Raw genomic sequence first — 65,055 nt, 5'->3', positions numbered from 1 at the left:
GAGTGAGGGGCCGTGTGTGTGAGTGAGTGAGGGGCCATGTGAGTGAGTGAGTGAGGGGCCGTGTGAGTGAGTGAGTGAGGGGCCGTGTGTGTGAGTGAGAGAGTGAGGGGCCGTGTGTGTGTGTGAGTGAGGGGCCGTGTGTGTGAGTGAGTGAGTGAGGGGCCGTGTGTGTGAGTGAGAGAGTGAGGGGCCGTGTGTGTGTGTGAGTGAGGGGCCGTGTGTGTGAGTGAGTGAGTGAGGGGCCGTGTGTGTGAGTGAGTGAGGGGCCGTGTGAGTGAGTGAGTGAGTGAGGGGCCGTGTGTGTGAGAGAGTGAGGGGCCGTGTGTGTGAGAGAGTGAGGGGCCGTGTGAGTGAGTGAGTGAGTGAGGGTCCGTGTGTGTGAGTGAGTGAGGGGCCGTTTGAGTGAGTGAGTGAGTGAGGGGCCGTGTGAGTGAGTGAGTGAGGGGCCGTGTGTGTGAGTGAGTGAGTGAGGGGCCGTGTGTGTGAGTGAGTGAGGGGCCGTGTGAGTGAGTGAGTGAGTGAGGGGCCGTGTGTGTGAGTGAGTGAGGGGCCGTGTGTGTGAGTGAGTGAGGGGCCGTGTGTGTGAGTGAGTGAGGGGCCATGTGAGTGAGTGAGTGAGGGGCCGTGTGAGTGAGTGAGTGAGGGGCCGTGTGTGTGAGTGAGTGAGGGGCCGTGTGTGTGAGAGAGTGAGGGGCCGTGTGTGTGAGAGAGTGAGGGGCCGTGTGTGTGTGTGAGTGAGGGGCCGTGTGTGTGAGTGAGTGAGTGAGGGGCCGTGTGTGTGAGTGAGTGAGGGGCCGTGTGAGTGAGTGAGTGAGTGAGGGGCCGTGTGTGTGAGAGAGTGAGGGGCCGTGTGTGTGAGAGAGTGAGGGGCCGTGTGAGTGAGTGAGTGAGTGAGGGGCCGTGTGTGTGAGAGAGTGAGGGGCCGTGTGTGTGAGTGAGTGAGGGGCCGTGTGAGTGAGAGAGTGAGGGGCCGTGTGTGTGAGAGAGTGAGGGGCCGTGTGAGTGAGTGAGTGAGTGAGGGGCCGTGTGTGTGAGTGAGTGAGGGGCCGTGTGAGTGAGTGAGTGAGTGAGGGGCCGTGTGTGTGAGAGAGTGAGGGGCCGTGTGTGTGAGTGAGTGAGGGGCCGTGTGTGTGAGAGAGTGAGGGGCTGTGTGTGTGAGAGAGTGAGGGGCCGTGTGAGTGAGTGAGGGGCCGTGTGTGTGAGTGTGAGTGAGTGAGGGGCCGTGTGTGTGAGTGAGTGAGTGAGGGGCCGTGTGTTTGAGTGAGTGAGGGGCCGTGTGTGTGAGTGAGTGAGTGAGGGGCCGTGTGTGTGAGTGAGTGAGTGAGGGGCCGTGTGTGTGAGTGAGTGAGGGGCCGTGTGTGGAGAGAGTGAGGGGCCGTGTGAGTGAGTGAGTGAGTGAGGGGCCGTGTGTGTGAGAGAGTGAGGGGCCGTGTGAGTGAGTGAGGGGCCGTGTGTGTGAGTGAGTGAGGGGCCGTGTGAGTGAGTGAGTGAGGGGCCGTGTGAGTGAGTGAGGGGCCGTGTGTGTGAGTGAGTGAGGGGCCGTGTGAGTGAGTGAGTGAGGGGCCGTGTGAGTGAGTGAGTGAGGGGCTGTGTGAGTGAGTGAGGGGCCGTGTGAGTGAGTGAGTGAGGGGCCGTGTGTGTGAGAGAGTGAGGGGCCGTGTGAGTGAGTGAGGGGCCGTGTGTGTGAGTGAGTGAGGGGCCGTGTGAGTGAGTGAGTGAGGGCCGTGTGAGTGAGTGAGTGAGGGGCCGTGTGAGTTGAGTGAGTGAGGGGCCGTGTGAGTGAGTGAGTGAGGGGCCGTGTGAGTGAGAGAGTGAGGGGCCGTGTGAGTGAGTGAGGGGCCGTGTGTGTGAGTGAGTGAGTGAGGGGCCGTGTGTGTGAGTGAGTGAGTGAGGGGCCGTGTGAGTGAGTGAGTGAGGGGCCGTGTGTGTGAGTGAGTGAGGGGCCGTGTGTGTGAGAGAGTGAGGGGCCGTTTGAGTGAGTGAGTGAGGGGCCGTGTGTGTGAGTGAGTGAGGGGCCGTGTGTGTGAGTGAGTGAGTGAGGGGCCGTGTGTGTGAGTGAGTGAGGGGGCCGTGTGAGTGAGTGAGTGAGGGGCCGTGTGTGTGAGTGAGTGAGGGGCCGTGTGAGTGAGTGAGTGAGGGGCTGTGTGAGTGAGTGAGGGGCCGTGTGAGTGAGTGAGTGAGGGGCCGTGTGAGTGAGTGAGTGAGCGGCTGTGTGAGTGAGTGAGGGGCCGTGTGTGTGAGTGAGTGAGGGGCCGTGTGAGTGAGTGAGTGAGTGAGGGGCCGTGTGTGTGAGAGAGTGAGGGGCCGTGTGTGTGAGTGAGTGAGGGGCCGTGTGTGTGAGTGAGTGAGGGGCCGTGTGAGTGAGTGAGTGAGGGGCCGTGTGTGTGAGAGAGTGAGGGGCCGTGTGTGTGAGTGAGTGAGGGGCCGTGTGTGTGAGAGAGTGAGTGAGGGGCCGTGTGTGTGAGTGAGTGAGGGGCCGTGTGTGTGAGAGAGTGAGGGGCCGTGTGTGTGAGTGAGGGGCCGTGTGAGTGAGTGAGTGAGTGAGGGGCCGTGTGTGTGAGTGAGTGAGGGGCCGTGTGAGTGAGAGAGTGAGTGAGGGGCCGTGTGAGTGAGTGAGTGAGGGGCCGTGTGTGTGAGAGAGTGAGTGAGGGGCCGTGTGTGTGAGTGAGTGAGGGGCCGTGTGAGTGAGTGAGTGAGGGGCCGTGTGTGTGAGTGAGAGAGGGGCCGTGTGAGTGAGTGAGTGAGGGGCCGTGTGTGTGAGTGAGTGAGGGCCGTGTGTGTGAGTGAGTGAGTGAGGGGCCGTGTGTGGTGAGTGAGTGAGGGGCCGTGTGAGTGAGTGAGTGAGTGAGGGACCGTGTGAGTGAGTTGAGTGAGGGGCCGTGTGAGTGAGTGAGTGAGTGAGGGGCCGTGTGAGTGAGTGAGTGAGCGGCCGTGTGTGTGTGTGAGTGAGGGGCCGTGTGAGTGAGTGAGGGGCCGTGTGTGGTGAGTGAGGGGCCGTGTGAGTGAGTGAGTGAGGGGCCGTGTGGTGTGAGTGAGGGGCCGTGTGAGTGAGTGAGTGAGGGGCCGTGTGTGTGTGTGAGTGAGGGGCCGTGTGAGTGAGTGAGTGAGGGGCCGTGTGTGTGAGTGAGTGAGGGACCGTGTGAGTGAGTGAGTGAGGGGCCGTGTGAGTGAGTGAGTGAGTGAGGGGCCGTGTGAGTGAGTGAGTGAGGGGCCGTGTGTGTGAGTGAGTGAGGGGCCGTGTGAGTGAGTGAGTGAGGGGACCGTGTGAGTGAGTGAGTGAGGGGACCGTGTGTGTGAGTGAGTGAGGGGCCGTGTGAGTGAGTGAGTGAGGGTCCATGTGTGTGAGTGAGTGAGGGGCCGTGTGAGTGAGTGAGTGAGGGCTGTGTGTGTGAGTGTGTGAGGGGGCCGTGTGAGTGAGTGAGTGAGGGGCCGTGTGTGTGAGTGAGTGAGGGGCCGTGTGAGTGAGTGAGTGAGGGGCCGTGTGTGTGAGTGAGTGAGGGCCGTGTGAGTGAGTGAGTGAGTGAGGGGCCGTGTGAGGTGAGTGAGTGAGGGGCCGTGTGTGAGTGAGTGAGTGTGTGTGTGAGTGAGTGAGTGAAGGGCCGTGTGTGTGAGTGAGTGAGGGGCCGTATGAGTGAGTGAGTGAGGGGCCGTGTGAGTGAGTGAGTGAGGGGCCGTGTGAGTGAGTGAGGGGCCGTGTGAGTGAGAGAGTGAGGGGCCGTGTGAGTGAGTGAGTGAGGGGCCGTATGTGTGAGTGAGTGAGTGAGGGGCCGTGTGAGTGAGAGAGTGAGGGGCCGTGTGAGTGAGTGAGTGAGGGGCCGTGTGTGTGAGTGAGTGAGCGGCCGTGTGAGTGAGAGAGTGAGGGGCCGTGTGAGTGAGTGAGTGAGTGAGGGGCCGTGTGAGTGAGAGAGTGAGTGAGGGGCCGTGTGAGTGAGTGAGGGGCCGTGTGAGTGAGAGAGTGAGGGGCCGTGTGAGTGAGTGAGTGAGGGGCCGTGTGTGTGAGTGAGTGAGTGAGGGGCCGTGTGAGTGAGTGAGTGAGTGAGGGGCCGTGTGAGTGAGAGAGTGAGTGAGGGGCCGTGTGAGTGAGTGAGTGAGGGGCCGTGTGAGTGAGTGAGTGAGGGGCCGTGTGAGTGAGAGAGTGAGTGAGGGGCCGTGTGAGTGAGACAGTGAGTGAGGGGCCGTGTGAGTGAGTGAGTGAGTGAGGGCCCGTGTGTGTGAGTGAGTGAGTGAGGGGCCGTGTGTGTGAGTGAGTGAGGGGCCGTGTGAGTGAGTGAGTGAGGGGCCGTGTGAGTGAGTGAGTGAGTGAGGGGCCGTGTGAGTGAGAGAGTGAGGGGCCGTGTGAGTGAGAGAGTGAGGGGCCGTGTGTGTGAGAGAGTGAGGGGCCGTGTGAGTGAGTGAGTGAGTGAGGGGCCGTGTGTGTGAGTGAGTGAGGGGCCGTGTGTGTGAGTGAGTGAGGGGCCGTGTGAGTGAGTGAGTGAGGGGCCGTGTGAGTGAGTGAGTGAGGGGCCGTGTGTGTGAGAGAGTGAGGGGCTGTGTGAGTGAGTGAGTGAGGGGCCGTGTGTGTGAGTGAGTGAGTGAGGGGCCGTGTGAGTGAGTGAGTGAGGGGCCGTGTGAGTGAGTGAGTGAGGGGCCGTGTGTGTGTGAGTGAGTGCGGGGCCGTGTGAGTGAGTGAGGGAGGGGCCGTGTGTGTGAGTGAGTGAGGGGCCGTGTGAGTGAGTGAGTGAGGGGCCGTGTGAGTGAGTGAGTGAGTGAGGGGCCGTGTGTGTGAGTGAGTGAGGGGCTGTGTGTGTGAGTGAGTGAGGGGCTGTGTGTGTGAGTGAGTGAGGGGCCGTGTGAGTGAGTGAGTGAGTGAGGGGCCGTGTGAGTGAGTGAGTGAGGGGCCGTGTGAGTGAGTGAGTGAGTGAGGGGCCGTGTGAGTGAGTGAGTGAGTGAGGGGCCGTGTGAGTGAGAGAGTGAGGTGCCGTGTGTGTGAGTGAGTGAGGGGCCGTGTGTGTGAGTGAGTGAGGGGCCGTGTGTGTGAGTGAGTGAGGGGCCGTGTGAGTGAGTGAGTGAGGGGCCGTGTGTGTGTGTGAGTGAGTGAGGGGCCGTGTGTGTGAGTGAGTGAGTGAGGGGCCGTGTGTGTGAGTGAGTGAGGGGCCGTGTGTGTGAGTGAGTGAGGGGCCGTGTGTGTGAGTGGGTGAGGGGCCGTGTGTGTGAGTGAGTGAGGGGCCGTGTGTGTGAGTGAGTGAGGGGCCGTGTGTGTGAGTGAGTGAGGGGCCGTGTGAGTGAGTGAGTGAGGGGCCGTGTGAGTGAGTGAGTGAGTGAGGGGCCGTGTGTGTGAGTGAGTGAGGGGCCGTGTGTGTGTGTGAGTGAGTGAGGGGCCGTGTGAGTGAGTGAGTGAGGGGCCGTGTGTGTGAGTGAGTGAGGGGCCGTGTGTGTGAGTGAGTGAGGGGCTGTGTGTGTGAGTGAGTGAGGGGCCGTTTGAGTGAGTGAGGGGCCGTGTGAGTGAGTGAGTGAGGGGCCGTGTGTGTGAGTGAGTGAGGGGCTGTGTGTGTGAGTGAGTGAGGGGCCGTGTGTGTGAGTGAGTGAGGGGCCGTGTGAGTGAGTGAGGGGCCGTGTGTGTGAGAGAGTGAGTGAGGGGCCGTGTGAGTGAGTGAGTGAGGGGCTGTGTGTGTGAGTGAGTGAGGGGCCGTGTGAGTGAGTGAGTGAGGGGCTGTGTGTGTGAGTGAGTGAGGGGCCGTTTGAGTGAGTGAGTGAGGGGCCGTGTGTGTGAGTGAGTGAGGGGCCGTGTGAGTGAGTGAGTGAGGGGCCGTGTGAGTGAGTGAGTGAGGGGCCGTGTGAGTGAGTGAGTGAGGGGCTGTGTGTGTGAGTGAGTGAGTGAGGGGCCGTGTGAGTGAGTGAGTGAGTGAGGGGCCGTGTGTGTGAGTGAGTGAGGGGCCGTGTGAGTGAGTGAGTGAGGGGCCGTGTGAGTGAGTGAGTGAGGGGTATTGTGTGTGAGTGAGTGAGGGGCTGTGTGTGTGAGTGAGTGAGGGGCCGTGTGTGTGAGTGAGTGAGGGGCCGTGTGAGTGAGTGAGGGGCCGTGTGAGTGAGTGAGTGAGGGGCCGTGTGTGTGAGTGAGTGAGTGAGGGGCCGTGTGAGTGAGTGAGTGAGGGGCCGTGTGTGTGAGTGAGTGAGTGAGGGGCCGTGTGAGTGAGTGAGGGGCCGTGTGAGTGAGAGAGTGAGGGGCCGTGAGAGTGAGTGAGTGAGTGAGGGGCCGTGTGAGTGAGAGAGTGAGTGAGGGGCCGTGTGAGTGAGTGAGGGGCCGTGTGAGTGAGAGAGTGAGGGGCCATGTGAGTGAGTGAGTGAGGGGCCGTGTGTGTGAGTGAGTGAGTGAGGGGCCGTGTGAGTGAGTGAGTGAGTGAGGGGCCGTGTGAGTGAGAGAGTGAGTGAGGGGCCGTGTGAGTGAGTGAGTGAGGGGCCGTGTGAGTGAGTGAGTGAGGGGCCATGTGAGTGAGAGAGTGAGTGAGGGGCCGTGTGAGTGAGACAGTGAGTGAGGGGCCGTGTGAGTGAGTGAGTGAGTGAGGGGCCGTGTGTGTGAGTGAGTGAGTGAGGGGCCGTGTGTGTGAGTGAGTGAGGGGCCGTGTGAGTGAGTGAGTGAGGGGCCGTGTGTGTGAGTGAGTGAGTGAGGGGCCGTGTGAGTGAGAGAGTGAGCCGTGTGTGTGAGTGAGTGAGGGGCCGTGTGAGTGAGTGAGTGAGGGGCCGTGTGTGTGAGTGAGTGAGGGGCCGTGTGAGTGAGTGAGTGAGTGAGGGGCCGTGTGAGTGAGAGAGTGAGGGGCCGTGTGTGTGAGTGAGTGAGTGAGGGGCCGTGTGAGTGAGTGAATGAGGGGCCGTGTGAGTGAGTGAGTGAGGGGCCGTGTGAGTGAGTGAGTGAGGGGCCGTGTGAGTGAGTGAGTGAGGGGCCGTGTGAGTGAGTGAGAGAGTGAGGGGCCGTGTGAGTGAGTGAGTGAGGGGCCGTGTGTGTGAGTGAGGAGCCGTGTGTGTGAGTGAGTGAGTGAGGGGCCGTGTGTGTGAGTGAGTGAGTGAGGGGCCGTGTGTGTGTGAGTGAGTGAGGGGCCGTGTGAGTGAGTGAGGGAGGGGCCGTGTGTGTGAGTGAGTGAGTGAGGGGCCGTGTGTGTGAGTGAGTGAGGGGCCGTGTGAGTGAGTGAGTGAGGGGCCGTGTGTGTGAGTGAGTGAGTGAGGGGCCGTGTGAGTGAGTGAGTGAGGAGCCGTGTGTGTGAGTGAGGAGCCGTGTGTGTGAGTGAGTGAGGGGCCGTGTGTGTGAGTGAGTGAGTGAGGGGCCGTGTGAGTGAGTGAGTGAGGGGCCGTGTGAGTGAGTGAGTGAGGGGCCGTGTGAGTGAGTGAGAGAGTGAGGGGCCGTGTGAGTGAGTGAGTGAGGAGCCGTGTGTGTGAGTGAGGAGCCGTGTGTGTGAGTGAGTGAGTGAGGGGCCGTGTGTGTGTGAGTGAGTGAGGGGCCGTGTGAGTGAGTGAGGGAGGGGCCGTGTGTGTGAGTGAGTGAGTGAGGGGCCGTGTGAGTGAGTGAGGGGCCGTGTGAGTGAGTGAGTGAGGGGCCGTGTGAGTGAGTGAGTGAGGGGCCGTGTGAGTGAGTGAGTGAGGGGCCGTGTGAGTGAGTGAGTGAGTGAGGGGCCGTGTGAGTGAGTGAGTGAGGGGCCGTGTGAGTGAGTGAGTGAGTGAGGGGCCGTGTGAGTGAGTGAGTGAGGGGCCGTGTGTGTGTGTGAGTGAGTGAGAGGCCGTGTGAGTGAGTGAGGGGCCGTGTGTGTGAGAGAGTGAGGGGCCGTGTGAGTGAGTGAGTGAGGGGCCGTGTGAGTGAGTGAGTGAGGGGCCGTGTGAGTGAGTGAGTGAGGGGCCGTGTGAGTGAGTGAGAGAGTGAGGGGCCGTGTGAGTGAGTGAGTGAGGGGCCGTGTGTGTGAGTGAGGAGCCGTGTGTGTGAGTGAGTGAGTGAGGGGCCGTGTGTGTGTGAGTGAGTGAGGGGCCGTGTGAGTGAGTGAGGGAGGGGCCGTGTGTGTGAGTGAGTGAGTGAGGGGCCGTGTGTGTGTGTGAGTGAGTGAGGGGCCGTGTGTGTGAGTGAGTGAGTGAGGGGCCGTGTGAGTGAGTGAGTGAGGGGCCGTGTGAGTGAGTGAGTGAGGGGCCGTGTGAGTGAGTGAGAGAGTGAGGGGCCGTGTGAGTGAGTGAGTGAGGAGCCGTGTGTGTGAGTGAGGAGCCGTGTGTGTGAGTGAGTGAGTGAGGGGCCGTGTGTGTGTGAGTGAGTGAGGGGCCGTGTGAGTGAGTGAGGGAGGGGCCGTGTGTGTGAGTGAGTGAGTGAGGGGCCGTGTGAGTGAGTGAGTGAGTGAGGGGCCGTGTGAGTGAGTGAGTGAGGGGCCGTGTGTGTGTGTGAGTGAGTGAGGGGCCGTGTGAGTGAGTGAGTGAGGGGCCGTGTGTGTGAGAGAGTGAGTGAGGGGCCGTGTGAGTGAGTGAGTGAGGGGCTGTGTGTGTGAGTGAGTGAGGGGCCGTGTGTGTGAGTGAGTGAGGGGCCGTGTGTGTGAGTGAGTGAGGGGCCGTGTGAGTGAGTGAGTGAGGGGCTGTGTGTGTGAGTGAGTGAGGGGCCGTGTGTGTGAGAGAGTGAGGGGCTGTGTGTGTGAGTGAGTGAGGGGCCGTGTGTGTGAGTGAGGGGCCGTGTGAATGAATGAGTGAGTGAGGGGCCGTGTGAGTGAGTGAGTGAGGGACCGTGTGAGTGAGTGAGTGAGTGAGGGGCCGTGTGTGTGAGTGAGTGAGGGGCCGTGTGAGTGAGTGAGTGAGGGGCCGTGTGTGTGAGAGAGTGAGGGGCTGTGTGTGTGAGTGAGTGAGGGGCCGTGTGTGTGAGTGAGGGGCCGTGTGAATGAATGAGTGAGTGAGGGGCCGTGTGAGTGAGTGAGTGAGGGGCCGTGTGAGTGAGTGAGTGAGTGAGGGGCCGTGTGTGTGAGTGAGTGAGGGGCCGTGTGAGTGAGTGAGTGAGGGGCCGTGTGAGTGAGTGAGTGAGGGGCCGTGTGAGTGAATGAGTGAGTGAGGGGCCGTGTGAGTGAGTGAGTGAGGGGCCGTGTGTGTGAGTGAGTGAGTGAGGGGCCGTGTGTGTGAGTGAGTGAGGGGCCGTGTGAGTGAGTGAGTGAGGGGCCGTGTGAGTGAGTGAGTGAGGGGCCGTGTGAGTGAGTGAGTGAGGGGCTGTGTGTGTGAGTGAGTGAGGGGCCGTGTGTGTGAGAGAGTGAGGGGCCGTGTGTGTGAGAGAGTGAGGTGCCGTGTGAGTGAGTGAGTGAGTGAGGGGCCGTGTGTGTGTGTGAGTGAGGGGCCGTGTGTGTGAGTGAGTGAGGGGCCGTGTGTGTGAGAGAGTGAGGGGCCGTATGAGTGAGTGAGGGGCCGTGTGAGTGAGTGAGGGGCCGTGTGTGTGAGTGAGTGAGGGGCCGTGTGTGTGAGTGAGTGAGGGGCCGTGTGTGAGAGTAAGTGAGGGGCTGTGTGAGTGAGTGAGTGAGGGGCCGTGTGTGTGAGTGAGTGAGTGAGGGGCCGTGTGAGTGAGTGAGTGAGGGGCCGTGTGTGTGAGTGAGTGAGGGGCCGTGTGTGTGAGTGAATGAGGGGCCGTGTGAGTGAGAGAGTGAGTGAGGGGCCGTGTGTGTGAGTGAGTGAGGGGCCGTGTGTGTGAGTGAGTGAGGGGCCGTGTGTGTGAGAGAGTGAGGGGCTGTGTGAGTGAGTGAGTGAGGGGCCGTGTGTGTGAGTGAGTGAGTGAGGGGCCGTGTGAGTGAGTGAGTGAGGGGCCGTGTGAGTGAGTGAGGGAGGGGCCGTGTGAGTGAGTGAGTGAGTGAGGGGCCGTGTGTGTGAGTGAGTGAGGGGCCGTGTGAGTGAGTGAGTGAGCGGCTGTGTGTGTGAGTGAGTGAGGGGCCGTGTGTGTGAGAGAGTGAGTGAGGGGCCGTGTGAGTGAGTGAGTGAGGGGCCGTGTGTGTGAGTGAGTGAGGGGCCGTGTGAGTGAGTGAGTGAGTGAGGGGCCGTGTGAGTGAGTGAGTGAGGGGCCGTGTGTGTGAGTGAGTGAGGGGCCGTGTGAGTGAGTGAGGGGCCGTGTGTGTGAGTGAGTGAGTGAGGGGCCGTGTGAGTGAGTGAGTGAGGGGCCGTGTGAGTGAGTGAGTGAGTGAGGGGCCGTGTGAGTGAGTGAGGGGCCGTGTGTGTGAGAGAGTGAGGGGCCGTGTGAGTGAGTGAGTGAGGGGCCGTGTGAGTGAGTGAGTGAGGGGCCGTGTGTGAGAGTAAGTGAGGGGCTGTGTGTGTGAGTGAGTGAGGGGCCGTGTGTGTGAGTGAGTGAGGGGCTGTGTGTGTGAGTGAGTGAGTGAGGGGCCGTGTGAGTGAATGAGTGAGTGAGGGGCCGTGTGAGTGAGTGAGGGTCCGTGTGAGTGAGTGAGTGAGTGAGGGGCCGTGTGTGTGAGTGAGTGAGGGGCCGTGTGAGTGAGTGAGTGAGGGGCCGTGTGTGTGAGTGAGTGAGGGGCCGTGTGAGTGAGTGAGTGAGTGAGGGGCCGTGTGTGTGAGTGAGTGAGGGGCCGTGTGAGTGAGTGAGTGAGGGGCCGTGTGTGTGTGTGAGTGAGGGGCCGTGTGAGTGAGTGAGTGAGGGGCCGTGTGAGTGAATGAGTGAGGGGCCGTGTGTGTGAGTGAGTGAGGGGCCGTGTGTGTGTGTGAGTGAGGGGCCGTGTGAGTGAGTGAGTGAGGGGCCGTGTGTGTGTGTGAGTGAGGGGCCGTGTGTGTGTGTGAGTGAGGGGCCGTGTGAGTGAGTGAGTGAGGGGCCGTGTGTGTGAGTGAGGGAGGGGCCGTGTGTGTGAGTGAGTGAGGGGCCGTGTGAGTGAGTGAGTGAGGGGCCGTGTGAGTGAATGAGTGAGTGAGGGGCCGTGTGAGTGAGTGAGTGAGGGGCCGTGTGTGTGAGTGAGTGAGTGAGGGGCCGTGTGTGTGAGTGAGTGAGGGGCCGTGTGAGTGAGTGAGTGAGGGGCCGTGTGAGTGAGTGAGTGAGGGGCCGTGTGAGTGAGTGAGTGAGTGAGGGGCCGTGTGTGTGAGTGAGTGAGGGGCCGTGTGAGTGAGTGAGTGAGGGGCCGTGTGAGTGAGTGAGTGAGTGAGGGGCCGTGTGTGTGAGTGAGTGAGGGGCCGTGTGAGTGAGTGAGTGAGGGGCCGTGTGTGTGAGTGAGTGAGTGAGGGGCCGTGTGAGTGAGTGAGTGAGGGGCCGTGTGTGTGAGTGAGTGAGTGAGGGGCCGTGTGAGTGAGTGAGTGAGGGGCCGTGTGTGTGAGTGAGAGAGGGGCCGTGTGAGTGAGTGAGTGAGGGGCCGTGTGTGTGAGTGAGTGAGGGGCCGTGTGTGTGAGTGAGTGAGTGAGGGGCCGTGTGTGTGAGTGAGTGAGGGGCCGTGTGAGTGAGTGAGTGAGTGAGGGACCGTGTGAGTGAGTGAGTGAGGGGCCGTGTGAGTGAGTGAGTGAGTGAGGGGCCGTGTGAGTGAGTGAGTGAGCGGCCGTGTGTGTGTGTGAGTGAGGGGCCGTGTGAGTGAGTGAGGGGCCGTGTGTGTGAGTGAGGGGCCGTGTGAGTGAGTGAGTGAGGGGCCGTGTGTGTGAGTGAGGGGCCGTGTGAGTGAGTGAGTGAGGGGCCGTGTGTGTGTGTGAGTGAGGGGCCGTGTGAGTGAGTGAGTGAGGGGCCGTGTGTGTGAGTGAGTGAGGACCGTGTGAGTGAGTGAGTGAGGGGCCGTGTGAGTGAGTGAGTGAGTGAGGGGCCGTGTGAGTGAGTGAGTGAGGGGCCGTGTGTGTGAGTGAGTGAGGGGCCGTGTGAGTGAGTGAGTGAGGGACCGTGTGAGTGAGTGAGTGAGGGACCGTGTGTGTGAGTGAGTGAGGGGCCGTGTGAGTGAGTGAGTGAGGGTCCATGTGTGTGAGTGAGTGAGGGGCCGTGTGAGTGAGTGAGTGAGGGGCCGTGTGTGTGAGTGTGTGAGGGGCCGTGTGAGTGAGTGAGTGAGGGGCCGTGTGTGTGAGTGAGTGAGGGGCCGTGTGAGTGAGTGAGTGAGGGGCCGTGTGTGTGAGAGAGTGAGTGAGGGGCCGTGTGAGTGAGTGAGTGAGGGGCCGTGTGTGTGAGTGAGTGAGGGGCCGTGTGAGTGAGTGAGTGAGGGGCCGTGTGAGTGAGTGAGTGAGGGGCCGTGTGAGTGAGTGAGTGAGTGAGGGGCCGTGTGTGTGAGTGAGTGAGGGGCCGTGTGAGTGAGTGAGTGAGGGGCCGTGTGAGTGAGTGAGTGAGTGAGGGGCCGTGTGTGTGAGTGAGTGAGGGGCCGTGTGAGTGAGTGAGTGAGGGGCCGTGTGAGTGAGTGAGTGAGTGAGGGGCCGTGTGAGTGAGTGAGTGAGGGGCCGTGTGAGTGAGTGAGGGGCCGTGTGAGTGAGTGAGTGAGGGGCCGTGTGAGTGAGTGAGTGAGGGGCCGTGTGTGTGAGTGAGTGAGGGGCCGTGTGAGTGAGTGAGTGAGGGGCCGTGTGTGTGAGTGAGTGAGGGGCCGTGTGAGTGAGTGAGTGAGGGGCCGTGTGAGTGAGTGAGTGAGTGAGGGGCCGTGTGAGTGAGTGAGTGAGGGGCCGTGTGAGTGAGTGAGTGAGGGGCTGTGTGTGTGAGTGAGTGAGGGGCCGTGTGAGTGAGTGAGTGAGGGGCCGTGTGTGTGAGTGAGGGGCCGTGTGAGTGAGTGAGTGAGGGGCCGTGTGTGTGAGTGAGTGAGGGGCTGTGTGAGTGAGTGAGTGAGGGGCCGTGTGTGTGAGTGAGTGAGGGGCCGTGTGAGTGAGTGAGTGAGGGGCCGTGTGTGTGAGTGAGTGAGGGGCCGTGTGAGTGAGAGAGTGAGGGGCCGTGTGAGTGAGTGAGTGAGGGGCCGTGTGAGTGAGTGAGTGAGTGAGGGGCCGTGTGTGTGAGTGAGTGAGGGGCCGTGTGAGTGAGTGAGTGAGTGAGGGGCCGTGTGTGTGTGTGAGTGAGTGAGGGGCCGTGTGAGTGAGTGAGGGGCCGTGTGAGTGAGAGAGTGAGGGGCCGTGTGAGTGAGTGAGTGAGTGAGGGGCCGTGTGAGTGAGAGAGTGAGTGAGGGGCCGTGTGAGTGAGTGAGGGGCCGTGTGAGTGAGAGAGTGAGGGGCCGTGTGAGTGAGTGAGTGAGGGGCCGTGTGTGTGAGTGAGTGAGTGAGGGGCCATGTGAGTGAGTGAGTGAGTGAGGGGCCGTGTGAGTGAGAGAGTGAGTGAGGGGCCGTGTGAGTGAGTGAGTGAGGGGCCGTGTGAGTGAGTGAGTGAGGGTCCATTTGAGTGAGTGAGGGGCCGTGTGAGTGCGACAGTGAGTGAGGGGCCGTGTGAGTGAGTGAGGGGCCGTGTGATTGAGACAGTGAGTGAGGGGCCGTGTGTGTGAGTGAGTGAGTGAGGGGCCGTGTGTGTGAGTGAGTGAGTGAGGGGCCGTGTGTGTGAGTGAGTGAGGGGCCGTGTGAGTGAGAGAGTGAGGGGCCGTGTGAGTGAGTGAGTGAGGGGCCGTGTGAGTGAGTGAGTGAGGGGCCGTGTGAGTGAGTGAGTGAGTGAGGAGCCGTGTGTGTGAGTGAGTGAGTGAGGGGCCGTGTGAGTGAGTGAGTGAGTGATGGGCCGTGTGTGTGAGTGAGTGAGGGGCCGTGTGAGTGAGTGAGTGAGGGGCCGTGTGTGTGAGTGAGTGAGGGGCCGTGTGAGTGAGTGAGTGAGGGGCCGTGTGAGTGAGAGAGTGAGGGGCCGTGTGCGTGAGTGAGTGAGGGGCCGTGTGTGTGAGTGAGTGAGGGGCCATGTGTGTGAGTGAGTGAGTGAGGGGCCGTGTGTGTGAGTGAGTGAGTGAGGGGCCGTGTGAGTGAGTGAGTGAGGGGCCGTGTGAGTGAGTGAGTGAGGGGCTGTGTGAGTGAGTGAGGGGCCGTGTGAGTGAGTGAGTGAGGGGCCGTGTGAGTGAGTGAGTGAGGGGCCGTGTGTGTGAGTGAGTGAGGGGCCGTGTGAGTGAGTGAGTGAGTGAGGGGCCGTGTGTGTGAGTGAGTGAGGGGCCGTGTGAGTGAGAGAGTGAGGGGCCGTGTGAGTGAGTGAGTGAGTGAGGGGCCGTGTGTGTGAGTGAGTGAGGGGCCGTGTGAATGAGTGAGTGAGTGAGGGGCCGTGTGTGTGTGTGAGTGAGTGAGGGGCCGTGTGTGTGAGTGAGTGAGGGGCCGTGTGTGTGAGTGAGTGAGGGCCCGTGTGAGTGAGTGAGGGAGGGGCCGTGTGTGTGAGTGAGTGAGGGGCCGTGTGTGTGAGAGAGTGAGGGGCCGTGTGTGTGAGTGAGTGAGGGCCCGTGTGAGTGAGTGAGTGAGGGGCCGTGTGTGTGAGTGAGTGAGGGCCCGTGTGTGTGAGTGAGTGAGGGGCCGTGTGAGTGAGTGAGTGAGGGGCCGTGTGAGTGAGTGAGTGAGGGGCCGTGTGTGTGAGTGAGTGAGGGGCCGTGTGTGTGAGAGAGTGAGGGGCCGTGTGTGTGAGTGAGTGAGGGCCCGTGTGAGTGAGTGAGTGAGGGGCTGTGTGTGTGAGTGAGTGAGGGCCCGTGTGAGTGAGTGAGTGAGGGGCCGTGTGTGTGAGTGAGTGAGGGGCCGTGTGTGTGAGAGAGTGAGGGGCCGTGTGTGTGAGAGAGTGAGGGGCCGTGTGAGTGAGTGAGTGAGTGAGGGGCCGTGTGAGTGAGTGAGTGAGTGAGGGGCCGTGTGAGTGAGTGAGTGAGGGGCCGTGTGTGTGAGAGAGTGAGGGGCCGTGTGTGTGAGTGAGTGAGGGGCCGTGTGAGTGAGTGAGTGAGGGGCCGTGTGTGTGTGTGAGTGAGTGAGGGCCCGTGTGAGTGAGTGAGTGAGGGGCCGTGTGTGTGAGTGAGTGAGGGGCCGTGTGTGTGTGTGAGTGAGTGAGGGCCCGTGTGAGTGAGTGAGTGAGGGGCCGTGTGTGTGAGTGAGTGAGGGGCCGTGTGTGTGAGAGAGTGAGGGGCCGTGTGTGTGAGAGAGTGAGGGGCCGTGTGAGTGAGTGAGTGAGTGAGGGGCCGTGTGAGTGAGTGAGTGAGTGAGGGGCCGTGTGTGTGAGTGAGTGAGGGGCCGTGTGTGTGAGTGAGTGAGTGAGGGGCCGTGTGTGTGAGTGAGTGAGGGGCCGTGTGAGTGAGTGAGTGAGTGAGGGGCCGTGTGTGTGAGTGAGTGAGGGGCCGTGTGAGTGAGTGAGTGAGGGGCCGTGTGTGTGAGTGAGTGAGGGGCCGTGTGTGTGAGTGAGTGAGGGGCCGTGTGAGTGAGTGAGTGAGGGGCCGTGTGTGTGAGTGAGTGAGGGGCCGTGTGTGTGAGTGAGTGAGGGGCCGTGTGAGTGAGTGAGTGAGGGGCCGTGTGTGTGAGTGAGTGAGGGGCCGTGTGAGTGAGTGAGTGAGTGAGGGGCCGTGTGTGTGAGTGAGTGAGGGGCCGTGTGAGTGAGTGAGTGAGGGGCCGTGTGTGTGAGTGAGTGAGGGGCCGTGTGAGTGAGTGAGTGAGGGGCCGTGTGAGTGAGTGAGTGAGGGGCCGTGTGAGTGAGTGAGTGAGTGAGTGAGGGGCCGTGTGAGTGAGAGAGTGAGGGGCCGTGTGTGTGAGTGAGTGATGGGTCGTGTGTGTGAGTGAGGGGCCGTGTGAGTGAGTGAGTGAGGGGCCGTGTGAGTGAGTGAGTGAGGGGCCGTGTGAGTGTGAGTGAGGGGCCGTGTGTGTGAGTGAGTGAGGGGCCGTGTGAGTGAGAGAGTGAGGGGCCGTGTGAGTGAGTGAGTGAGTGAGGGGCCGTGTGTGTGAGTGAGTGAGGGGACGTGTGAGTGAGTGAGTGAGTGAGGGGCCGTGTGTGTGTATGAGTGAGTGAGGGGCCGTGTGAGTGAGTGAGTGAGGGGCCGTGTGAGTGAGTGAGTGAGGGGCCGTGTGTTTGATAGAGTGAGGGGCCGTGTGTGTGAGTGAGTGAGGGGCCGTGTGTGTGAGTGAGTGAGGGGCCGTGTGTGTGAGAGAGTGAGGGGCCGTGTGAGTGAGTGAGTGAGGGGCCGTGTGAGTGAGTGAGTGAGGGGCCGTGTGAGTGAGTGAGTGAGTGAGGGGCCGTGTGTGTGATTGAGTGAGGGGCCGTGTGAGTGAGTGAGTGAGTGAGGGGCCGTGTGAGTGAGTGAGTGAGGGGCCGTGTGAGTGAGTGAGTGAGTGAGGGGCCGTGTGAGTGAGTGAGAGAGTGAGGGGCCGTGTGAGTGAGTGAGTGAGGGGCCGTGTGAGTGAGTGAGTGAGTGAGGGGCCGTGTGTGTGAGTGAGTGAGTGAGGGGCCGTGTGTGTGAGTGAGTGAGTGAGGGGCCGTGTGTGTGAGAGAGTGAGGGGCCGTGTGAGTGAGTGAGTGAGTGAGGGGCCGTGTGAGTGAGTGAGTGAGGGGACGTGTGAGTGAGTGAGTGAGTGAGGGGCCGTGTGTGTGTATGAGTGAGTGAGGGGCCGTGTGAGTGAGTGAGTGAGGGGCCGTGTGAGTGAGTGAGTGAGGGGCCGTGTGTTTGATAGAGTGAGGGGCCGTGTGTGTGAGTGAGTGAGGGGCCGTGTGTGTGAGTGAGTGAGGGGCCGTGTGTGTGAGAGAGTGAGGGGCCGTGTGAGTGAGTGAGTGAGGGGCCGTGTGAGTGAGTGAGTGAGGGGCCGTGTGAGTGAGTGAGTGAGGGGCCGTGTGAGTGAGTGAGTGAGTGAGGGGCCGTGTGTGTGATTGAGTGAGGGGCCGTGTGAGTGAGTGAGTGAGTGAGGGGCCGTGTGAGTGAGTGAGTGAGGGGCCGTGTGAGTGAGTGAGTGAGTGAGGGGCCGTGTGAGTGAGTGAGTGAGGGGCCGTGTGAGTGAGTGAGAGAGTGAGGGGCCGTGTGAGTGAGTGAGTGAGGGGCCGTGTGAGTGAGTGAGTGAGGGGCCGTGTGTGTGAGTGAGTGAGGGGCCGTGTGAGTGAGTGAGTGAGTGAGGGGCCGTGTGTGTGAGTGAGTGAGGGGCCGTGTGAGTGAGAGAGTGAGGGGCCGTGTGAGTGAGTGAGTGAGTGAGGGGCCGTGTGTGTGAGTGAGTGAGGGGCCGTGTGAATGAGTGAGTGAGTGAGGGGCCGTGTGTGTGTGTGAGTGAGTGAGGGGCCGTGTGTGTGAGTGAGTGAGGGGCCGTGTGTGTGAGTGAGTGAGGGCCCGTGTGAGTGAGTGAGTGAGGGGCCGTGTGTGTGAGTGAGTGAGGGGCCGTGTGTGTGAGAGAGTGAGGGGCCGTGTGTGTGAGTGAGTGAGGGCCCGTGTGAGTGAGTGAGTGAGGGGCCGTGTGTGTGAGTGAGTGAGGGCCCGTGTGTGTGAGTGAGTGAGGGGCCGTGTGAGTGAGTGAGTGAGGGGCCGTGTGAGTGAGTGAGTGAGGGGCCGTGTGTGTGAGTGAGTGAGGGGCCGTGTGTGTGAGAGAGTGAGGGGCCGTGTGTGTGAGTGAGTGAGGGCCCGTGTGAGTGAGTGAGTGAGGGGCTGTGTGTGTGAGTGAGTGAGGGCCCGTGTGAGTGAGTGAGTGAGGGGCCGTGTGTGTGAGTGAGTGAGGGGCCGTGTGTGTGAGAGAGTGAGGGGCCGTGTGTGTGAGAGAGTGAGGGGCCGTGTGAGTGAGTGAGTGAGTGAGGGGCCGTGTGAGTGAGTGAGTGAGTGAGGGGCCGTGTGAGTGAGTGAGTGAGGGGCCGTGTGTGTGAGAGAGTGAGGGGCCGTGTGTGTGAGTGAGTGAGGGGCCGTGTGAGTGAGTGAGTGAGGGGCCGTGTGTGTGTGTGAGTGAGTGAGGGCCCGTGTGAGTGAGTGAGTGAGGGGCCGTGTGTGTGAGTGAGTGAGGGGCCGTGTGTGTGTGTGAGTGAGTGAGGGCCCGTGTGAGTGAGTGAGTGAGGGGCCGTGTGTGTGAGTGAGTGAGGGGCCGTGTGTGTGAGAGAGTGAGGGGCCGTGTGTGTGAGAGAGTGAGGGGCCGTGTGAGTGAGTGAGTGAGTGAGGGGCCGTGTGAGTGAGTGAGTGAGTGAGGGGCCGTGTGTGTGAGTGAGTGAGGGGCCGTGTGTGTGAGTGAGTGAGTGAGGGGCCGTGTGTGTGAGTGAGTGAGGGGCCGTGTGAGTGAGTGAGTGAGTGAGGGGCCGTGTGTGTGAGTGAGTGAGGGGCCGTGTGAGTGAGTGAGTGAGGGGCCGTGTGTGTGAGTGAGTGAGGGGCCGTGTGTGTGAGTGAGTGAGGGGCCGTGTGAGTGAGTGAGTGAGGGGCCGTGTGTGTGAGTGAGTGAGGGGCCGTGTGTGTGAGTGAGTGAGGGGCCGTGTGAGTGAGTGAGTGAGGGGCCGTGTGTGTGAGTGAGTGAGGGGCCGTGTGAGTGAGTGAGTGAGTGAGGGGCCGTGTGTGTGAGTGAGTGAGGGGCCGTGTGAGTGAGTGAGTGAGGGGCCGTGTGTGTGAGTGAGTGAGGGGCCGTGTGAGTGAGTGAGTGAGGGGCCGTGTGAGTGAGTGAGTGAGGGGCCGTGTGAGTGAGTGAGTGAGTGAGTGAGGGGCCGTGTGAGTGAGAGAGTGAGGGGCCGTGTGTGTGAGTGAGTGATGGGTCGTGTGTGTGAGTGAGGGGCCGTGTGAGTGAGTGAGTGAGGGGCCGTGTGAGTGAGTGAGTGAGGGGCCGTGTGAGTGTGAGTGAGGGGCCGTGTGTGTGAGTGAGTGAGGGGCCGTGTGAGTGAGAGAGTGAGGGGCCGTGTGAGTGAGTGAGTGAGTGAGGGGCCGTGTGTGTGAGTGAGTGAGGGGACGTGTGAGTGAGTGAGTGAGGGGCCGTGTGTGTGTATGAGTGAGTGAGGGGCCGTGTGAGTGAGTGAGTGAGGGGCCGTGTGAGTGAGTGAGTGAGGGGCCGTGTGTTTGATAGAGTGAGGGGCCGTGTGTGTGAGTGAGTGAGGGGCCGTGTGTGTGAGTGAGTGAGGGGCCGTGTGTGTGAGAGAGTGAGGGGCCGTGTGAGTGAGTGAGTGAGGGGCCGTGTGAGTGAGTGAGTGAGGGGCCGTGTGAGTGAGTGAGTGAGTGAGGGGCCGTGTGTGTGATTGAGTGAGGGGCCGTGTGAGTGAGTGAGTGAGTGAGGGGCCGTGTGAGTGAGTGAGTGAGGGGCCGTGTGAGTGAGTGAGTGAGTGAGGGGCCGTGTGAGTGAGTGAGTGAGGGGCCGTGTGAGTGAGTGAGAGAGTGAGGGGCCGTGTGAGTGAGTGAGTGAGGGGCCGTGTGAGTGAGTGAGTGAGTGAGGGGCCGTGTGTGTGAGTGAGTGAGTGAGGGGCCGTGTGTGTGAGTGAGTGAGTGAGGGGCCGTGTGTGTGAGAGAGTGAGGGGCCGTGTGAGTGAGTGAGTGAGTGAGGGGCCGTGTGAGTGAGTGAGTGAGGGGACGTGTGAGTGAGTGAGTGAGTGAGGGGCCGTGTGTGTGTATGAGTGAGTGAGGGGCCGTGTGAGTGAGTGAGTGAGGGGCCGTGTGAGTGAGTGAGTGAGGGGCCGTGTGTTTGATAGAGTGAGGGGCCGTGTGTGTGAGTGAGTGAGGGGCCGTGTGTGTGAGTGAGTGAGGGGCCGTGTGTGTGAGAGAGTGAGGGGCCGTGTGAGTGAGTGAGTGAGGGGCCGTGTGAGTGAGTGAGTGAGGGGCCGTGTGAGTGAGTGAGTGAGGGGCCGTGTGAGTGAGTGAGTGAGTGAGGGGCCGTGTGTGTGATTGAGTGAGGGGCCGTGTGAGTGAGTGAGTGAGTGAGGGGCCGTGTGAGTGAGTGAGTGAGGGGCCGTGTGAGTGAGTGAGTGAGTGAGGGGCCGTGTGAGTGAGTGAGTGAGGGGCCGTGTGAGTGAGTGAGAGAGTGAGGGGCCGTGTGAGTGAGTGAGTGAGGGGCCGTGTGAGTGAGTGAGTGAGTGAGGGGCCGTGTGTGTGAGTGAGTGAGTGAGGGGCCGTGTGTGTGAGTGAGTGAGTGAGGGGCCGTGTGTGTGAGAGAGTGAGGGGCCGTGTGAGTGAGTGAGTGAGTGAGGGGCCGTGTGAGTGAGTGAGTGAGTGAGGGGGTGAGGGGCCGTGTGTGTGAGTGAGTGAGTGAGTGAGGGGCCGTGTAAGTGAGTGAGTGAGTGAGGGGCCGTGTGAGTGAGTGAGTGAGTGAGGGGCCGTGTGTGTGAGTGAGTGATGGGCCGTGTGTGTGAGTGAGGGGCCGTGTGAGTGAGTGATTGAGGGGCCGTGTGTGTGAGTGAGTGAGGGGCCGTGTGAGTGAGTGAGTGAGTGAGGGGCCGTGTGTGTGAGTGAGTGAGTAAGGGGCCGTGTGTGTGAGTGAGTGAGGGGCCGGTGAGTGAGAGAGTGAGGGGCCGTGTGAGTGAGTGAGTGAGTGAGGGGCCGTGTGTGTGAGTGAGTGAGTAAGGGGCCGTGTGAGTGAGAGAGTGAGGGGCCGTGTGTGTGAGTGTGAGGGGCCGTGTGAGTGAGTGAGTGAGTAAGGGGCCGTGTGTGTGAGTGAGTGAGGGGCCGTGTGAGTGAGAGAGTGAGGGGCCGTGTGAGTGAGTGAGTGAGTGAGGGGCCGTGTGTGTGAGTGAGTGAGGGGACGTGTGAGTGAGTGAGTGAGTGAGGGGCCGTGTGTGTGTATGAGTGAGTGAGGGGCCGTGTGAGTGAGTGAGTGAGGGGCCGTGTGAGTGAGTGAGTGAGGGGCCGTGTGTTTGATAGAGTGAGGGGCCGTGTGTGTGAGTGAGTGAGGGGCCGTGTGTGTGAGAGAGTGAGGGGCCGTGTGAGTGAGTGAGTGAGGGGCCGTGTGAGTGAGTGAGTGAGGGGCCGTGTGAGTGAGTGAGTGAGGGGCCGTGTGAGTGAGTGAGTGAGTGAGGGGCCGTGTGTGTGATTGAGTGAGGGGCCGTGTGAGTGAGTGAGTGAGTGAGGGGCCGTGTGAGTGAGTGAGTGAGGGGCCGTGTGAGTGAGTGAGTGAGTGAGGGGCCGTGTGAGTGAGTGAGTGAGGGGCCGTGTGAGTGAGTGAGAGAGTGAGGGGCCGTGTGAGTGAGTGAGTGAGGGGCCGTGTGAGTGAGTGAGTGAGTGAGGGGCCGTGTGTGTGAGTGAGTGAGTGAGGGGCCGTGTGTGTGAGTGAGTGAGTGAGGGGCCGTGTGTGCGAGAGAGTGAGGGGCCGTGTGAGTGAGTGAGTGAGTGAGGGGCCGTGTGAGTGAGTGAGTGAGTGAGGGGGTGAGGGGCCGTGTGTGTGAGTGAGTGAGTGAGTGAGGGGCCGTGTAAGTGAGTGAGTGAGTGAGGGGCCGTGTGAGTGAGTGAGTGAGTGAGGGGCCGTGTGTGTGAGTGAGTGATGGGCCGTGTGTGTGAGTGAGGGGCCGTGTGAGTGAGTGATTGAGGGGCCGTGTGTGTGAGTGAGTGAGGGGCCGTGTGAGTGAGTGAGTGAGTGAGGGGCCGTGTGTGTGAGTGAGTGAGTAAGGGGCCGTGTGTGTGAGTGAGTGAGGGGCCGGTGAGTGAGAGAGTGAGGGGCCGTGTGTGTGAGTGAGTGAGTGAGGGGCCGTGTGTGTGAGTGAGTGAGTAAGGGGCCGTGTGAGTGAGAGAGTGAGGGGCCGTGTGTGTGAGTGTGAGGGGCCGTGTGAGTGAGTGAGTGAGTAAGGGGCCGTGTGTGTGAGTGAGTGAGGGGCCGTGTGAGTGAGAGAGTGAGGGGCCGTGTGAGTGAGTGAGTGAGTGAGGGGCCGTGTGTGTGAGTGAGTGAGGGGCCGTGTGAGTGAGTGAGTGAGTGAGGGGCCGTGTGAGTGAGTGAATGAGGGGCCGTGTGAGTGAGTGAGTGAGGGGCCGTGTGTGTGAGTGTGAGGGGCCGTGTGAGTGAGTGAGTGAGGGGCCGTGTGAGTGAGTGAGTGAGGGGCCGTGTGTGTGAGTGAGTGAGGGGCCGTGTGAGTGAGAGAGTGAGGGGCCGTGTGAGTGAGTGAGTGAGGGGCCGTGTGTGTGAGTGAGTGAGTGAGGGGCCGTGTGAGTGAGAGAGTGAGGGGCCGTGTGAGTGAGTGAGTGAGGGGCCGTGTGTGTGAGTGAGTGAGTGAGGGGCCGTGTGAGTTAGTGAGTGAGTGAGGGGCCGTGTGTGTGAGTGAGTGAGTGAGGGGCCGTGTGAGTGAGTGAGTGAGGGGCCGTGTGTGTGAGTGAGTGAGGGCCCGTGTGAGTGAGAGAGTGAGGGGCCGTGTGAGTGAGTGAGTGAGGGGCCGTGTGTGTGAGTGAGTGAGGGGCCGTGTGAGTGAGTGAGTGAGTGAGGGGCCGTGTGAGTGAGTGAGTGAGTGAGGGGCCGTGTGAGTGAGTGAGTGAGGGGGTGAGGGGCCGTGTGTGTGAGTGAGTGAGTGAGTGAGGGGCCGTGTGAGTGAGTGAGGGGCCGTGTGAGTGAGTGAGTGAGTGAGGGGCCGTGTGTGTGAGTGAGGGGCCGTGTGAGTGAGTGAGTGAGTGAGGGGCCGTGTGTGTGAGTGAGTGAGGGGCCGTGTGAGTGAGTGAGGGGCCGTGTGAGTGAGTGTGAGTGAGTGAGGGGCCGTGTGAGTGAGTGAGGGGCCGTGTGTGTGAGTGAGTGAGTGAGGGGCCGTGTGAGTGAGTGAGTGAGGGGCCGTGTGAGTGAGTGAGTGAGTGAGGGGCCGTGTGAGTGAGTGAGGGGCCGTGTGTGTGTGTGAGTGAGTGAGGGGCCGTGTGAGTGAGTGAGTGAGTGAGGGGCCGTGTGAGTGAGTGAGTGAGGGGCCGTGTGAGTGAGTGAGGGGCCGTGTGTGTGAGTGAGTGAGGGGCCGTGTGTGTGAGTGAGTGAGGGGCCGTGTGAGTGAGTGAGTGAGTGAGGGGCCGTGTGTGTGAGTGAGTGAGGGGCCGTGTGTGTGAGTGAGTGAGGGGCCGTGTGTGTGAGTGAGTGAGTGAGGGGCCGTGTGTGTGAGTGAGTGAGGGGCCGTGTGTGTGTGAGTGAGTGAGGGGCCGTGTGTGTGAGTGAGTGAGTGAGGGGCCGTGTGTGTGAGTGAGTGAGGGGCCGTGTGTGTGAGTGAGTGAGGGGCCGTGTGTGTGTGTGTGTGAGTGAGGGGCCGTGTGAGTGAGTGAGTGAGGGGCCGTGTGAGTGAGTGAGTGAGTGAGGGGCCGTGTGAGTGAGTGAGTGAGGGGCCGTGTGAGTGAGTGAGTGAGGGGCCGTGTGAGTGAGTGAGTGAGGGGCTGTGTGTGTGAGTGAGTGAGGGGCCGTGTGAGTGAGTGAGTGAGGGGCCGTGTGAGTGAGTGAGTGAGTGAGGGGCCGTGTGAGTGAGTGAGTGAGGGGCCGTGTGTGTGAGTGAGTGAGTGAGGGGCCGTGTGTGTGTGAGTGAGTGAGGGGCCGTGTGAGTGAGTGAGTGAGTGAGGGGCCGTGTGAGTGAGTGAGTGAGGGGCCGTGTGAGTGAGTGAGTGAGGGGCCGTGTGAGTGAGTGAATGAGGAGCCGTGTGTGTGAGTGAGTGAGGGGCCGTGTGAGTGAGTGAGGGGCCGTGTGTGTGAGTGAGTGAGGGGCCGTGTGAGTGAGTGAGTGAGTGGCCGTGTGAGTGAGTGAGTGAGTGAGGGGCCGTGTGTGTGAGTGAGTGAGTGGCCGTGTGAGTGAGTGAGTGAGTGAGGGGCCGTGTGTGTGAGTGAGTCAGGGGCCGTGTGAGTGAGTGAGTGAGTGAGGGGCCGTGTGTGTGAGTGAGGGGCCGTGTGTGTGAGTGAGTGAGGGGCCGTGTGAGTGAGTGAGTGAGGGGCCGTGTGAGTGAGGGGCCGTGTGTGTGAGTGAGTGAGGGGCCGTGTGAGTGAGTGAGTGAGGGGCCGTGTGAGTGAGTGAGTGAGGGGCTGTGTGAGTGAGTGAGTGAGGGGCCGTGTGTGTGAGTGAGTGAGGGGCCGTGTGAGTGAGTGAGTGAGGGGCCGTGTGAGTGAGGGGCCGTGTGTGTGAGTGAGTGAGGGGCCGTGTGAGTGAGTGAGTGAGGGGCCGTGTGAGTGAGTGAGTGAGGGGCCATGTGTGTGAGTGAGTGAGGGGCCGTGTGTGTGAGTGAGTGAGTGAGGGGCCGTGTGAGTGAGTGAGTGAGGGGCCGTGTGTGTGAGTGAGTGAGGGGCCGTGTGAGTGAGTGAGTGAGGGGCCGTGTGAGTGAGTGAGTGAGTGGCCGTGTGAGTGAGTGAGGGGCCGTGTGAGTGAGTGAGTGAGGGGCCGTGTGAGTGAGTGTGGGGCCGTGTGAGTGAGTGAGGGGCCGTGTGAGTGAGTGAGTGAGGGGCCGTGTGTGTGAGTGAGTGAGGGGCCTTGTGAGTGAGTGAGTGAGGGGCCGTGTGAGTGAGTGAGTGAAGGGCCGTGTGAGTGAGTGAGTGAGGGGCCGTGTGAGTGAGTGAGGGGCCGTGTGAGTGAGTGAGTGAGGGGCCGTGTGAGTGAGTGAGGGTCCGTGTGAGTGAGTGAGTGAGGGGCCGTGTGAGTGAGTGAGGGGCCGTGTGAGTGAGTGAGTCAGGGGCCGTGTGAGTGAGTGAGGGGCCGTGTGAGTGAGTGAGTGAGGGGCCGTGTGAGTGAGTGAGGGGCCGTGTGAGTGAGTGAGGGGCCGTGTGAGTGAGTGAGTGAGGGGCTGTGTGAGTGAGTGAGTGAGGGGCCGTGTGTGTGAGTGAGTGAGGGGCTGTGTGAGTGAGTGAGTGAGGGGCCGTGTGTGTGAGTGAGTGAGGGGCCGTGTGAGTGAGTGAGTGAGGGGCCGTGTGTGTGAGTGAGTGAGGGGCCGTGTGAGTGAGAGAGTGAGGGGCCGTGTGAGTGAGTGAGTGAGGGGCCGTGTGAGTGAGTGAGTGAGTGAGGGGCCGTGTGTGTGAGTGAGTGAGGGGCCGTGTGAGTGAGTGAGTGAGTGAGGGGCCGTGTGTGTGTGTGAGTGAGTGAGGGGCCGTGTGTGTGAGTGAGTGAGGGGCCATGTGAGTGAGTGAGTGAGGGGCCGTGTGAGTTAGTGAGTGAGGGGCCGTGTGAGTGAGTGAGTGAGGGGCCGTGTGTGTGAGAGAGTGAGGGGCCGTGTGTGTGAGAGAGTGAGGGGCCGTGTGTGTGTGTGAGTGAGGGGCCGTGTGTGTGAGTGAGTGAGTGAGGGGCCGTGTGTGTGAGTGAGTGAGGGGCCGTGTGAGTGAGTGAGGGGCCGTGTGTGTGAGTGAGTGAGGGGCCGTGTGTGTGAGAGAGTGAGGGGCCGTGTGTGTGAGTGAGTGAGGGGCCGTGTGTGTGAGAGAGTGAGGGGCCGTGTGTGTGAGAGAGTGAGGGGCCGTGTGAGTGAGTGAGTGAGTGAGGGTCCGTGTGTGTGAGTGAGTGAGGGGCCGTTTGAGTGAGTGAGTGAGTGAGGGGCCGTGTGAGTGAGTGAGTGAGGGGCCGTGTGTGTGAGTGAGTGAGTGAGGGGCCGTGTGTGTGAGTGAGTGAGGGGCCGTGTGAGTGAGTGAGTGAGTGAGGGGCCGTGTGTGTGAGTGAGTGAGGGGCCGTGTGTGTGAGTGAGTGAGGGGCCATGTGAGTGAGTGAGTGAGGGGCCGTGTGAGTGAGTGAGTGAGGGGCCGTGTGAGTGAGTGAGTGAGGGGCCGTGTGTGTGAGAGAGTGAGGGGCCGTGTGTGTGTGTGAGTGAGGGGCCGTGTGTGTGAGTGAGTGAGTGAGGGGCCGTGTGTGTGAGTGAGTGAGGGGCCGTGTGTGTGAGAGAGTGAGGGGCCGTGTGAGTGAGTGAGTGAGTGAGGGGCCGTGTGTGTGAGAGAGTGAGGGGCCGTGTGTGTGAGTGAGTGAGGGGCCGTGTGAGTGAGAGAGTGAGGGGCCGTGTGTGTGAGAGAGTGAGGGGCCGTGTGAGTGAGTGAGTGAGTGAGGGGCCGTGTGTGTGAGAGAGTGAGGGGCCGTGTGTGTGAGAGAGTGAGGGGCCGTGTGAGTGAGTGAGTGAGTGAGGGGCCGTGTGAGTGAGTGAGTGAGGGCCCGTGTGTGTGAGAGAGTGAGGGGCCGTGTGTGTGAGTGAGTGAGGGGCCGTGTGAGTGAGAGAGTGAGGGGCCGTGTGTGTGAGAGAGTGAGGGGCCGTGTGAGTGAGTGAGTGAGTGAGGGGCCGTGTGTGTGAGTGAGTGAGGGGCCGTGTGAGTGAGTGAGTGAGTGAGGGGCCGTGTGTGTGAGAGAGTGAGGGGCCGTGTGTGTGAGTGAGTGAGGGGCCGTGTGTGTGAGAGAGTGAGGGGCTGTGTGTGTGAGTGAGTGAGTGAGGGGCCGTGTGTGTGAGTGAGTGAGGGGCCGTGTGTGTGAGTGAGTGAGTGAGGGGCCGTGTGTGTGAGTGAGTGAGGGGCCGTGTGTGTGAGTGAGTGAGGGGCCGTGTGTGTGAGTGAGTGAGGGGCCGTGTGTGTGAGAGAGTGAGGGGCCGTGTGAGTGAGTGAGTGAGTGAGGGGCCGTGTGTGTGAGAGAGTGAGGGGCCGTGTGAGTGAGTGAGGGGCCGTGTGTGTGAGTGTGAGTGAGTGAGGGGCCGTGTGTGTGAGTGAGTGAGTGAGGGGCCGTGTGTGTGAGTGAGTGAGGGGCCGTGTGTGTGAGTGAGTGAGTGAGGGGCCGTGTGTGTGAGTGAGTGAGGGGCCGTGTGTGTGAGAGAGTGAGGGGCCGTGTGAGTGAGTGAGTGAGTGAGGGGCCGTGTGTGTGAGAGAGTGAGGGGCCGTGTGAGTGAGTGAGGGGCCGTGTGTGTGAGTGAGTGAGGGGCCGTGTGAGTGAGTGAGTGAGGGGCCGTGTGAGTGAGTGAGTGAGGGGCTGTGTGAGTGAGTGAGGGGCCGTGTGAGTGAGTGAGTGAGGGGCCGTGTGTGTGAGAGAGTGAGGGGCCGTGTGAGTGAGTGAGGGGCCGTGTGTGTGAGTGAGTGAGGGGCCGTGTGAGTGAGTGAGTGAGGGGCCGTGTGAGTGAGTGAGTGAGGGGCCGTGTGTGTGAGAGAGTGAGGGGCCGTGTGAGTGAGTGAGTGAGGGGCCGTGTGAGTGAGTGAGTGAGGGGCCGTGTGTGTGAGAGAGTGAGGGGCCGTGTGAGTGAGTGAGGGGCCGTGTGTGTGAGTGAGTGAGTGAGGGGCCGTGTGTGTGAGTGAGTGAGTGAGGGGCCGTGTGAGTGAGTGAGTGAGGGGCCGTGTGTGTGAGTGAGTGAGGGGCCGTGTGTGTGAGAGAGTGAGGGGCCGTTTGAGTGAGTGAGTGAGGGGCCGTGTGTGTGAGTGAGTGAGGGGCCGTGTGTGTGAGTGAGTGAGTGAGGGGCCGTGTGTGTGAGTGAGTGAGTGAGGGGCCGTGTGAGTGAGTGAGTGAGGGGCCGTGTGTGTGAGTGAGTGAGGGGCCGTGTGAGTGAGTGAGTGAGGGGCTGTGTGAGTGAGTGAGGGGCCGTGTGAGTGAGTGAGTGAGGGGCCGTGTGAGTGAGTGAGTGAGCGGCTGTGTGAGTGAGTGAGGGGCCGTGTGTGTGAGTGAGTGAGGGGCCGTGTGAGTGAGTGAGTGAGTGAGGGGCCGTGTGTGTGAGAGAGTGAGGGGCCGTGTGTGTGAGTGAGTGAGGGGCCGTGTGTGTGAGTGAGTGAGGGGCCGTGTGAGTGAGTGAGGGGCCGTGTGTGTGAGAGAGTGAGGGGCCGTGTGTGTGAGTGAGTGAGGGGCCGTGTGTGTGAGAGAGTGAGTGAGGGGCCGTGTGTGTGAGTGAGTGAGGGGCCGTGTGTGTGAGAGAGTGAGGGGCCGTGTGTGTGAGTGAGGGGCCGTGTGAGTGAGTGAGTGAGTGAGGGGCCGTGTGTGTGAGTGAGTGAGGGGCCGTGTGAGTGAGAGAGTGAGTGAGGGGCCGTGTGAGTGAGTGAGTGAGGGGCCGTGTGTGTGAGAGAGTGAGTGAGGGGCCGTGTGTGTGAGTGAGTGAGGGGCCGTGTGTGTGAGAGAGTGAGGGGCCGTGTGTGTGAGTGAGTGAGGGGCCGTGTGTGTGAGTGAGTGAGGGGCCGTGTGAGTGAGTGAGTGAGTGAGGGGCCGTGTGTGTGAGTGAGTGAGGGGCCGTGTGAGTGAGAGAGTGAGGGGCCGTGTGTGTGAGTGAGTGAGGGGCCGTGTGAGTGAGGGGCCGTGTGAGTGAGTGAGTGAGGGGCCGTGTGTGTGAGAGAGTGAGGGGCCGTGTGAGTGAGTGAGTGAGTGAGGGGCCGTGTGTGTGAGTGAGTGAGGGGCCGTGTGAATGAGTGAGTGAGTGAGGGGCCGTGTGTGTGTGTGAGTGAGTGAGGGGCCGTGTGTGTGAGTGAGTGAGGGGCCGTGTGAGTGAGTGAGTGAGGGGTCGTGTGTGTGAGTGAGTGAGGGGCCGTGTGAGTGAGTGAGTGAGTGAGGGGCCGTGTGTGTGAGTGAGTGAGGGGCTGTGTGTGTGAGTGAGTGAGGGCCCGTGTGAGTGAGTGAGTGAGGGGCCGTGTGTGTGAGTGAGTGAGTGAGGGGCCGTGTGTGTGAGTGAGTGAGGGGCCGTGTGTGTGAGTGAGTGAGTGAGGGGCCGTGTGTGTGAGTGAGTGAGGGGCCGTGTGTGTGAGTGAGTGAGGGGCCGTGTGTGTGAGTGAGTGAGTGAGGGGCCGTGTGTGTGAGTGAGTGAGGGGCCGTGTGTGTGAGTGAGTGAGGGGCCGTGTGTGTGAGTGAGTGAGGGGCCGTGTGTGTGAGTGAGTGAGTGAGGGGCCGTGTGTGTGAGTGAGTGAGGGGCCGTGTGTGTGAGAGAGTGAGGGGCCGTGTGTGTGAGTGAGTGAGGGGCCGTGTGTGTGAGTGAGTGAGTGAGGGGCCGTGTGTGTGAGTGAGTGAGGGGCCGTGTGTGTGAGTGAGTGAGTGAGGGGCCGTGTGTGTGAGTGAGTGAGGGGCCGTGTGAGTGAGTGAGTGAGTGAGGGGCCGTGTGTGTGAGTGAGTGAGTGAGGGGCCGTGTGTGTGAGTGAGTGAGGGGCCGTGTGTGTGAGAGAGTGAGGGGCCGTGTGTGTGAGTGAGTGAGGGGCCGTGTGAGTGAGTGAGTGAGTGAGGGGCCGTGTGTGTGAGTGAGTGGGTGAGGGGCCGTGTGTGTGAGAGTGAGGGGCCGTGTGAGTGAGTGAGTGAGGGGCCGTGTGAGTGAGTGAGTGAGTGAGGGGCCGTGTGTGTGAGAGAGTGAGGGGCCGTGTGTGTGAGTGAGTGATGGGCCGTGTGTGTGAGTGAGGGGCCGTGTGAGTGAGTGAGTGAGGGGCCGTGTGTGTGAGTGAGTGAGGGGCCGTGTGAGTGAGTGAGTGAGTGAGGGGCCGTGTGTGTGAGTGAGTGAGTGAGGGGCCATGTGTGTGAGTGAGTGAGGGGCCGTGTGAGTGAGTGAGTGAGGGGCCGTGTGTGTGAGTGAGTGAGGGGCCGTGTGTGTGAGTGAGTGAGGGGCCGTGTGTGTGTGTGAGTGAGTGAGGGGCCGTGTGAGTGAGTGAGTGAGTGAGGGGCCGTGTGTGTGAGTGAGTGAGTGAGGGGCCGTGTGTGTGAGTGAGTGAGGGGCCGTGTGAGTGAGTGAGTGAGGGGCCGTGTGTGTGAGTGAGTGAGGGGCCGTGTGAGTGAGAGAGTGAGGGGCCGTGTGAGTGAGTGAGTGAGTGAGGGGCCGTGTGTGTGAGTGAGTGAGGGGCAGTGTGAGTGAGTGAGTGAGTGAGGGGCCGTGTGTGTGTGTGAGTGAGTGAGGGGCCGTGTGAGTGAGTGAGTGAGGGGCCGTGTGAGTGAGAGAGTGAGTGAGGGGCCGTGTGTGTGAGAGAGTGAGGGGCCGTGTGTGTGAGAGAGTGAGGGGCCGTGTGTGTGAGTGAGTGAGGGGCCGTGTGTGTGAGAGAGTGAGGGTCCGTGTGTAGTGAGTGAGTGAGGGGCCGTGTGTGTGAGTGAGTGAGGGGCCGTGTGAGTGAGTGAGTGAGTGAGGGGCCGTGTGTGTCAGTGAGTGAGGGGCCGTGTGAGTGAGTGAGTGAGTGAGGGGCCGTGTGAGTGAGTGAGTGAGGGGCCGTGTGAGTGAGTGAGTGAGGGGCCGTGTGTGTGAGTGAGTGAGGGGCCGTGTGAGTGAGTGAGTGAGTGAGGGGCCGTGTGAGTGAGTGAGTGAGGGGCCGTGTGAGTGAGTGAGTGAGTGAGGGGCCGTGTGAGTGAGTGAGTGAGGGGCCGTGTGTGTGAGAGAGTGAGGGGCCGTGTGTGTGAGTGAGTGAGGGGCCGTGTGTGTGAGTGAGTGAGGGGCCGTGTGTGTGAGAGAGTGAGGGGCCGTGTGTGTGAGTGAGTGAGGGGCCGTGTGTGTGAGTGAGTGAGGGGCCGTGTGAGTGAGTGAGTGAGGGGCCGTGTGTGTGAGAGAGTGAGGGGCCGTGTGTGTGAGTGAGTGAGGGGCCGTGTGTGTGAGAGAGTGAGTGAGGGGCCGTGTGTGTGAGTGAGTGAGGGGCCGTGTGTGTGAGAGAGTGAGGGGCCGTGTGTGTGAGTGAGTGAGGGGCCGTGTGAGTGAGTGAGTGAGTGAGGGGCCGTGTGTGTGAGTGAGTGAGGGGCCGTGTGAGTGAGAGAGTGAGTGAGGGGCCGTGTGAGTGAGTGAGTGAGGGGCCGTGTGTGTGAGAGAGTGAGGGGCCGTGTGTGTGAGTGAGTGAGGGGCCGTGTGTGTGAGAGAGTGAGGGGCCGTGTGAGTGAGTGAGTGAGGGGCCGTGTGTGTGAGAGAGTGAGTGAGGGGCCGTGTGTGTGAGTGAGTGAGGGGCCGTGTGTGTGAGAGAGTGAGGGGCCGTGTGAGTGAGTGAGTGAGGGGCCGTGTGTGTGAGTGAGTGAGGGGCCGTGTGTGTGAGTGAGTGAGGGGCCGTGTGAGTGAGTGAGTGAGTGAGGGGCCGTGTGTGTGAGTGAGTGAGGGGCCGTGTGAGTGAGAGAGTGAGGGGCCGTGTGTGTGAGTGAGTGAGGGGCCGTGTGAGTGAGTGAGTGAGTGAGGGGCCGTGTGAGTGAGTGAGTGAGGGGCCGTGTGTGTGAGAGAGTGAGGGGCCGTGTGAGTGAGTGAGTGAGTGAGGGGCCGTGTGTGTGAGTGAGTGAGGGGCCGTGTGAATGAGTGAGTGAGTGAGGGGCCGTGTGTGTGTGTGAGTGAGTGAGGGGCCGTGTGTGTGAGTGAGTGAGGGGCCGTGTGTGTGAGAGAGTGAGGGGCCGTGTGAGTGAGTGAGTGAGGGGCCGTGTGTGTGAGAGAGTGAGTGAGGGGCCGTGTGTGTGAGTGAGTGAGGGGCCGTGTGTGTGAGTGAGTGAGGGGCCGTGTGAGTGAGTGAGTGAGTGAGGGGCCGTGTGTGTGAGTGAGTGAGGGGCCGTGTGAGTGAGAGAGTGAGGGGCCGTGTGTGTGAGTGAGTGAGGGGCCGTGTGAGTGAGTGAGTGAGTGAGGGGCCGTGTGTGTGAGTGAGTGAGGGGCCGTGTGTGTGAGTGAGTGAGTGAGGGGCCGTGTGTGTGAGTGAGTGAGGGGCCGTGTGAGTGAGTGAGTGAGGGGCCGTGTGAGTGAGTGAGTGAGTGAGGGGCCGTGTGTGTGAGTGAGTGAGGGGCCGTGTGAATGAGTGAGTGAGGGGCCGTGTGTGTGAGAGAGTGAGGGGCCGTGTGAGTGAGTGAGTGAGGGGCCGTGTGTGTGAGAGAGTGAGGGGCCGTGTGAGTGAGTGAGTGAGTGAGGGGCCGTGTGTGTGAGTGAGTGAGGGGCCGTGTGAATGAGTGAGTGAGTGAGGGGCCGTGTGTGTGTGTGAGTGAGTGAGGGGCCGTGTGTGTGAGTGAGTGAGGGGCCGTGTGAGTGAGTGAGTGAGGGGCCGTGTGTGTGAGTGAGTGAGGGGCTGTGTGTGTGAGTGAGTGAGGGCCCGTGTGAGTGAGTGAGTGAGGGGCCGTGTGTGTGAGTGAGTGAGTGAGGGGCCGTGTGTGTGAGTGAGTGAGGTGCCGTGTGTGTGAGTGAGTGAGTGAGGGGCCGTGTGTGTGAGTGAGTGAGGGGCCGTGTGTGTGAGTGAGTGAGGGGCCGTGTGTGTGAGTGAGTGAGTGAGGGGCCGTGTGTGTGAGTGAGTGAGGGGCCGTGTGTGTGAGTGAGTGAGGGGCCGTGTGTGTGAGTGAGTGAGTGAGGGGCCGTGTGTGTGAGTGAGTGAGGTGCCGTGTGAGTGAGTGAGTGAGTGAGGGGCCGTGTGTGTGAGTGAGTGAGTGAGGGGCCGTGTGAGTGAGTGAGTGAGGGGCCGTGTGTGTGAGAGAGTGAGGGGCCGTGTGTGTGAGTGAGTGAGGGGCCGTGTGTGTGAGTGAGTGAGTGAGGGGCCGTGTGTGTGAGTGAGTGAGGGGCCGTGTGTGTGAGTGAGTGAGTGAGGGGCCGTGTGTGTGAGTGAGTGAGGGGCCGTGTGAGTGAGTGAGTGAGTGAGGGGCCGTGTGTGTGAGTGAGTGAGTGAGGGGCCGTGTGTGTGAGTGAGTGAGGGGCTGTGTGTGTGAGTGAGTGAGGGGCCGTGTGTGTGAGTGAGTGAGGGGCCGTGTGAGTGAGTGAGTGAGGGGCCGTGTGAGTGAGTGAGTGAGTGAGGGGCCGTGTGTGTGAGTGAGTGGGTGAGGGGCCGTGTGTGTGAGAGTGAGGGGCCGTGTGAGTGAGTGAGTGAGGGGCCGTGTGAGTGAGTGAATGAGTGAGGGGCCGTGTGTGTGAGTGAGTGGGTGAGGGGCCGTGTGTGTGAGAGTGAGGGGCCGTGTGAGTGAGTGAGGGGCCGTGTGAGTGAGTGAGTGAGTGAGGGGCCGTGTGTGTGAGAGAGTGAGGGGCCATGTGTGTGAGTGAGTGATGGGCCGTGTGTGTGAGTGAGGGGCCATGTGAGTGAGTGAGTGAGGGGCCGTGTGTGTGAGTGAGTGAGGGGCCGTGTGATTGAGTGAGTGAGGGGCCGTGTGTGTGAGTGAGTGAGGGGCCGTGTGTGTGAGTGAGTGAGGGGCCGTGTGTGTGAGTGAGTGAGGGGCCGTGTGTGTGTGTGAGTGAGTGAGGGGCCGTGTGAGTGAGTGAGTGAGTGAGGGGCCGTGTGTGTGAGTGAGTGAGTGAGGGGCCGTGTGTGTGAGTGAGTGAGGGGCCGTGTGAGTGAGTGAGTGAGGGGCCGTGTGAGTGAGAGAGTGAGGGGCCGTGTGAGTGAGTGAGTGAGTGAGGGGCCGTGTGTGTGAGTGAGTGAGGGGCCGTGTGAGTGAGTGAGTGAGGGACCGTGTGTGTGTGTGAGTGAGTGAGGGGCCGTGTGAGTGAGTGAGTGAGGGGCCGTGTTAGTGAGTGAGTGAGGGGCCGTGTGTGTGAGTGAGTGAGGGGCCGTGTGTGTGAGTGAGTGAGGGGCCGTGTGTGTGAGAGAGTGAGGGGCCGTGTGTAGTGAGTGAGTGAGGGGCCGTGTGTGTGAGAGAGTGAGGGGCCGTGTGTGTGAGTGAGTGAGGGGCCGTGTGTGTGAGTGAGTGAGGGGCCGTGTGTGTGAGAGAGTGAGGGGCCGTGTGAGTGAGTGAGTGAGGGGCCGTGTGAGTGAGTGAGTGAGGGGCCGTGTGAGTGAGTGAGTGAGTGAGGGGCCGTGTGTGTGAGTGAGTGAGGGGCCGTGTGAGTGAGTGAGTGAGTGAGGGGCCGTGTGAGTGAGTGAGTGAGGGGCCGTGTGAGTGAGTGAGTGAGTGAGGGGCCGTGTGAGTGAGTGAGTGAGGGGCCGTGTGTGTGAGAGAGTGAGGGGCCGTGTGTGTGAGTGAGTGAGGGGCCGTGTGTGTGAGTGAGTGAGGGGCCGTGTGTGTGAGAGAGTGAGGGGCCGTGTGTAGTGAGTGAGTGAGGGGCCGTGTGTGTGAGAGAGTGAGGGGCCGTGTGAGTGAGTGAGGGGCCGTGTGTGTGAGAGAGTGAGGGGCCGTGTGAGTGAGTGAGTGAGGGGCCGTGTGAGTGAGTGAGGGGCCGTGTGTGTGAGAGAGTGAGGGGCCGTGTGAGTGAGTGAGTGAGGGGCCGTGTGAGTGAGTGAGTGAGGGGCCGTGTGAGTGAGTGAGTGAGTGAGGGGTCGTGTGTGTGAGTGAGTGAGGGGCCGTGTGAGTGAGTGAGTGAGTGAGGGGCCGTGTGAGTGAGTGAGTGAGGGGCCGTGTGAGTGAGTGAGTGAGTGAGGGGCCGTGTGAGTGAGTGAGTGAGGGGCCGTGTGAGTGAGTGAGAGAGTGAGGGGCCGTGTGAGTGAGTGAGTGAGGCGCCGTGTGAGTGAGTGAGTGAGGGGCCGTGTGTGTGAGTGAGTGAGTGAGGGGCCGTGTGTGTGAGTGAGTGAGGGGCCGTGTGTGTGAGAGAGTGAGGGGCCGTGTGAGTGAGTGAGTGAGTGAGGGGCCGTGTGAGTGAGTGAGTGAGTGAGGGGCCGTGTGAGTGAGTGAGTGAGTGAGGGGGTGAGGGGCCGTGTGTGTGAGTGAGTGAGTGAGTGAGGGGCCGTGTGAGTGAGTGAGTGAGTGAGGGGCCGTGTGTGTGAGTGAGTGATGGGCCGTGTGTGTGAGTGAGGGGCCGTGTGAGTGAGTGAGTGAGGGGCCGTGTGTGTGAGTGAGTGAGGGGCCGTGTGAGTGAGTGAGTGAGTGAGGGGCCGTGTGTGTGAGAGAGTGAGGGGCCGTGTGTGTGAGTGAGTGAGTGAGGGGCCGTGTGTGTGAGTGAGTGAGGGGCCGTGTGAGTGAGTGAGTGAGGGGCCGTGTGTGTGAGTGAGTGAGGGGCCGTGTGAGTGAGAGAGTGAGTGAGGGGCCGTGTGAGTGAGTGAGTGAGTGAGGGGCCGTGTGTGTGAGTGAGTGAGGGGCCATGTGAGTGAGAGAGTGAGGGGCCGTGTGTGTGAGTGAGTGAGGGGCCGTGTGAGTGAGTGAGTGAGTGAGGGGCCGTGTGTGTGAGTGAGTGAGGGGCCGTGTGAGTGAGAGAGTGAGGGGCCGTGTGAGTGAGTGAGTGAGTGAGGGGCCGTGTGTGTGAGTGAGTGAGGGGCCGTGTGAATGAGTGAGTGAGTGAGGGGCCGTGTGTGTGTGTGAGTGAGTGAGGGGCCGTGTGTGTGAGTGAGTGAGGGGCCGTGTGAGTGAGTGAGTGAGGGGCCGTGTGTGTGAGTGAGTGAGGGGCCGTGTGAGTGAGAGAGTGAGGGGCCGTGTGAGTGAGTGAGTGAGTGAGGGGCCGTGTGTGTGAGTGAGTGAGGGGCCGTGTGAGTGAGTGAGTGAGTGAGGGGCCGTGTGTGTGTGTGAGTGAGTGAGGGGCCGTGTGAGTGAGTGAGTGAGGGGCCGTGTGAGTGAGTGAGTGAGGGGCCGTGTGTGTGAGTGAGTGAGTAAGGGGCCGTGTGAGTGAGTGAGTGAGGGGCCGTGTGAGTGAGTGAGTGAGGGGCCGTGTGTGTGAGTGAGTGAGGGGCTGTGTGAGTGAGTGAGGGGCCGTGTGTGTGAGTGAGTGAGGGGCCGTGTGTGTGAGAGAGTGAGGGGCCGTGTGAGTGAGTGAGGGGCCGTGTGAGTGAGTGAGTGAGGGGCCGTGTGAGTGAGTGAGTGAGGGGCCGTGTGAGTGAGTGAGGGGCCGTGTGAGTGAGTGAGTGAGGGGCCGTGTGAGTGAGTGAGTGAGGGGCCGTGTGAGTGAGTGAGTGAGTGAGGGGCCGTGTGTGTGAGTGAGTCATGGGCCGTGTGTGTGAGTGAGTGAGTGAGGGGCCGTGTGAGTGAGTGAGTGAGGTGCCGTGTGTGTGAGTGAGTGAGTGAGGGGCCGTGTGTGTCAGTGAGTGAGGGGCCGTGTGAGTGAGTGAGTGAGGGGCCGTGTGAGTGAGTGAGTGAGTGAGGGGCCGTGTGTGTGAGTGAGTGAGGGGCCGTGTGTGTGAGTGAGTGAGTGAGGGGCCGTGTGTGTGAGTGAGTGAGGGGCCGTGTGTGTGAGTGAGTGAGGGGCCGTGTGAGTGAGTGAGTGAGTGAGGGGCCGTGTGTGTGAGTGAGTGAGTAAGGGGCCGTGTGAGTGAGTGAGTGAGGGGCCGTGTGAGTGAGTGAGTGTGGGGCCGTGTGTGTGAGTGAGTGAGGGGCCGTGTGAGTGAGAGAGTGAGGGGCCGTGTGAGTGAGTGAGTGAGTGAGGGTCCGTGTGTGTGAGTGAGTGAGGGGCCGTTTGAGTGAGTGAGTGAGTGAGGGGCCGTGTGAGTGAGTGAGTGAGGGGCCGTGTGTGTGAGTGAGTGAGTGAGGGGCCGTGTGTGTGAGTGAGTGAGGGGCCGTGTGAGTGAGTGAGTGAGGGGCCGTGTGTGTGAGTGTGAGGGGCCGTGTGAGTGAGTGAGTGAGGGGCCGTGTGAGTGAGTGAGTGAGGGGCCGTGTGTGTGAGTGAGTGAGGGGCCGTGTGAGTGAGAGAGTGAGGGGCCGTGTGAGTGAGTGAGTGAGGGGCCGTGTGTGTGAGTGAGTGAGGGGCCGTGTGAGTGAGTGAGTGAGTGAGGGGCCGTGTGTGTGAGTGAGTGAGTGAGGGGCCGTGTGTGTGAGTGAGAGAGGGGCCGTGTGAGTGAGTGAGTGAGGGGCCGTGTGTGTGAGTGATTGAGGGGCCGTGTGAGTGAGAGAGTGAGGGGCCGTGTGAGTGAGTGAGTGAGTGAGGGGCCGTGTGTGTGAGTGAGTGAGGGGCCGTGTGAGTGAGTGAGTGAGTGAGGTGCCGTGTGAGTGAGTGAGTGAGTGAGGGGCCGTGTGAGTGAGTGAGTGAGGGGGTGAGGGGCCGTGTGTGTGAGTGAGTGAGTGAGTGAGGGGCCGTGTGAGTGAGTGAGTGAGTGAGGGGCCGTGTGAGTGAGTGAGTGAGTGAGGGGCCGTGTGTGTGAGTGAGTGAGGGGCCGTGTGTGTGAGAGAGTGAGGGGCCGTGTGTGTGAGTGAGTGAGGGGCCGTGTGTGTGAGTGAGTGAGTGAGGGGCCGTGTGTGTGAGAGAGTGAGGGGCCGTGTGAGTGAGTGAGTGAGTGAGGGGCCGTGTGTGTGAGTGAGTGAGGGGCCGTGTGAATGAGTGAGTGAGTGAGGGGCCGTGTGTGTGTGTGAGTGAGTGAGGGGCCGTGTGTGTGAGTGAGTGAGGGGCCGTGTGAGTGAGTGAGTGAGTGAGGGGCCGTGTGTGTGAGTGAGTGAGGGGCTGTGTGTGTGAGTGAGTGAGGGCCCGTGTGAGTGAGTGAGTGAGGGGCCGTGTGTGTGAGTGAGTGAGTGAGGGGCCGTGTGTGTGAGTGAGTGAGGGGCCGTGTGTGTGAGTGAGTGAGTGAGGGGCCGTGTGTGTGAGTGAGTGAGGGGCCGTGTGTGTGAGTGAGTGAGGGGCCGTGTGTGTGAGTGAGTGAGTGAGGGGCCGTGTGTGTGAGTGAGTGAGGGGCCGTGTGTGTGAGTGAGTGAGGGGCCGTGTGTGTGAGTGAGTGAGTGAGGGGCCGTGTGTGTGAGTGAGTGAGGGGCCGTGTGTGTGAGAGAGTGAGGGGCCGTGTGTGTGAGTGAGTGAGGGGCCGTGTGTGTGAGTGAGTGAGTGAGGGGCCGTTTGTGTGAGTGAGTGAGGGGCCGTGTGTGTGAGTGAGTGAGTGAGGGGCCGTGTGTGTGAGTGAGTGAGGGGCCGTGTGAGTGAGTGAGTGAGTGAGGGGCCGTGTGTGTGAGTGAGTGAGTGAGGGGCCGTGTGTGTGAGTGAGTGAGGGGCCGTGTGTGTGAGAGAGTGAGGGGCCGTGTGTGTGAGTGAGTGAGGGGCCGTGTGAGTGAGTGAGTGAGTGAGGGGCCGTGTGTGTGAGTGAGTGGGTGAGGGGCCGTGTGTGTGAGAGTGAGGGGCCGTGTGAGTGAGTGAGTGAGGGGCCGTGTGAGTGAGTGAGTGAGTGAGGGGCCGTGTGTGTGAGAGAGTGAGGGGCCGTGTGTGTGAGTGAGTGATGGGCCGTGTGTGTGAGTGAGGGGCCGTGTGAGTGAGTGAGTGAGGGGCCGTGTGTGTGAGTGAGTGAGGGGCCGTGTGAGTGAGTGAGTGAGTGAGGGGCCGTGTGTGTGAGTGAGTGAGTGAGGGGCCATGTGTGTGAGTGAGTGAGGGGCCGTGTGAGTGAGTGAGTGAGGGGCCGTGTGTGTGAGTGAGTGAGGGGCCGTGTGTGTGAGTGAGTGAGGGGCCGTGTGTGTGAGTGAGTGAGGGGCCGTGTGTGTGTGTGAGTGAGTGAGGGGCCGTGTGAGTGAGTGAGTGAGTGAGGGGCCGTGTGTGTGAGTGAGTGAGTGAGGGGCCGTGTGTGTGAGTGAGTGAGGGGCCGTGTGAGTGAGTGAGTGAGGGGCCGTGTGTGTGAGTGAGTGAGGGGCCGTGTGAGTGAGAGAGTGAGGGGCCGTGTGAGTGAGTGAGTGAGTGAGGGGCCGTGTGTGTGAGTGAGTGAGGGGCCGTGTGAGTGAGTGAGTGAGTGAGGGGCCGTGTGTGTGTGTGAGTGAGTGAGGGGCCGTGTGAGTGAGTGAGTGAGGGGCCGTGTGAGTGAGTGAGTGAGGGGTCGTGTGTGTGAGAGAGTGAGGGGCCGTGTGTGTGAGTGAGTGAGGGGCCGTGTGTGTGAGTGAGTGAGGGGCCGTGTGTGTGAGAGAGTGAGGGGCCGTGTGTAGTGAGTGAGTGAGGGGCCGTGTGTGTGAGAGAGTGAGGGGCCGTGTGTGTGAGTGAGTGAGGGGCCGTGTGTGTGAGAGAGTGAGGGGCCGTGTGAGTGAGTGAGTGAGGGGCCGTGTGAGTGAGTGAGTGAGGGGCCGTGTGAGTGAGTGAGTGAGTGAGGGGCCGTGTGTGTGAGTGAGTGAGGGGCCGTGTGAGTGAGTGAGTGAGGGGCCGTGTGTGTGAGAGAGTGAGGGGCCGTGTGTGTGAGTGAGTGAGGGGCCGTGTGTGTGAGTGAGTGAGGGGCCGTGTGTGTGAGAGAGTGAGGGGCCGTGTGTGTGAGAGAGTGAGGGGCCGTGTGTGTGAGTGAGTGAGGGGCCGTGTGTGTGAGTGAGTGAGGGGCCGTGTGAGTGAGTGAGTGAGGGGCCGTGTGTGTGAGAGAGTGAGGTGCCGTGTGTGTGAGTGAGTGAGGGGCCGTGTGTGTGAGAGAGTGAGTGAGGGGCCGTGTGTGTGAGTGAGTGAGGGGCCGTGTGTGTGAGAGATTGAGGGGCCGTGTGTGTGAGTGAGTGAGGGGCCGTGTGAGTGAGTGAGTGAGTGAGGGGCCGTGTGTGTGAGTGAGTGAGGGGCCGTGTGAGTGAGAGAGTGAGTGAGGGGCCGTGTGAGTGAGTGAGTGAGGGGCCGTGTGTGTGAGAGAGTGAGTGAGGGGCCGTGTGTGTGAGTGAGTGAGGGGCCGTGTGTGTGAGAGAGTGAGGGGCCGTGTGTGTGAGTGAGTGAGGGGCCGTGTGTGTGAGTGAGTGAGGGGCCGTGTGAGTGAGTGAGTGAGTGAGGGGCCGTGTGTGTGAGTGAGTGAGGGGCCGTGTGAGTGAGAGAGTGAGGGGCCGTGTGTGTGAGTGAGTGAGGGGCCGTGTGAGTGAGTGAGTGAGTGAGGGGCCGTGTGAGTGAGTGAGTGAGGGGCCGTGTGTGTGAGAGAGTGAGGGGCCGTGTGAGTGAGTGAGTGAGTGAGGGGCCGTGTGTGTGAGTGAGTGAGGGGCCGTGTGAATGAGTGAGTGAGTGAGGGGCCGTGTGTGTGTGTGAGTGAGTGAGGGGCCGTGTGTGTGAGTGAGTGAGGGGCCGTGTGAGTGAGTGAGTGAGGGGCCGTATGTGTGAGTGAGTGAGGGGCCGTGTGAGTGAGTGAGTGAGTGAGGGGCCGTGTGTGTGAGTGAGTGAGTGAGGGGCCGTGTGTGTGAGTGAGTGAGGTGCCGTGTGTGTGAGTGAGTGAGTGAGGGGCCGTGTGTGTGAGTGAGTGAGGGGCCGTGTGTGTGAGTGAGTGAGGGGCCGTGTGTGTGAGTGAGTGAGTGAGGGGCCGTGTGTGTGAGTGAGTGAGGGGCCGTGTGTGTGAGTGAGTGAGGGGCCGTGTGTGTGAGTGAGTGAGTGAGGGGCCGTGTGTGTGAGTGAGTGAGGGGCCGTGTGTGTGAGAGAGTGAGGGGCCGTGTGTGTGAGTGAGTGAGGGGCCGTGTGTGTGAGTGAGTGAGTGAGGGGCCGTGTGTGTGAGTGAGTGAGGGGCCGTGTGTGTGAGTGAGTGAGTGAGGGGCCGTGTGTGTGAGTGAGTGAGGGGCCGTGTGAGTGAGTGAGTGAGTGAGGGGCCGTGTGTGTGAGTGAGTGAGTGAGGGGCCGTGTGTGTGAGTGAGTGAGGGGCCGTGTGTGTGAGAGAGTGAGGGGCCGTGTGTGTGAGTGAGTGAGGGGCCGTGTGAGTGAGTGAGTGAGTGAGGGGCCGTGTGTGTGAGTGAGTGGGTGAGGGGCCGTGTGTGTGAGAGTGAGGGGCCGTGTGAGTGAGTGAGTGAGGGGCCGTGTGAGTGAGTGAGTGAGTGAGGGGCCGTGTGTGTGAGAGAGTGAGGGGCCATGTGTGTGAGTGAGTGATGGGCCGTGTGTGTGAGTGAGGGGCCGTGTGAGTGAGTGAGTGAGGGGCCGTGTGTGTGAGTGAGTGAGGGGCCGTGTGAGTGAGTGAGTGAGTGAGGGGCCGTGTGTGTGAGTGAGTGAGTGAGGGGCCATGTGTGTGAGTGAGTGAGGGGCCGTGTGAGTGAGTGAGTGAGGGGCCGTGTGTGTGAGTGAGTGAGGGGCCGTGTGTGTGAGTGAGTGAGGGGCCGTGTGAGTGAGTGAGTGAGTGAGGGGCCGTGTGTGTGAGTGAGTGAGTGAGGGGCCGTGTGTGTGAGTGAGTGAGGGGCCGTGTGTGTGAGTGAGTGAGGGGCCGTGTGAGTGAGAGAGTGAGGGGCCGTGTGAGTGAGTGAGTGAGTGAGGGGCCGTGTGTGTGAGTGAGTGAGGGGCCGTGTGAGTGAGTGAGTGAGTGAGGGGCCGTGTGTGTGTGTGAGTGAGTGAGGGGCCGTGTGAGTGAGTGAGTGAGGGGCCGTGTGAGTGAGTGAGTGAGGGGCCGTGTGTGTGAGAGAGTGAGGGGCCGTGTGTGTGAGTGAGTGAGGGGCCGTGTGTGTGAGTGAGTGAGGGGCCGTGTGTGTGAGAGAGTGAGGGGCCGTGTGTAGTGAGTGAGTGAGGGGCCGTGTGTGTGAGAGAGTGAGGGGCCGTGTGTGTGAGTGAGTGAGGGGCCGTGTGTGTGAGAGAGTGAGGGGCCGTGTGAGTGAGTGAGTGAGGGGCCGTGTGAGTGAGTGAGTGAGGGGCCGTGTGAGTGAGTGAGTGAGTGAGGGGCCGTGTGAGTGAGTGAGTGAGGGGCCGTGTGAGTGAGTGAGTGAGTGAGGGGCCGTGTGAGTGAGTGAGTGAGGGGCCGTGTGTGTGAGAGAGTGAGGGGCCGTGTGTGTGAGAGAGTGAGGGGCCGTGTGTAGTGAGTGAGTGAGGGGCCGTGTGTGTGAGAGAGTGAGGGGCCGTGTGTGTGAGTGAGTGAGGGGCCGTGTGTGTGAGAGAGTGAGGGGCCGTGTGAGTGAGTGAGTGAGTGGCCGTGTGAGTGAGTGAGTGAGGGGCCGTGTGAGTGAGTGAGTGAGTGAGGGGCCGTGTGTGTGAGTGAGTGAGGGGCCGTGTGAGTGAGTGAGTGAGTGAGGGGCCGTGTGAGTGAGTGAGTGAGGGGCCGTGTGAGTGAGTGAGTGAGTGAGGGGCCGTGTGTGTGAGTGAGTGAGTGAGGGGCCGTGTGTGTGAGTGAGTGAGGGGCCGTGTGAGTGAGTGAGTGAGGGGCCGTGTGTGTGAGTGAGTGAGGGGCCGTGTGAGTGAGAGAGTGAGGGGCCGTGTGAGTGAGTGAGTGAGTGAGGGGCCGTGTGTGTGAGTGAGTGAGGGGCCGTGTGAGTGAGTGAGTGAGTGAGGGGCCGTGTGTGTGTGTGAGTGAGTGAGGGGCCGTGTGAGTGAGTGAGTGAGGGGCCGTGTGAGTGAGTGAGTGAGGGGCCGTGTGTGTGAGAGAGTGAGGGGCCGTGTGTAGTGAGTGAGTGAGGGGCCGTGTGTGTGAGAGAGTGAGGGGCCGTGTGAGTGAGAGAGTGAGGGGCCGTGTGAGTGAGTGAGTGAGTGAGGGGCCGTGTGTGTGAGTGAGTGAGGGGCCGTGTGAGTGAGTGAGTGAGTGAGGGGCCGTGTGTGTGTGTGAGTGAGTGAGGGGCCGTGTGTGTGAGTGAGTGAGGGGCCGTGTGTGTGTGTGAGTGAGGGGCCGTGTGTGTGTGTGAGTGAGTGAGGGGCCGTGTGTGTGAGTGAGTGAGGGGCCGTGTGTGTGAGAGAGTGAGGGGCCGTGTGTAGTGAGTGAGTGAGGGGCCGTGTGTGTGAGAGAGTGAGGGGCCGTGTGTGTGAGTGAGTGAGGGGCCGTGTGTGTGAGAGAGTGAGGGGCCGTGTGAGTGAGTGAGTGAGTGGCCGTGTGAGTGAGTGAGTGAGGGGCCGTGTGAGTGAGTGAGTGAGTGAGGGGCCGTGTGTGTGAGTGAGTGAGGGGCCGTGTGAGTGAGTGAGTGAGTGAGGGGCCGTGTGAGTGAGTGAGTGAGGGGCCGTGTGAGTGAGTGAGTGAGTGAGGGGCCGTGTGTGTGAGTGAGTGAGTGAGGGGCCGTGTGTGTGAGTGAGTGAGGGGCCGTGTGTGTGAGTGAGTGAGGGGCCGTGTGTGTGAGTGAGTGAGGGGCCGTGTGAGTGAGAGAGTGAGGGGCCGTGTGAGTGAGTGAGTGAGTGAGGGGCCGTGTGTGTGAGTGAGTGAGGGGCCGTGTGAGTGAGTGAGTGAGTGAGGGGCCGTGTGTGTGTGTGAGTGAGTGAGGGGCCGTGTGAGTGAGTGAGTGAGGGGCCGTGTGAGTGAGTGAGTGAGGGGCCGTGTGTGTGAGAGAGTGAGGGGCCGTGTGTGTGAGTGAGTGAGGGGCCGTGTGTGTGAGTGAGTGAGGGGCCGTGTGTGTGAGAGAGTGAGGGGCCGTGTGTAGTGAGTGAGTGAGGGGCCGTGTGTGTGAGAGAGTGAGTGAGGGGCCGTGTGAGTGAGTGAGTGAGGGGCCGTGTGAGTGAGTGAGTGAGGGGCCGTGTGAGTGAGTGAGTGAGGGGCCGTGTGAGTGAGTGAGTGAGTGAGGGGCCGTGTGAGTGAGTGAGTGAGGGGCCGTGTGAGTGAGTGAGAGAGTGAGGGGCCGTGTGAGTGAGTGAGTGAGGCGCCGTGTGAGTGAGTGAGTGAGGGGCCGTGTGAGTGAGTGAGTGAGGGGCCGTGTGAGTGAGTGAGTGAGGGGCCGTGTGAGTGAGTGAGAGAGTGAGGGGCCGTGTGAGTGAGTGAGTGAGGGGCCGTGTGTGTGAGTGAGTGAGTGAGGGGCCGTGTGTGTGAGTGAGTGAGGGGCCGTGTGTGTGAGAGAGTGAGGGGCCGTGTGAGTGAGTGAGTGAGTGAGGGGCCGTGTGAGTGAGAGAGTGAGTGAGGGGCCGTGTGAGTGAGTGAGTGAGTGAGGGGGTGAGGGGCCGTGTGTGTGAGTGAGTGAGTGAGTGAGGGGCCGTGTGAGTGAGTGAGTGAGTGAGGGGCCGTGTGTGTGAGTGAGTGATGGGCCGTGTGTGTGAGTGAGGGGCCGTGTGAGTGAGTGAGTGAGGGGCCGTGTGTGTGAGTGAGTGAGGGGCCGTGTGAGTGAGTGAGTGAGTGAGGGGCCGTGTGTGTGAGAGAGTGAGGGGCCGTGTGTGTGAGTGAGTGAGTGAGGGGCCGTGTGTGTGAGTGAGTGAGGGGCCGTGTGAGTGAGTGAGTGAGGGGCCGTGTGTGTGAGTGAGTGAGGGGCCGTGTGAGTGAGAGAGTGAGTGAGGGGCCGTGTGAGTGAGTGAGTGAGTGAGGGGCCGTGTGTGTGAGTGAGTGAGGGGCCGTGTGAGTGAGTGAGTGAGGGGCCGTGTGAGTGAGTGAGTGAGTGAGGGGCCGTGTGTGTGAGTGAGTGAGGGGCCGTGTGAGTGAGAGAGTGAGGGGCCGTGTGAGTGAGTGAGTGAGTGAGGGGCCGTGTGTGTGAGTGAGTGAGGGGCCGTGTGAATGAGTGAGTGAGTGAGGGGCCGTGTGTGTGAGTGAGTGAGTGAGTGAGGGGCCGTGTGTGTGAGTGAGTGAGTGAGGGGCCGTGTGTGTGAGTGAGTGAGGGGCCGTGTGAGTGAGTGAGTGAGGGGCTGTGTGAGTGAGTGAGTGAGGAGCCGTGTGTGTGTGTGAGTGAGTGAGGGGCCGTGTGTGTGAGTGAGTGAGGGGCCGTGTGAGTGAGTGAGTGAGGGGCCGTGTGTGTGAGTGAGTGAGGGGCCGTGTGAGTGAGAGAGTGAGGGGCCGTGTGAGTGAGTGAGTGAGGGGCCGTGTGTGTGAGTGAGTGAGGGGCCGTGTGAGTGAGTGAGTGAGTGAGGGGCCGTGTGTGTGTGTGAGTGAGTGAGGGGCCGTGTGAGTGAGTGAGTGAGGGGCCGTGTGAGTGAGTGAGTGAGGGGCCGTGTGTGTGAGAGAGTGAGGGGCCGTGTGTGTGAGTGAGTGAGGGGCCGTGTGTGTGAGTGAGTGAGGGGCTGTGTGAGTGAGTGAGGGGCCGTGTGTGTGAGTGAGTGAGGGGCCGTGTGTGTGAGAGAGTGAGGGGCCGTGTGAGTGAGTGAGGGGCCGTGTGAGTGAGTGAGTGAGGGGCCGTGTGAGTGAGTGAGTGAGGGGCCGTGTGAGTGAGTGAGGGGCCGTGTGAGTGAGTGAGTGAGGGGCCGTGTGAGTGAGTGAGTGAGGGGCCGTGTGAGTGAGTGAGTGAGTGAGGGGCCGTGTGTGTGAGTGAGTCATGGGCCGTGTGTGTGAGTGAGTGAGTGAGGGGCCGTGTGAGTGAGTGAGTGAGGGGCCGTGTGTGTGAGTGAGTGAGTGAGGGGCCGTGTGTGTGAGTGAGTGAGTGAGGGGCCGTGTGAGTGAGTGAGTGAGGGGCCGTGTGAGTGAGTGAGTGAGTGAGGGGCCGTGTGTGTGAGTGAGTGAGGGGCCGTGTGTGTGAGTGAGTGAGTGAGGGGCCGTGTGTGTGTGTGAGTGAGTGAGGGGCCGTGTGTGTGAGTGAGTGAGGGGCCGTGTGTGTGAGTGAGTGAGGGGCCGTGTGAGTGAGTGAGTGAGTGAGGGGCCGTGTGTGTGAGTGAGTGAGTAAGGGGCCGTGTGAGTGAGTGAGTGAGGGGCCGTGTGAGTGAGTGAGTGTGGGGCCGTGTGTGTGAGTGAGTGAGGGGCCGTGTGAGTGAGAGAGTGAGGGGCCGTGTGAGTGAGTGAGTGAGTGAGGGTCCGTGTGTGTGAGTGAGTGAGGGGCCGTTTGAGTGAGTGAGTGAGTGAGGGGCCGTGTGAGTGAGTGAGTGAGGGGCCGTGTGTGTGAGTGAGTGAGTGAGGGGCCGTGTGTGTGAGTGAGTGAGGGGCCGTGTGAGTGAGTGAGTGAGGGGCCGTGTGTGTGAGTGTGAGGGGCCGTGTGAGTGAGTGAGTGAGGGGCCGTGTGAGTGAGTGAGTGAGGGGCCGTGTGTGTGAGTGAGTGAGGGGCCGTGTGAGTGAGAGAGTGAGGGGCCGTGTGAGTGAGTGAGTGAGGGGCCGTGTGTGTGAGTGAGTGAGGGGCCGTGTGAGTGAGTGAGTGAGTGAGGGGCCGTGTGTGTGAGTGAGTGAGTGAGGGGCCGTGTGTGTGAGTGAGTGAGGGGCCGTGTGAGTGAGTGAGTGAGGGGCCGTGTGTGTGAGTGAGTGAGGGGCCGTGTGAGTGAGAGGGTGAGGGGCCGTGTGAGTGAGTGAGTGAGTGAGGGGCCGTGTGTGTGAGTGAGTGAGGGGCCGTGTGAGTGAGTGAGTGAGTGAGGGGCCGTGTGAGTGAGTGAGTGAGTGAGGGGCCGTGTGAGTGAGTGAGTGAGGGGGTGAGGGGCCGTGTGTGTGAGTGAGTGAGTGAGTGAGGGGCCGTGTGAGTGAGTGAGTGAGTGAGGGGCCGTGTGTGTGAGTGAGGGGCCGTGTGAGTGAGTGAGTGAGTGAGGGGCCGTGTGTGTGAGTGAGTGAGGGGCCGTGTGAGTGAGTGAGTGAGGGGCCGTGTGTGTGAGTGAGTGAGGGGCCGTGTGAGTGAGTGAGGGGCCGTGTGAGTGAGTGAGTGAGGGGCCGTGTGAGTGAGTGAGTGAGTGAGGGGCCGTGTGAGTGAGTGAGTGAGTGAGGGGCCGTGTGAGTGAGTGAGGGGCCGTGTGTGTGAGTGAGTGAGTGAGGGGCCGTGTGAGTGAGTGTGAGGGGCCGTGTGAGTGAGTGAGTGAGTGAGGGGCCGTGTGAGTGAGTGAGGGGCCGTGTGTGTGTGTGAGTGAGTGAGGGGCCGTGTGAGTGAGTGAGTGAGGGGCCGTGTGAGTGAGTGAGTGAGTGAGGGGCCGTGTGTGTGAGTGAGGGGCCGTGTGAGTGAGTGAGTGAGGGGCCGTGTGTGTGAGTGAGGGGCCGTGTGTGTGAGTGAGTGAGGGGCCGTGTGTGTGAGTGAGTGAGGGGCCGTGTGAGTGAGTGAGTGAGGGGCCGTGTGTGTGAGTGAGTGAGGGGCCGTGTGAGTGAGTGAGTGAGGGGCCGTGTGTGTGAGTGAGTGAGGGGCCTTGTGAGTGAGTGAGTGAGTGAGGGGCCGTGTGTGTGAGTGAGTGAGGGGCCGTGTGTGTGAGTGAGTGAGTGAGGGGCCGTGTGTGTCAGTGAGTGAGTGAGGGGTCGTGTGAGTGAGTGAGTGAGGGGCCGTGTGTGTGAGTGAGTGAGGGGCCGTGTGTGTGAGTGAGTGAGGGGCCGTGTGTGTGAGTGAGTGAGTGAGGGGCCGTGTGTGTGAGTGAGTGAGGGGCCGTGTGTGTGAGTGAGTGAGTGAGGGGCCGTGTGTGTGAGTGAGTGAGTGAGGGGCCGTGTGTGTGAGTGAGTGAGGGGCCGTGTGAGTGAGTGAGTGAGGGGCCGTGTGTGTGAGTGAGTGAGGGGCCGTGTGTGTGTGTGTGTGAGTGAGGGGCCGTGTGAGTGAGTGAGTGAGGGGCCGTGTGAGTGAGTGAGTGAGGGGCCGTGTGAGTGAGTGAGTGAGGGGCCGTGTGAGTGAGTGAGTGAGGGGCCGTGTGTGTGAGTGAGTGAGTGAGGGGCCGTGTGAGTGAGTGAGTGAGGGGCCGTGTGAGTGAGTGAGTGAGGAGCCGTGTGTGTGAGAGAGAGTGAGGGGCCGTGTGTGTGTGAGTGAGTGAGGGGCCGTGTGAGTGAGTGAATGAGTGAGGGGCCGTGTGAGTGAGTGAGTGAGGAGCCGTGTGTGTGAGTGAGTGAGGGGCCGTGTGAGTGAGTGAGTGGCCGTGTGAGTGAGTGAGTGAGTGAGGGGCCGTGTGTGTGAGTGAGTGAGGGGCCTTGTGAGTGAGTGAGTGAGGGGCCGTGTGAGTGAGTGAGTGAGGGGCCGTGTGTGTGTGTGAGTGAGGAGCCGTGTGTGTGAGTGAGTGAGTGAGGGGCCGTGTGAGTGAGTGAGTGAGGGGCCGTGTGAGTGAGTGAGTGAGGGGCCGTGTGAGTGAGTGAGGGGCCGTGTGTGTGAGTGAGTGAGTGAGGGGCCGTGTGAGTGAGTGAGTGAGGGGCCGTGTGTGTGAGTGAGTGAGGGGCCGTGTGTGTGAGTGAGTGAGGGGCCGTGTGAGTGAGTGAGTGAGGGGCCGTGTGTGTGAGTGAGTGAGGGGCCGTGTGTGTGAGTGAGTGAGGGGCCGTGTGAGTGAGTGAGTGAGTGAGGGGCCGTGTGAGTGAGTGAGGGGCCGTGTGAGTGAGTGAGTGAGGGGCCGTGTGAGTGAGAGAGTGAGGGGCCGTGTGTGTGAGTGAGTGAGGGGCCGTGTGAGTGAGTGAGTGAGTGAGGGGCCGTGTGTGTGAGTGAGTGAGGGGCCGTGTGAGTGAGTGAGTGAGGGGCCGTGTGTGTGAGTGAGGGGCCGTGTGTGTGAGTGAGTGAGGGGCCGTGTGAGTGAGTGAGTGAGGGGCCGTGTGAGTGAGGGGCCGTGTGTGTGTGAGTGAGGGGCCGTGTGAGTGAGTGAGTGAGGGGCCGTGTGAGTGAGTGAGTGAGGGGCTGTGTGAGTGAGTGAGTGAGGGGCCGTGTGTGTGAGTGAGTGAGGGGCCGTGTGAGTGAGTGAGTGAGGGGCCGTGTGAGTGAGTGAGTGAGGGGCCGTGTGAGTGAGTGAGTGAGGGGCCGTGTGTGTGAGTGAGTGAGGGGCCGTGTGTGTGAGTGAGTGAGGGGCCGTGTGAGTGAGTGAGTGAGGGGCCGTGTGAGTGAGTGAGTGAGGGGCCATGTGTGTGAGTGAGTGAGGGGCCGTGTGTGTGAGTGAGTGAGTGAGAGGCCGTGTGTGTGAGTGAGTGAGGGGCCGTGTGAGTGAGTGAGTGAGGGGCCGTGTGAGTGAGTGAGTGAGGGGCCGTGTGAGTGAGTGAGGGGCCGTGTGAGTGAGTGAGTGAGGGGCCGTGTGAGTGAGTGAGGGGCCGTGTGAGTGAGTGAGTGAGGGGCCGTGTGAGTGAGTGAGGGGCCGTGTGAGTGAGTGAGGGGCCGTGTGTGTGAGTGAGTGAGGGGCCTTGTGAGTGAGTGAGTGAGTGAGGGGCCGTGTGAGTGAGTGAGTGAGGGGCCGTGTGTGTGAGTGAGGGGCCGTGTGAGTGAGTGAGGGGCCGTGTGTGTGAGTGAGTGAGGGGCCGTGTGAGTGAGTGAGTGAGTGAGGGGCCGTGTGAGTGAGTGAGTGAGGGGCCGTGTGAGTGAGTGAGAGAGTGAGGGGCCGTGTGAGTGAGTGAGTGAGGCGCCGTGTGAGTGAGTGAGTGAGGGGCCGTGTGTGTGAGTGAGTGAGTGAGGGGCCGTGTGTGTGAGTGAGTGAGGGGCCGTGTGTGTGAGAGAGTGAGGGGCCGTGTGAGTGAGTGAGTGAGTGAGGGGCCGTGTGAGTGAGAGAGTGAGTGAGGGGCCGTGTGAGTGAGTGAGTGAGTGAGGGGGTGAGGGGCCGTGTGTGTGAGTGAGTGAGTGAGTGAGGGGCCGTGTGAGTGAGTGAGTGAGTGAGGGGCCGTGTGTGTGAGTGAGTGAGGGGCCGTGTGAGTGACTGAGTGAGGGGCCGTGTGAGTGAGTGAGTGAGGGGCCGTGTGAGTGAGTGAGTGAGGGGCCGTGTGTGTGAGTGAGTGAGGGGCCGTGTGTGTGAGTGAGTGAGGGGCCGTGTGAGTGAGTGAGTGAGGGGCCATGTGTGTGAGTGAGTGAGGGGCCATGTGTGTGAGTGAGTGAGTGAGAGGCCGTGTGTGTGAGTGAGTGAGGGGCCGTGTGAGTGAGTGAGTGAGGGGCCGTGTGAGTGAGTGAGTGAGGGGCCGTGTGAGTGAGTGAGGGGCCGTGTGAGTGAGTGAGTGAGGGGCCGTGTGAGTGAGTGAGGGGCCGTGTGAGTGAGTGAGTGATGGGCCGTGTGTGTGAGTGAGGGGCCGTGTGAGTGAGTGAGGGGCCGTGTGTGTGAGTGAGTGAGGGGCCGTGTGAGTGAGTGAGTGAGTGAGGGGCCGTGTGTGTGAGAGAGTGAGGGGCCGTGTGTGTGAGTGAGTGAGTGAGGGGCCGTGTGTGTGAGTGAGTGAGGGGCCGTGTGAGTGAGTGAGTGAGGGGCCGTGTGTGTGAGTGAGTGAGGGGCCGTGTGAGTGAGAGAGTGAGTGAGGGGCCGTGTGAGTGAGTGAGTGAGTGAGGGGCCGTGTGTGTGAGTGAGTGAGGGGCCGTGTGAGTGAGTGAGTGAGGGGCCGTGTGTGTGAGTGAGTGAGGGGCCGTGTGAGTGAGTGAGTGAGTGAGGGGCCGTGTGTGTGAGTGAGTGAGGGGCCGTGTGAGTGAGAGAGTGAGGGGCCGTGTGAGTGAGTGAGTGAGTGAGGGGCCGTGTGTGTGAGTGAGTGAGGGGCCGTGTGAATGAGTGAGTGAGTGAGGGGCCGTGTGTGTGTGTGAGTGAGTGAGGGGCCGTGTGTGTGAGTGAGTGAGGGGCCGTGTGAGTGAGTGAGTGAGGGGCCGTGTGTGTGAGTGAGTGAGGGGCCGTGTGAGTGAGAGAGTGAGGGGCCGTGTGAGTGAGTGAGTGAGTGAGGGGCCGTGTGTGTGAGTGAGTGAGGGGCCGTGTGAGTGAGTGAGTGAGTGAGGGGCCGTGTGTGTGTGTGAGTGAGTGAGGGGCCGTGTGAGTGAGTGAGTGAGGGGCCGTGTGAGTGAGTGAGTGAGGGGCCGTGTGTGTGAGAGAGTGAGGGGCCGTGTGTGTGAGTGAGTGAGGGGCCGTGTGTGTGAGTGAGTGAGGGGCTGTGTGAGTGAGTGAGGGGCCGTGTGTGTGAGTGAGTGAGGGGCCGTGTGTGTGAGAGAGTGAGGGGCCGTGTGAGTGAGTGAGGGGCCGTGTGAGTGAGTGAGTGAGGGGCCGTGTGAGTGAGTGAGTGAGGGGCCGTGTGAGTGAGTGAGGGGCCGTGTGTGTGAGTGAGTGAGGGTCCGTGTGAGTGAGTGAGTGAGGGGCCGTGTGAGTGAGTGAGTGAGTGAGGGGCCGTGTGTGTGAGTGAGTCATGGGCCGTGTGTGTGAGTGAGTGAGTGAGGGGCCGTGTGAGTGAGTGAGTGAGGGGCCGTGTGTGTGAGTGAGTGAGTGAGGGGCCGTGTGTGTGAGTGAGTGAGTGAGGGGCCGTGTGAGTGAGTGAGTGAGGGGCCGTGTGAGTGAGTGAGTGAGGGGCCGTGTGTGTGAGTGAGTGAGTGAGGGGCCGTGTGTGTGAGTGAGTGAGGGGCCGTGTGTGTGAGTGAGTGAGGGGCCGTGTGTGTGAGTGAGTGAGTGAGGGGCCGTGTGTGTGTGTGAGTGAGTGAGGGGCCGTGTGTGTGAGTGAGTGAGGGGCCGTGTGTGTGAGTGAGTGAGGGGCCGTGTGAGTGAGTGAGTGAGTGAGGGGCCGTGTGTGTGAGTGAGTGAGTAAGGGGCCGTGTGAGTGAGTGAGTGAGGGGCCGTGTGAGTGAGTGAGTGAGGGGCCGTGTGTGTGAGTGAGTGAGGGGCCGTGTGAGTGAAAGAGTGAGGGGCCGTGTGAGTGAGTGAGTGAGTGAGGGTCCGTGTGTGTGAGTGAGTGAGGGGCCGTTTGAGTGAGTGAGTGAGTGAGGGGCCGTGTGAGTGAGTGAGTGAGGTGCCGTGTGTGTGAGTGAGTGAGTGAGGGGCCGTGTGTGTGAGTGAGTGAGGGGCCGTGTGAGTGAGTGAGTGAGGGGCCGTGTGTGTGAGTGTGAGGGGCCGTGTGAGTGAGTGAGTGAGGGGCCGAGTGAGTGAGTGAGTGAGGGGCCGTGTGTGTGAGTGAGTGAGGGGCCGTGTGAGTGAGAGAGTGAGGGGCCGTGTGAGTGAGTGAGTGAGGGGCCGTGTGTGTGAGTGAGTGAGGGGCCGTGTGAGTGAGTGAGTGAGTGAGGGGCCGTGTGTGTGAGTGAGTGAGTGAGGGGCCGTGTGTGTGAGTGAGTGAGGGGCCGTGTGAGTGAGTGAGTGAGGGGCCGTGTGTGTGAGTGAGTGAGGGGCCGTGTGAGTGAGAGAGTGAGGGGCCGTGTGAGTGAGTGAGTGAGTGAGGGGCCGTGTGTGTGAGTGAGTGAGGGGCCGTGTGAGTGAGTGAGTGAGTGAGGGGCCGTGTGAGTGAGTGAGTGAGTGAGGGGCCGTGTGAGTGAGTGAGTGAGGGGGTGAGGGGCCGTGTGTGTGAGTGAGTGAGTGAGTGAGGGGCCGTGTGAGTGAGTGAGTGAGTGAGGGGCCGTGTGAGTGTGTGAGTGAGTGAGGGGCCGTGTGTGTGAGTGAGGGGCCGTGTGAGTGAGTGAGTGAGTGAGGGGCCGTGTGTGTGTGAGTGAGGGGCCGTGTGAGTGAGTGAGTGAGGGGCCGTGTGTGTGAGTGAGTGAGGGGCCGTGTGAGTGAGTGAGGGGCCGTGTGAGTGAGTGAGTGAGGGGCCGTGTGAGTGAGTGAGTGAGTGAGGGGCCGTGTGAGTGAGTGAGTGAGTGAGGGGCCGTGTGAGTGAGTGAGGGGCCGTGTGTGTGAGTGAGTGAGTGAGGGGCCGTGTGAGTGAGTGTGAGGGGCCGTGTGAGTGAGTGAGTGAGTGAGGGGCCGTGTGAGTGAGTGAGGGGCCGTGTGTGTGTGTGAGTGAGTGAGGGGCCGTGTGAGTGAGTGAGTGAGGGGCCGTGTGAGTGAGTGAGTGAGGGGCCGTGTGAGTGAGTGAGGGGCCGTGTGTGTGAGTGAGTGAGGGGCCGTGTGTGTGAGTGAGTGAGGGGCCGTGTGAGTGAGTGAGTGAGGGGCCGTGTGTGTGAGTGAGTGAGGGGCCGTGTGAGTGAGTGAGTGAGGGGCCGTGTGTGTGAGTGAGTGAGGGGCCGTGTGAGTGAGGGGCCGTGTGTGTGAGTGAGTGAGGGGCCGTGTGTGTGAGTGAGTGAGGGGCCGTGTGTGTGAGTGAGTGAGTGAGGGGCCGTGTGTGTGAGTGAGTGAGGGGCCGTGTGTGTGAGTGAGTGAGTGAGGGGCCGTGTGTGTGAGTGAGTGAGTGAGGGGTCGTGTGAGTGAGTGAGTGAGGGGCCGTGTGTGTGAGTGAGTGAGGGGCCGTGTGTGTGTGTGTGTGAGTGAGGGGCCGTGTGAGTGAGTGAGTGAGGGGCCGTGTGAGTGAGTGAGTGAGTGAGGGGCCGTGTGAGTGAGTGAGTGAGGGGCCATGTGAGTGAGTGAGTGAGGGGCCGTGTGTGTGAGTGAGTGAGTGAGGGGCCGTGTGAGTGAGTGAGTGAGGGGCCGTGTGAGTGAGTGAGTGAGGGGCTGTGTGTGTGAGTGAGTGAGGGGCCGTGTGAGTGAGTGAGTGAGGGGCCGTGTGAGTGAGTGAGTGAGTGAGGGGCCGTGTGAGTGAGTGAGGAGCCGTGTGTGTGAGAGAGAGTGAGGGGCCGTGTGTGTGTGAGTGAGTGAGGGGCCGTGTGAGTGAGTGAATGAGTGAGGGGCCGTGTGAGTGAGTGAGTGAGGAGCCGTGTGTGTGAGTGAGTGAGGGGCCGTGTGAGTGAGTGAGTGGCCGTGTGAGTGAGTGAGTGAGTGAGGGGCCGTGTGTGTGAGTGAGTGAGGGGCCTTGTGAGTGAGTGAGTGAGGGGCCGTGTGAGTGAGTGAGTGAGGGGCCGTGTGTGTGTGTGAGTGAGGAGCCGTGTGTGTGAGTGAGTGAGTGAGGGGCCGTGTGAGTGAGTGAGTGAGGGGCCGTGTGAGTGAGTGAGTGAGGGGCCGTGTGAGTGAGTGAGTGAGTGAGGGGCCGTGTGTGTGAGTGAGTGAGTGAGGGGCCGTGTGAGTGAGTGAGTGAGGGGCCGTGTGTGTGAGTGAGTGAGGGGCCGTGTGTGTGAGTGAGTGAGGGGCCGTGTGAGTGAGTGAGTGAGGGGCCGTGTGTGTGAGTGAGTGAGGGGCCGTGTGAGTGAGTGAGTGAGTGAGGGGCCGTGTGAGTGAGTGAGGGGCCGTGTGAGTGAGTGAGTGAGGGGCCGTGTGAGTGAGAGAGTGAGGGGCCGTGTGTGTGAGTGAGTGAGGGGCCGTGTGAGTGAGTGAGTGAGTGAGGGGCCGTGTGTGTGAGTGAGTGAGGGGCCGTGTGAGTGAGTGAGTGAGGGGCCGTGTGTGTGAGTGAGGGGCCGTGTGTGTGAGTGAGTGAGGGGCCGTGTGAGTGAGTGAGTGAGGGGCCGTGTGAGTGAGGGGCCGTGTGTGTGTGAGTGAGGGGCCGTGTGAGTGAGTGAGTGAGGGGCCGTGTGAGTGAGTGAGTGAGGGGCTGTGTGAGTGAGTGAGTGAGGGGCCGTGTGTGTGAGTGAGTGAGGGGCCGTGTGAGTGACTGAGTGAGGGGCCGTGTGAGTGAGTGAGTGAGGGGCCGTGTGAGTGAGTGAGTGAGGGGCCGTGTGAGTGAGTGAGTGAGGGGCCGTGTGTGTGAGTGAGTGAGGGGCCGTGTGAGTGAGTGAGTGAGGGGCCGTGTGAGTGAGTGAGTGAGGGGCCATGTGTGTGAGTGAGTGAGGGGCCGTGTGTGTGAGTGAGTGAGGGGCCGTGTGAGTGAGTGAGTGAGGGGCCGTGTGAGTGAGTGAGTGAGGGGCCGTGTGAGTGAGTGAGGGGCCGTGTGAGTGAGTGAGTGAGGGGCCGTGTGAGTGAGTGAGGGGCCGTGTGAGTGAGTGAGTGAGGGGCCGTGTGAGTGAGTGAGGGGCCGTCTGAGTGAGTGAGGGGCCGTGTGTGTGAGTGAGTGAGGGGCCTTGTGAGTGAGTGAGGGGCCGTGTGAGTGAGTGAGTGAGGGGCCGTGTGAGTGAGTGAGGGGCCGTGTGAGTGAGTGAGTGAGGGGCCGTGTGAGTGAGTGAGGGGCCGTGTGAGTGAGTGAGTGAGGGGCCGTGTGAGTGAGTGAGGGGCCGTGTGAGTGAGTGAGGGGCCGTGTGTGTGAGTGAGTGAGGGGCCGTGTGAGTGAGTGAGGGGCCGTGTGAGTGAGTGAGTGAGGGGCCGTGTGAGTGAGTGAGGGGCCGTGTGAGTGAGTGAGTGAGGGGCCGTGTGTGTGAGTGAGGGGGTGATGAACTGCTGCTGTGAGCTCAAGGGGGGGGGTGGTGTGTCCCTGTTGAGCTCAGAGCTGTGTTTGCAGACACACACAGACACAGACACACACAGACACAGACACAGACACACACAGACACACACACACACAGACACAGACACACACACACACAGACACAGACACACACACACACAGACACAGACACAATCACACACAGACACACACACACACAGACACAGACACACACACACACAGACACACACACACACAGACACAGTCACAGACACAGACACAGACGCAGACACAGACACACACACACACAGACACACACACACACAGACACACACACACACAGACACAGACACACACACACACAGACACAGACACACACACACACAGACACACACACACACAGACACAGACACACACACACACAGACACACACACACACAGACACAGTCACAGACACAGACACAGACGCAGACACAGACACACACACACACAGACACACACACACACAGACACAGTCACAGACACAGACACAGACACAGACAGACACACACACACAGACACAGACACAGACACAGACACAGACACAGACACAGACACACACACAGACACAGACACAGACACACACACACAGACACAGTCACAGACACAGACACACACACACACAGACACAGACACAGACACAGACACACACACACACAGACACAGACACACACACACACAGACACAGTCACAGACACAGACACAGACACAGACACACACACACACAGACACAGTCACAGACACACACACACAGACACAGACACACACACACAGACACAGTCACAGACACACACACAGACACAGACACAGACACACACACACACAGACACAGTCACAGACACAGACACAGACACAGACACACACACACACACAGACACAGACACAGACACACACACACACAGACACAGTCACAGACACAGACACAGACACACACACAGACAGACACAGACACACACACACACAGACACAGACACAGTCACAGACACAGACACACACACACACAGACACAGACACACACAGACACAGACACACAGACACAGACACAGACACAGTCACAGACACAGACACACACAGACACAGTCACAGACACACACAGACACACACACACACAGACACAGACACAGTCACAGACACAGACACACACACACACAGACACAGTCACAGACACACACAGACACACACACACACACACACAGACACAGACACAGTCACAGACACACACAGACACACACACACACACACACAGACACAGACACAGACACAGACACACACAGACACAGACACACACACACACACACACACACAGACACAGACACACACACACACAGACACAGACACAGACACACACACACACAGACACAGACACAGTCACAGACACAGACACACACACACACAGACACAGACACAGTCACAGACACACACACACACAGGCACAGACACAGTCACAGACACAGACACACACACACACAGAGACACAGTCACAGACACACACAGACACACACACACACAGACACAGACACAGTCACAGACACAGACACACACACACACAGACACAGTCACAGACACACACAGACACACACACACACACACAGACACAGACACAGTCACAGACACAGACACACACACACACAGACACAGACACAGACACAGACACACACAGACACAGACACAGTCACAGACACACACAGACACACACAGACACAGACACAGACACAGTCACAGACACAGACACACACACACACAGACACAGTCACAGACACACACAGACACACACACACACAGACACAGTCACAGACACAGTCACAGACACACACACACACAGACACAGTCACAGACACAGTCACAGACACACACACACAGACACAGTCACAGACACACACAGACACACACACACACAGACACACAGACACACACAGACACAGACACAGACACACACACACACAGACACAGTCACAGACACACACAGACACACACACACACAGACACAGTCACAGACACAGTCACAGACACACACACACACAGACACAGTCACAGACACACACAGACACACACACACACACACACAGACACAGTCACAGACACACACAGACACACACACACACAGACACAGTCACAGACACACACAGACACACACACACACACACACAGACACAGTCACAGACACACACAGACACACACACACACAGACACAGTCACAGACACACACACACACACAGACACAGTCACAGACACACACAGACACACACACACACAGACACAGTCACAGACACACACAGACACACACACAGACACAGTCACAGACACACACAGACACACACACACACAGACACAGTCACAGACACACACAGACACACACACACACACACAGACACAGTCACAGACACACACAGACACACACACACACAGACACAGTCACAGACACACACACACACACACACACACACACACAGACACACAGACACCGACACAGTCACACACAGACACAGACATCGTCACACACACAGACACAGTCACAGACACACACAGACAGATACACACAGACAGGCGCACGCACTGACACACAGACACCGACACACTTAGACACACACACTCAGACGGTGCTGCACCTCCTGGCTGAATAGTTAAGGCTGTCCCTCCCTCCTCCCTCCAGGTGGGTGACATTGTCTCTGTCCTGGACATGCCTCCGAAAGAGGACACCTCTTGGTGGAGGGGGAAACATGCCTTTCAGGTAAGGGACGCTGTCGCTCCGAGCATTGTCTGACCCACAACCGAACAGAGAGCAGGAGGGACCCAAACGCTCACTCACCAGGACCCTCACCCACCCCCCCCAACCCCCCACCCCCCTCAACCCCCCTCAACCTCCCCCAACCAAGGCAAACTCAGATCCCCAGTGGGGTACGGGCTGGGGGAGATCACACAGATAGGGCGAGGGTGTAGGGGCTGGAGGGGGTTACAGAGATAGGGAGGGGGTGTAGGGGAGGGAGGGGGTTACAGAGATAGGGAGGGGGTGTAGGGGCTGGAGGGGGTTACAGAGATAGGGAGGGGGTGTAGGGGCTGAGGGGGTTACAGAGATAGGGAGGGGGTGTAGGGGCTGGAGGGGGTTACAGAGATAGGGAGGGGGTGTAGGGGCTGGAGGGGGTTACAGAGATAGGGAGGGGGTGTAGGGGCTGAGGGGGTTACAGAGATAGGGAGGGGGTGTAGGGGCTGGAGGGGGTTACAGAGTTAGGGAGGGGGTGTAGGGGCTGGAGGGGGTTACAGAGATAGGGAGGGGGTGTAGGGGCTGGAGGGGGTTACAGAGATAGGGAGGGGGTGTAGGGGCTGGAGGGGGTTACAGAGTTAGGGAGGGGGTGTAGGGGCTGGAGGGGGTTACAGAGATAGGGAGGGGGTGTAGGGGAGGGAGGGGGTTACAGAGATAGGGAGGGGGTGTAGGGGCTGGATGGGGGTTACAGAGATAGGGAGGGGGTGTAGGGGCTGGAGGGGGTTACAGAGATAGGGAGGGGGTGTAGGGGCTGGAGGGGGTTACAGAGATAGGGAGGGGGTGTAGGGGAGGGAGGGGGTTACAGAGATAGGGAGGGGGTGTAGGGGCTGGAGGGGTTTACAGAGATAGGGAGGGGGTGTAGGGGAGGGAGGGGGTTACGGAGATAGGGAGGGGGTGTAGGGGAGGGAGGGGGTTACAGAGATAGGGAGGGGGTGTAGGGGACTGGAGGGGTTACAGAGATAGAGAGGGGGTGACGTGGATAGGGAGGGGGTGTATGGTGTGATGGGGATAGGGAGGGGGTGTAGGGGCTGGAGGGGGTTACGGAGAGAGAGGTTAAAGAAATATTGTCCCTGTCTTGGCAGTGCTGACTGGGACAGTGTAGTGGGAGCTTTACTCTGTCCCTGTCCCTGGGGGTTTGTCAGGGGGGGAGAGTGTGGAGAAATTGTGTTTTACGTCGAGTCTCTGTCTCTGATTGTGTTGCCAGGTTGGATTTTTCCCGAGTGAGTGTGTAGAACTGATCTGTGAAAAACTCAATCCCTCAAACTTCACAACTACAGGTAAAGGAAACATTCACTTGGAAACTCTCCCTGGGTTAGAGAGAGAGGAGGGGGGGGGGGTGGAAATCAGCCAGGGATCCTGCTCCTGATCACTGCCCAGTGATCCCTGGGTTAGAGAGAGAGAGAGAGAGAGAGAGAGAGGGGGAAATCAGCCAGGGATCCTGCTCCTGATCACTGCCCAGTGATCCCTGGGTTAGAGAGAGAGAGAGAGAGAGAGGGGGGGGAAATCAGCCAGGGTTCCTGCTCCTGATCACTGCCCAGTGATCCCTGGGTTAGAGAGAGAGAGAGGGGGGGGGAAATCAGCCAGGGATCCTGCTCCTGATCACTGCCCAGTGATCCCTGGGTTAGAGAGAGAGAGAGGGGGGGGGAAATCAGCCAGGGATCCTGCTCCTGATCACTGCCCAGTGATCCCTGGGTTAGAGAGAGAGAGAGCGGGGGGAAATCAGCCAGGGATCCTGCTCCTGATCACTGCCCAGTGATCCCTGGGTTAGAGAGAGAGAGAGAGAGAGAGAGGGGGGAAATCAGCCAGGGTTCCTGCTCCTGATCACTGTCCAGTGATCCCTGGGTTAGAGAGAGAGAGAGAGAGAGAGAGGGGGGAAATCAGCCAGGGTTCCTGCTACTGATCACTGCCCAGTGATCCCTGGGTTAGAGAGAGAGAGAGAGAGAGGGGAAATCAGCCAGGGTTCCTGCTCCTGATCACTGTCCAGTGATCCCTGGGTTAGAGAGAGAGAGAGGAGGGGAAATCAGCCAGGGTTCCTGCTCCTGATCACTGCCCAGTGATCCCTGGGTTAGAGAGAGAGAGAGAGAGAGAGAGGGGGGAAATCAGCCAGGGTTCCTGCTCCTGATCACTGTCCAGTGATCCCTGGGTTAGAGAGAGAGAGAGCGGGGGGGGAAATCAGCCAGGGATCCTGCTCCTGATCACTGCCCAGTGATCCCTGGGTTAGAGAGAGAGAGAGAGAGAGAGAGGGGGGAAATCAGCCAGGGTTCCTGCTACTGATCACTGTCCAGTGATCCCTGGGTTAGAGAGAGAGGGGGGGGGAAATCAGCCAGGGATCCTGCTCCTGATCACTGCCCAGTGATCCCTGGGTTAGAGAGAGAGAGAGGGGGAAATCAGCCAGGGTTCCTGCTCCTGATCACTGCCCAGTGATCCCTGGGTTAGAGAGAGAGAGAGAGAGAGGGGGGAAATCAGCCAGGGATCCTGCTCCTGATCACTGCCCAGTGATCCTTGGGTTAGAGAGAGAGAGAGAGGGGGAAATCAGCCAGGGTTTCCTGCTCCTGATCACTGCCCAGTGATCCCTGGGTTAGAGAGAGAGAGAGAGGGGGTGGAAATCAGCCAGGGATCCTGCTCCTGATCACTGCCCAGTGATCCCTGGGTTAGAGAGAGAGAGAGGGGGGGTGGAAATCAGCCAGGGATCCTGCTCCTGATCACTGCCCAGTGATCCCTGGGTTAGAGAGAGAGAGAGGAGGGGAAATCAGCCAGGGATCCTGCTCCTGATCATTGCCCAGTGATCCCTGGGTTAGAGAGAGAGAGAGAGAGAGAGGGGGGGGAAAATCAGCCAGGGTTCCTGCTCCTGATCACTGCCCAGTGATCCCTGGGTTAGAGAGAGAGAGAGGGGGGGGGAAATCAGCCAGGGATCCTGCTCCTGATCACTGCCCAGTGATCCCTGGGTTAGAGAGAGAGAGAGAGAGAGGTGGGGGGAAATCAGCCAGGGATCCTGCTCCTGATCACTGCCCAGTGATCCCTGGTTAGAGAGAGAGAGGGGGGGGGGCGAAATCAGCCAGGGATCCTGCTCCTGATCATTGCCCAGTGATCCCTGGTGAGAGAGAGAGAGAGCGGGGGGGAAATCAGCCAGGGTTCCTGCTCCTGATCACTGTCCAGTGATCCCTGGGTTAGAGAGAGAGAGAGAGAGAGAGAGGGGGGAAATCAGCCAGGGTTCCTGCTACTGATCACTGTCCAGTGATCCCTGGGTTAGAGAGAGAGAGAGCGGGGGGGAAATCAGCCAGGGATCCTGCTCCTGATCACTGCCCAGTGATCCCTGGGTTAGAGAGAGAGAGAGAGAGAGAGAGAGAGGGGAAATCAGCCAGGGTTCCTGCTACTGATCACTGTCCAGTGATCCCTGGGTTAGAGAGAGAGAGAGCGGGGGGGAAATCAGCCAGGGATCCTGCTCCTGATCACTGCCCAGTGATCCTGGGTTAGAGAGAGAGAGAGAGAGAGGGGAAATCAGCCAGGGTTCCTGCTCCTGATCACTGTCCAGTGATCCCTGGGTTAGAGAGAGAGAGAGAGAGAGAGAGAGAGGGGGGAAATCAGCCAGGGATCCTGCTCCTGATCACTGCCCAGTGATCCCTGGGTTAGAGAGAGAGAGAGAGAGAGAGGGGGGGGAAATCAGCCAGGGTTCCTGCTCCTGATCACTGCCCAGTGATCCCTGGGTTAGAGAGAGAGAGAGGGGGGGGGAAATCAGCCAGGGATCCTGCTCCTGATCACTGCCCAGTGATCCCTGGGTTAGAGAGAGAGAGAGGGGGGGGGAAATCAGCCAGGGATCCTGCTCCTGATCACTGCCCAGTGATCCCTGGGTTAGAGAGAGAGAGAGCGGGGGGGAAATCAGCCAGGGATCCTGCTCCTGATCACTGCCCAGTGATCCCTGGGTTAGAGAGAGAGAGAGAGAGAGAGAGGGGGGAAATCAGCCAGGGTTCCTGCTCCTGATCACTGTCCAGTGATCCCTGGGTTAGAGAGGAGAGAGAGAGAGAGAGGGGGGAAATCAGCCAGGGTTCCTGCTACTGATCACTGCCCAGTGATCCCTGGGTTAGAGAGAGAGAGAGAGAGAGGGGAAATCAGCCAGGGTTCCTGCTCCTGATCACTGTCCAGTGATCCCTGGGTTAGAGAGAGAGAGAGGAGGGGAAATCAGCCAGGGTTCCTGCTCCTGATCACTGCCCAGTGATCCCTGGGTTAGAGAGAGAGAGAGAGAGAGAGAGGGGGGAAATCAGCCAGGGTTCCTGCTCCTGATCACTGTCCAGTGATCCCTGGTTAGAGAGAGAAGAGAGCGGGGGGGAAATCAGCCAGGGATCCTGCTCCTGATCACTGCCCAGTGATCCCTGGGTTAGAGAGAGAGAGAGAGAGAGAGAGGGGGGAAATCAGCCAGGGTTCCTGCTACTGATCACTGTCCAGTGATCCCTGGGTTAGAGAGAGAGAGAGCGGGGGGGAAATCAGCCAGGGATCCTGCTCCTGATCACTGCCCAGTGATCCCTGGGTTAGAGAGAGAGAGGGGAAATCAGCCAGGGTTCCTGCTCCTGATCACTGTCCAGTGATCCCTGGTTAGAGAGAGAGAGAGGAGGGGAAATCAGCCAGGGATCCTGCTCCTGATCACTGCCCAGTGATCCCTGGGTTAGAGAGAGAGAGAGAGAGAGAGAGAGGGGGGGAAATCAGCCAGGGATCCTGCTCCTGATCACTGTCCAGTGATCCCTGGGTTAGAGAGAGGGGGGGGAAATCAGCCAGGGATCCTGCTCCTGATCACTGCCCAGTGATCCCTGGGTTAGAGAGAGAGAGAGAGAGAGAGAGGGGGGAAATCAGCCAGGGTTCCTGCTCCTGATCACTGTCCAGTGATCCCTGGGTTAGAGAGAGAGAGAGAGAGAGAGAGAGGGGGGGGAATCAGCCAGGGATCCTGCTCCTGATCACTGTCCAGTGATCCCTGGGTTAGAGAGAGAGAGAGAGAGAGAGGGGGGAAATCAGCCAGGGTTCCTGCTCCTGATCACTGCCCAGTGATCCCTGGGTTAGAGAGAGAGAGAGAGAGAGAGAGAGAGGGGAAATCAGCCAGGGTTCCTGCTCCTGATCACTGTCCAGTGATCCTGGGTTAGAGAGAGAGAGAGAGAGAGAGAGAGGGGGGAAATCAGCCAGGGATCCTGCTCCTGATCACTGCCCAGTGATCCCTGGGTTAGAGAGAGAGAGAGCGGGGGGGAAATCAGCCAGGGATCCTGCTCCTGATCACTGCCCAGTGATCCCTGGGTTAGAGAGAGAGAGGGGAAATCAGCCAGGGTTCCTGCTCCTGATCACTGCCCAGTGATCCCTGGGTTAGAGAGAGAGAGAGAGAGAGGGGAAATCAGCCAGGGTTCCTGCTCCTGATCACTGTCCAGTGATCCCTGGGTTAGAGAGAGAGAGAGAGAGAGAGAGAGAGAGAGAGAGGGGAGGTGGGAGGTTGGGGGGCTAACGGCTGTGCTGACTGTGATGGCCGGAAGCCCATTCTGAGCTGGGGGTGGGGGGTTATTCCTGGGGATGGGGTCCTGGTCCTCACACAGGGCTCAGTGACTCCATGTCAGTGAGCGAGTGAGTCTGACCTGTCTCCAACCCCTTTCCTGTGCTCTGTCTTGTCAGATTCGGAGGGGAATGTCGCGATAACAGGAGCCACCGATCCACCCTCCCCAACATCAGGTAAACATCCCGCAGGTTTCCAGGGGGGAATGTCACTGCACAACGATCTGGGGTGGAGGGGGGGATGATTATCGCTCAGCACTGGAGGCTAATGGTGCAACTACAATTCAGTCACAACTTGCCATCAAACATACCCCCTCGTACTGATCATCTGGTGGGGAGACTGTTCTGGTTCACGAACGACTTCCACGGAGGGAATATTGGGCCCGGGAGCTGGTCTGTCCAGCGGGTCACTCCAGGACCCCAGCACTGGGGTCCCCCCTTGCCTGACCTCAGGGTTAACATGGAGACTGAGTGAGAGACACCCCACATCACAATAAAGGCTGGGAGGGTCAGTGCTGAGGGAGTGGGCACTGTCGGAGGGTCAGTGCTGAGGGAGTGGGCACTGTCGGAGGGTGAGTGCTGAGGGAGGGGTCACTGTTGGAGGGTGAGTGCTGAGGGAGTGGGCACTGTCGGAGGGTCAGTGCTGAGGGAGTGGGCACTGTCGGAGGGTCAGTGCTGAGGGAGTGGGCACTGTCGGAGGGTCAGTGCTGAGGGAGTGGGCACTGTCGGAGGGTCAGCGCTGAGGGAGTGGGCACTGTCGGAGGGTCAGTGCTGAGGGAATGGGGACTGTCGGATGGTCAGTGCTGAGGGAGTGGGCACTGTCAGAGGGTCAGTGCTGAGGGAGTGGGCACTGTCGGAGGGTCATTGCTGAGGGAGTGGGCACTGTCGGAGGGTCAGTGTTGAGGGAGTGGGCACTGTCGGATGGTCAGTGCTGAGGGAGTGGGCACTGTCGGGGGGTGTCAGTGCTGAGGGAGTGGGCACTGTCGGAGGGTCAGTGCTGAGGGAGTGGGCACTGTCGGAGAGTCGGTGCTGAGGGAGGTGGGCACTGTCGGAGGGTCAGCGCTGAGGGAGGGGGCATTTTCGGAGGGTGAGTGCTGAGGGAGGGGTCACTGTTGGAGGGTGAGTGCTGAGGGAGTGGGCACTGTCGGAGGGTCAGTGCTGAGGGAGTGGGCACTCTTGGAGGGTCAGTGCTGAGGGAGTAGGCACTGTCGGAGGGTCAGTGCTGAGGGAGTGTTCACTGTCGAAGGGTCAGTGCTGAGGGAGTGAGCACTGTCGGAGAGTCGGTGCTGAGGGAGTGGGCCCTGTCGGAGGGTCAGTGCTGAGGGAGGGGTCACTGTTGGAGGGTGAGTGCTGAGGGAGTGGGCACTGTCGGAGGGTCAGTGCTGAGGGAATGGGCACTGTCGGAGGGTCAGTGCTGAGGGAGTGGGCACTGTCGGAGGGTCAGTGCTGAGGGAGTGCCGCACTGTCGGAGGGTCAGCGCTGAGGGAGTGGGCCCTGTCGGAGGGTCAGCGCTGAGGGAGTGGGCACTGTCGGAGGGTCAGTGCTGAGGGAGTGCCGCACTGTCGGAGGGTCAGTGCTGAGGGAGTGGGCACTGTCGGAGGGTCATTGCTGAGGGAGTGGGCACTGTCGGAGGGGTCAGTGCTGAGGGAGTGGGCACTGTCGGAGGGTCAGTGCTGAGGGAGTGGGCACTGTCGGAGGGTCCGTGCTGAGGGGAGTGGGCACTGTTGGAGGGTCAGTGCTGAGGGAGTGGGCACTGTCGGAGGGTCAGTGCTGAGGGAGTGGGCACTGTCGGAGGGTCAGTGCTGAGGGAGTGGGCACTGTCAGAGGGTCAGTGCTGAGGGAGTGCCGCACTGTCGGAGGGTCAGTGCTGAGGGAGTGGGCACTGTCGGAGGGTCAGTGCTGAGGGAGTGGGCACTGTCGGAGGGTCAGTGCTGAGGGAGTGGGCACTGTCGGAGAGTCAGTGCTGAGGGGGAGTGGGGCACTGTCGGAGGGTCAGTGCTGAGGGAGTGGGCACTGTCGGAGGGTCAGTGCTGAGGGAGTGGGCACTGTCGGAGGGTCAGTGCTGAGGGAGTGGGCACTGTCGGAGGGTCAGTGCTGAGGGAGTGGGCAGTGTCGGAGGGTCAGTGCTGAGGGAGTGGGCACTGTTGGAGTGAGTGATGTTTGAATGTGAGGTGATCTTTACTCTGTCGTACTGAGCTGTTATTGAGTGATGTGTTGATCATGGTCATTGTGATCCTGCCCCTGTCACTGTGACCCTGATGCTTCACTGTTACCCTGACCCTGTGACCTCTGACTCTGTCAGTGTGACCCAGTCACTGTGACCCTGTGACCCTGACCCTGTGACCCTGACCCTGATGGTCTCCTCTTCTCTCAGCAGTCTGTAAGAAACGTGGGAAGTTGATGGGATTACTGCGGAATTTCATAAAGTCCCGTCCCACTCGACAGAAACTCAAACAACGAGGGATTCTCAAGGAGAGAGTGTTCGGCTGTGACCTCGGAGAGCACCTTCTCAACTCCGGCCGTGATGGTAACACACCCAGAGCAGACCCACCGACCCCCCCCCCAGAGCGAGAGACCCCCCCAGACCCACCGACCCCCCCAGAGCGAGAGACCCCCCCGAGACTCACTGACCCCCCCCCAGAGCAAGAGACCCCCCCAGACCCACAGACCCCCCCCAGAGCGAGAGACCCCCCCAGACCCACCGACCCCCCAGAGCGAGAGACCCCCCCAGACCCACCGACCCCCCCCAGAGCGAGAGACCCCCCCAGACCCACCGA

At 60.9% G+C, this 65,055-nt stretch overlaps 1 protein-coding gene across 1 annotated transcript; it reads left to right on the top strand.

Annotated features, from left to right (window-relative positions):
• Positions 1 to 56,646: 56,646 nt before the first annotated feature.
• On the top strand, positions 56,647 to 64,805 carry LOC140473322 (rho GTPase-activating protein 33-like; the record flags this gene model as incomplete). Its single annotated transcript, XM_072567596.1, has 4 exons — positions 56,647 to 56,728; positions 57,963 to 58,035; positions 62,399 to 62,455; positions 64,656 to 64,805. Coding segments are annotated over exons 1-4 (331 nt in total), but the record flags the coding sequence as incomplete, so codon positions are not given.
• Positions 64,806 to 65,055: the final 250 nt, after the last annotated feature.

Source organism: Chiloscyllium punctatum, unplaced genomic scaffold (assembly GCF_047496795.1).
Source record: "Chiloscyllium punctatum isolate Juve2018m unplaced genomic scaffold, sChiPun1.3 scaffold_578, whole genome shotgun sequence".
Classification (NCBI taxonomy): Eukaryota; Metazoa; Chordata; class Chondrichthyes; order Orectolobiformes; family Hemiscylliidae; genus Chiloscyllium; species Chiloscyllium punctatum.
This window is presented reverse-complemented; position numbering and strand designations above follow the sequence as displayed.